Genomic DNA, 60,704 nt, shown 5'->3' with positions numbered 1-60,704 from the left:
TGGAGGTTATAGGGATCAAAAAAGGAGGAGGTACTTTTGTAAAGTGCTGTGTGAGTGCATATGTCTGTGAACATACTGTAGCTGTGTGTGTGTGTGTGTGTGTGTGTGTGTGTGTGTGTGTGTGTCAACATAGTGCCAGGCCTCATCATTCACACTGCATTGATGTTTGACCACATTCATCAGCACTGGCTGACATAGCCCTTTAAAGAAGGGATGGCTCTTTTTCTCAACTTTCAGTCTCTGACTACTCTCTCTCTCTCATTTTGTTGGCTCCTCTCTTGAACCTCTGCTAATGTCCTCTGACTTTGAACTTGTTTTCATCTTTCTTTTTTTCCTTTTTGTTATCATCCTTCACTCTCACCTTTTTAAATCCAGTCCATGATATCCTTTTCTTTCCAAACTCCTCACCTCTAGGGTTAGGGTTAGGGTTAGGGTTAGGGAACTGGTGGACGCTTCGTGGCATGGTGTGGGAACAATCACCTCCTTTTAAATATGACCAATACAAAGGAGATGGCTGTGGATTTCAGGAGGACTGTGACTATGCTAAACAGTATTTCCATCTTGGGAGATCAGGTGAAGGTGGCGGAGGGCTACAGATACCTGGGCATTCACCTTGACAGCAGACTGGACTGGAAATGTGACACTGAGGCTGTCTACAGGAAGGGACAGAGCAGACTCTACTTCTTGCGGAAGTTTAGGCCATTCATTGTGTGCAGCCAACCCAGTCTCACATCAAAATGTATAATAAATACACTGGGTCACAGTGCAAAATGTATTAGTGTCACAATAATGGCTCTAAAATTGTGAGATGCCTATGTTTTTTTTGGCCTATTCTTTTCTATTAGCCTGCGTCCACATCATGTGACTGTCAAGTTTCTGTCTGCAAAAACAAAATGGCTGACATTCTTTTATTCTCAGTGGAAAATTTTAGGATAGTTTCCAGATTTAGAGGCGTTTTGATGACATTTCTAGTGAGAAATGCATGCATTTTATTTTCATAATCTTTGTTCAGTGAGTGTATATGATGTTTAGTTTGTCAGTTATTACAAAGGTTATTTCGGGTCATGCCAGAAAATTGTAGGAATGTAACGTTTTCTATTGTTGCTATGGTGGTTGCTATGGACACTTATTTATTTCTCATTGTCTTTGCATTGTGTAGTTATCTAAGCTGTTATGTTATTTGTGTTATTTTATGTAACTGTTTGATGATGTTATTTCAATAAAAAACGTAGGTTTTAGAGCTCAGAAATTGATTGAATTTGTAATCCAGAATTTGAAGCTTTGCGATTGGCTGACCGGAGGAGTCACCGCTTGGAAGTACTTCCTCACTGTCATCATGTTAAGGTTGTCACATCCTACCGGGACTTTTTCTGTGGTTTTTTGACTCTTTGTGTATTTTGTTCTCTTGAGTTTTCACTGTTGCATTTATGTTGCCTGGTTTTGTTTTTTTCTCTGTTTCCCTTGTGTGTTCCTCCTGTATTTATGTGCACCTCCCCTCACCTGTCCTGCATCAACCTGGTTAGCCCAGCCCTGCTCCTAGTGTCTTCCCCAGTTTATCTGCTCCCAGTCTGCCCGTGTGTTGTGTCACCTATTGTCTGTTTAAAGTTGGTTCCTGTTTTATTTTGAAATATTTTCTCCTTGTGTCTGGTTCACCTTTACTTCCTGTGTTTGATTATCTCATGTGTTTCACCTGTGTATTGTTTCCCTCACCTGTGTCTAGTTTGCAATCACACCCTGTTTATTTATAGTCCAGTTTTCAGTTCGGTCTTTGTCGAGTCGTCTGCTTTTGTACTGTGTTAGTTCCTGTGATTATGATCAGTGTTCCTATGTTCCTGTGACTTTTGAACCTATCCATTAAATATTCTGCATCGTATCCTGCCTGCTGTCTCTTGCAATTGGGTCCACCTGCTCCACTCACCCACCCTGACAAAGATTTTCTTTTAATGATATGAACTTAGCACAAGTAAGGAAATTTGTGTTTGGTAGATCATTTCTTTGTTGTAACAATGCTTCTTGGCAATAAATCTTATATCATTGGAAAGCCTGTTTATTTCCCTTTTAAATGGTACCACATTTGTAAGGAAAATGCATTTGTGGGATGAGCAGCAGAGCTGAGTATGTGGGTTGCGCCCATGGAATATTTGCCAAATCTTCCCTGCCAATGCCAAACAGCTTATTCTGCCATTGACTCTTGTTTGGTGGATTAGATGATTGAAGTTTGAAGAAACAAGACATATTGGCAATTTAACAATTTATTCATTTAACAAACAGGAGCCTCAGTAGCGTGTGGAAGAAACATACACAGCCACAACAGCCTTGCACCTCCTCCTCATGCTGGTCACCAGCCTGGTCACACACTGCTGTGGGATGGCATCCCATTCTTCGACCATTTGTCGCAAGTCAGCCGACATGGTTGTGTTGGTCACTCTGGTACGAACAGCACGTCCAAGCAGATCCCACAAGTGTTCAATGGGGTTGAGGTCAGGACTGCTGGCAGGCCATTCCATCCTCTCCCACTACCAAATTCTGAAAGTAGTCTCTGATAAACCCTGTTCTGTGGGGGCGAGCGTTGTCATCTTGGAGGATAGACTGTGGAGATATGGGATTGCCAATGGTTGCAGAATCTCATCTCATATCTCTCTGCATTGAGATTGCCTCCAATGATGGCAAGCCTCATTTTTCCAGTGAGGGAGATGCCGCCCCACACCATCACACTGCCTCCACCAAAAGATGTTACTCTATCGGTGCAGCAATCAGCTTAGCATTCTCTGTGTCTTCTCCACACTTTGACCCTATGATCCAACAGCTGTAGGCAGAATCTGGACTCATCACAGAACATAACGTTCCTCCACATGTTCAGGTTCCAGTTCACGTGTTGCCAACACCAGTGCAAATGGGCCTGACGGTGAAGGGCAGTCGTAGCAGTTCTCCTGGCAGCCCTGTGAGCCCAGAGATTGGCTGCATGCAGTCTGTTCCGGATTGTTTGGGCAAGCCAATCAGGTGCCAATCAGGCACCTGATCGGCAGCACCTGGGGGTACCAGAAGCTCAAAACAAGAGTCAATAGTAACAGCAAAATAAGCTGTTTAGCATTGGCAGAGAAGTTTTGGCAAATATTCCATGGGTGCAACCCATATACTCATCTCTGCTGCTCATCCCACAAATGCATGTTCCTTACAAATGTGGGACCATTTAAAAGGGAAATAAACTGGCTTCCCAACGTTATAAGATTTATTGCCAAGAAGCATTGTTACAACAAAAAAATAATCTACCAAACACAAATTTCCTTACTTTTTGTGCTAAGTTTATTTAACATTTCTCAACACAAAAACACCAAAGTGTCCTTGATAACTCAACAGTACAATAGGTAAATGTTAAGGCCATCCATTTTAATCATTTCTCCTTTTGATTCTGAGAAATAAAGTTTTTCTGTCAGGTTTTGATAGTGGAAGGCTCGGGAAGAGTGTTGTGTTATGGCGGATGTGGCGTGTTCAACTACTGTTTTGGGCTGTTTGCCGTCAGTGGGCTTCATTCCATTTCAAATTGCTGCCATCCGCCTCAACCTGAATCCAAATGTTACTATCTCTGTTAAGAAAAAGTGTTTTATAGCCTGTGATTGTAAAATGTGAATGTGCTCATTTAATTTTGTTTCCAAGAATATGTGGCTGAGGATATTTAATATGAAATCATCTTTCTTAAAAAATAGAATCTTCCTCAATAAATATTGTGTGTGTGTGTGTGTTTGTATGTGTGCGCGCTCGTGCGCATGTGCATCAATACCACATTGAAGATGGGGGTATCAAACTGGACTTTATATTTCACATCTGCCATTTAATCCCTGCACTTGTCATTTTTCCAATATTTCATCAAACTGGACTTCAGATTGTGCATCGCATTCAACCTCCACTATCACATAATTTAATTATTTATGCACGTCATATTTTTTTCCTCGTCACCTTCAAATATTTCATACACTTCTCTATACATGTATCCTTTGTACAGTCAATATTTCATTTCAAGTTTTATATCAGGTTTCAAAACTACTACTATACCATTCTGTAAATATATTTTAAAATTTTAATTTCACTTTAATATTAATTTGTTAATTTCATTATTATTATTATTATGACCTTACTTTTGTCTATTTTTATTCTTCATATGCTTGCATTGACTAATAAAACAATAAACTAATAAACTAATAACTAACTAATAAAAAAAATCTCCGGAGTTGTGTAGATAGTAACCTATGCATGTGTTTGAATTTGATGACCTGGAAATGAGAATGGGTTGGTCTTTTCAGCCCTAACCCTAACCCAAGCACTTCAGGCCTCCCTCCAAGCCTGTAGTAATGTACTGGATTGTCAACAGCATTGTAATCTCTGAAGGTGACTCATTTTGGTCACTATCTCTCTATATAAAGCGAGGAATCTCTGTCTGTCTATCTGTCTGTCTGTATGTATGATGTATGTATATATGTGGGTTTGTCCCTCACATATCTCAAGAACTGTTCATCCAATCTACTTCATACTTGGCGGGTGGATTGCTGTGGAAATGGGGAAGTGCAGTGTTGATGTGTGAAGTTGTTTGGATGAGTGGTTCTCAAGAAATATATAAAAAATATGTTGATAACACTGATTTGCTTCTTCTTCTGCCCGTGAAGTCAACTAGCAGAACAACTAGCATTGCCACTCTGCCATTGCAACCCACATTGTGGTCAGAGGTGGGATTACATCCATAATGTTAATGACATGAAAACGCTTAAAAAACTTAAACTCTATAATTGAACTCTGTAACGTCACTGTGAATGAAACTTGGCATGCACATCCATGTATTCAGATGTATTGGCATGTATTCAGACCAAATCAGATGGTGTAGCGAAAACGCTAGTCCTCCCATTCATTTGAATGGGGGTAGTGCTTTTCATCTGCAGGCGTTTTGGCCGCTGTGGTGGTTGCATGGAGCTAGAGTCAACTTTTGGAGAAATGCAATCTGATGTCACTGCGGCTGAAGGCTGCCGGAGATCAGACTGATCAGAGCTGTAAACTCTGCCATGAGGGAGTGCATGGTACTAGGAGGAGGTAAGGACATCTCTTTGTTTGGTAACGTTAGACTTTGCTGTCGGCTTCTCGACTCATTTTAAAAAAGACGAGAGAAAAAGAGAGAGAGAGAGAGCTGAGAACACCAGCAAGAGAGAGAGAGAGCAGCAGAGTGAATGAAGGGAGGGAGCGCTGGTGGTGAGAAAGTCAGTGAATCAGCTCAATAAATATTATTTTCTGATTGTTTCACAGTGGATACATCCTTCTAATAAACATGTCCACACCCCCACTCACCTCCGCTCGACCCTGCGGTGGTGGGGCGCACCGCCTGATTTGGTCTGAATATGGCCTTAGTGCTGGACGTCTCAAGCACATTCAGAAATATATAAAAATATCTCATGAACAGTGTTGCTTCTGTTTCTTCTTCTACATGTGGATTCAATGAGTGGAAAGACGGACAGCGCCAGTCTGCCATTGCAACCCACATTGTGGTCAGGGGTGGGGTTACATCCATAGTGTTAATGACTTTAAAATGACTTCTATTGAACTTTGTGCTGTAAACAAAACTTGGCATGTACGTTCAAGAATTAGTGCTGGATGTCTCAGGCATGTTCAGAAAGGGATTTCTCAGGCACATTCAGAAATATATAAAAATACCTCTTAAACAATGTTGTTTCTGCTTCTTCCTCTGCATGTGGATTCACCGAGTGGAAATACAGACAGCGCCATTCTGCCATTGCAACCCACATTGTGGTCAGAGATGGGATTACACCCGTAGTGATAAGAACTTCCATAGAAAATGAACTGAAAAAGTTCAAAGAGTTAAGCTCTATGTCTGTTCCTCACATGCAGGAACTTTGTATGTATGTTCAACACAGAGTGCACGATGTGTAAGGCATGTTTTGAATGGACACTACAGTTCATCCAATCAACTTCAGCTCAACTCAAAATTATAGTCTCACAATTTTCTGTGTGTGAGGTGTTTAGGGAGCATCAGTGAATTGTGGCATCTACTGATAGCCTGCATGTCAGGCATTTAGGGAATAGCGGTAAATTGTAGTGTCTACTGTGTTAGGACTGTTAGGAGTGCATTTGGTTATTAGTGATAATTCATAATTATCATAGATAATTATAAGTTATGAAATCAAGAGATTATTAATATTAATTAATAATCTGGGCACCAGCTGTTGCTGTGCGTGTTTGGGTTAGTCGAACGAGAGGGAAGGAAGAGGAGGGAAGGCGACCGTGAGGGGGAGGGAAGCGGTTCCTTTGTCCACATAGGGCGTGCGTAAGGACGGCAGTCTGTAAAACATGTTGTCTGGTTTCTGCCTGCCATTCTAGCATGGTGAACACAACTAAACAGGCAGCAAACTTTAAATACTCCTCGGTGTATAGGTCCGTCAATTCACACAACAAAACAAAGCTTAACAGCTAAAAACAACAACAGCACTGAAGCTGAAACTAACACACTATAACACTGTCTCTGCCCAGACTTAAACCTCTTACTTGGTCACTTTAGAAAGCGAGCAGGGTGTGTGTGTTAAGTTTGTCTTTTGGTCCGGCTCGGTTCCTCGGCTCAGATGCTGACGGGGTTTCACGGCAGCTGATCCTTGGCAGCATGGTGGAGAAAACAGCAGTTGTCTCAGTTGAAGTAGAGTGGGGCAGAGAAGTTATCTGCGTCTTCCTGAAGAAAATCCGTTTCTTCCTTCTGCAGGCAGTGAGAGCGCTGGTTGCAGCAGCAGACTCTCTTGGATCCAGGGATGGTGTTCGGGTGAACACGGGCGAAGTCTCGTCACATCCAGCAAGGGGAGAGTACACATGCACGGAGTTACCTCCTTCAGTATACTGGCTCACGGAGGCAGCAAAGCTTCCCCCAGCTCAATATGCACTATGGAGTGCATGTTTTTCTGGGTGCCTTCAGTTTTTACAGGGGCGGTGATGTCAGGGCTGCGTCGCCAGGACTTCCTGTGATATTGATGTGTCTCTGCCAATCAGAGACGAGAGCCTGACACTTCCTGTTGGGTTGCAAAGCATCATTGGAAATGGAGTCTGTGAGCAGCATTTTGGCGCTGTTCCTTTGTTTCAGGGGAACAAAGGAAAGAGGCGGCCTTGTGGCCAGGCCTCAGAGTTTACATGTAGGCCTTTCTTTGTCTGACCCCATGGTTGAGGCCCAACAACCGATAGCCTGCATGTGAGGCATTTAGGGAACATGGGTAAATTCTAGTGTCTACCAAACTTGTGTCTACGGGCACAGGGTATTGAGAAATTGGCCCGTTCTGAACAGGCACGTTTTGAATGGGCACTGTACTAGTTTCCACTAAAAAAGAAAAAACAAACAAACAAAAAGCTTAATTTTATATCTTAGGGCTTCAAAGTTCTCTCTGAAACTAGGCCTGAGATGGCTTGGGTCCATGAAATGAGAAAATTAAAACTTTGTTGTAGAGCTAAACCAAATACATTGTTGGAGAGATCTTGACCTGGAGAGTAGTATATGTGTGTGAAGATTCTACATGGCTCTGGTTTTGAAATACTGATCTCTGAACCTTGACCTCAGTGGAAGGTTTAAAATTCAGCAACAAAAGGGGCTTCAGCCTGTTATAGAGACCTCTTGACCTCAGCTATCATGTGAGTATAGTCAACAACTGGGGGCGCTGTCAAGTATGGGTAAAATATGGTTAAAATTAATTTTAACCCATTTAACAATTAGATATTCAAATATCTGCTTACACAAATGTGTTAACCATCCCCTTAAACTCCTCAGTGTACTCTCAATTCAGTATTTACAACTTCAAATTCTAGGAAAAACACTCATTTTTTAAAAACTACAATTCCCTAGAGCTGTGCCTTGCAGCTTGATACAAATCAGCACCACACTTGTAGTTCTTCCTGTGTGCAAAGTAAGGTTGTAAAATAGTGTCGTGAAAAGGTATATCTCCTGAATATATCAAATATCTAGTACAGCTGAACTAACAATTACACTGCATCTAGATGATCTATGTTAAGAAAAAAGTAAAGATATTGGTTTATTTAAGATATTTGGCCAAAAAAGGAGTTGAATGCACTGTGTGTGTGTGTGTGTGTGTGTGTAGGTGCGTACGTGTGTGTGTGAATGGGGTCGGATGGGGAAACTCAATTAACCAACTACACACAAAAATCTTAATCAGTTTGGAATAAATTCAGTAATCAAAAGTAAATAGCATATATAATAGTAAAAGTAAAGTTAAAGTTTTGTAGCGTAACACAAAATGGACTTTCTTCATCTGCATAGTAACAGTCGACGAGGCTCATGGGTAATGAGGTCACTTCCTCAGTCGAAAACTGACAAAAAAACTTTATTTCTCAGAATCGAAGAAGAAAACTGTTGGCCTTAACATTCGCCTATCATATTGTTGAGTTATCAAGGACACTTTTGTATTTTTTGTGTTGAGAAATGTTAAAGATATCATTAAAAGAAAACCTTAACACGGTGACAGTGAGGAAAATACTTCCGGGCTGCTAATACTCTGGTCAGCTAATTGCAAAGCTTCAAATTCTGGATTTCAAATTCAATTCATTTCTCCACTCTAAACTCGTGTTTTTTTTATTGAAATAACATAATCAAACACTTATATAAATAATACAAATAACATAACAGCTCAGATAACTACACAACGTAAAGACAATGATTCAAACAACATGCAACTACATGGTCTCAGCAGCAGCAGGGTCTATAGCAACCACCATGGCAACGATAGAAAACCTTGCATTTCTACAATTTTCTAGTGAGAACTGAAACAACCTTCGTAATAACTAACAAATTAAGTGTCATATACATTCACTGAACAAAAATTATGAAAATAAAATGCACATTTCTCGCTAGAAATGTAATCAAAACGCATTTTAATGCAGAGACTATCCTAAAATATTGCATTTTTCACTGAGAATAAAAGAAATGTTATCCATTTTGTTTGTTTTCACAGACAGAAACTTGACAGTCACATGATGTGGATGCAGGCCAATAGTAAAGAATAGGCCAAAAAAATGTAGGCATCTCACAATTTTAGAATCGTTATTGTGAAACTAATACATTTTGCACTGTGGACCAATGTAGATATTATACATTTTGATGTGAGACTGGGTTGGTGCAGCAAGATGTCGCACATCTCCTACCAGTCTATTGTGGCAAGTGCAATTTTCTTTGCAGCTATCTGTTGGGGCAGAGGCATCAGAGACAGTGACTCTAAGAAACTTAACAAACTGATAAAGAAGGCAAGCTCTGTGCTTGGGACTGCTCTGGAGCCCCTGCAGATGGTTGCAGAGAGAGGATGTTGCACAAGTTGCTCAGCATTATGGACAACACAAAACACCCCCTACACAACCTTCTGGTAAAACAACAGTTTGAGTGTCCTCAGTAGGAGGCTCCCTCAGCTCCACTACAATAAGGACCATTACAGAGGTCATTCCTGCCCACCGCAATAGCCATCCACAATGACTCCCCCATTTGCTGGGAGGGGATACTCCTCCGCTGAGTGGCAATGCAAGATGCACATTTTACATTTAATTTGCACATTAATGTCTTGCCTAAAAACTTGCAAGAGTTGAGTTGTTGCAAGGAGACAGCTAAATAATTAGCTAAATATTCAGCCATGACTGTGAAAATCTTTTAGATAACACTCAGCTATGCTTTCTGTACTCCAACGCAACAAATTTTTCCGGGCACTCTTCTCTCTTACTCTCACTGACATTTCGACCATTGTCTTCCTGCAACAACTCAACTCTCATGAGATTTCAGAGCAAGACTTCTCCTTGAGCTAGACTTGGTTAGACACAATAACAAACCAACTGGATCCCAACAACAAAGAAAAAAGTTTTACTTCTCTGTAGGGATCCTTTCCACAATGTTGTCAGACACTTAAAATAACAATTCGAGCCTGTCAGTGGCAAAAACAAGCGTTTTTATTGGATGTACATTGATGGGGTGCAATTACCCCAAAGGATTACTTTGTAGCATGTTTCATGGCTGCTGGCTAAAGCACTCTCACACAAAACTGGACCAATTTCAAAAGTTTTTGTCCCCATTAGTCACTTAGACACAAAAAGATAGGAGAATAGGACCCAAAGTTTCCCTTTAATAGCACACTCAGTGATGATGTTGGAAACCCTTTGTGGGGCTGTGGCACCTCTCCGTGGACGACATACAACAGCTCTGCCATAAATTCTACATTAAAAAAAAGCTTATACACTTTCAGTTTTTGTTGACATTGTCAGAAAGCTGATAATTCTTCTTTATGTTTATTATTGAGGTCATAGTGGGTGGTGGTGTACTGGAGTGCATTATATTTAAAATATAAATAAGTATTTAACATACATGAAGTGGGCAAAATATTAGGAACACTTTTCAATAAAATGCACTCCAGTACACCACCACCACCCACTATGACCTCAATAATAAACATAAAGTAGAATTATCATCTTTCAGACAATGTCAACAGAAACTGAAAGTGTGTAAGCTTTGTAAATGGTAGAGCTGTTGTATTGGATTACATTAGATTGTACAGGTGAACCTAATGAAGTGGCCAGTGAGTGATATCCCAATGTATGACTGAATACCAATAATAAACTGCTTAATGCAAATTAAAATAATAATGTTAATATCAGTAATCATTAAACAGTTTTAATTTCATTATGGTCACATCTTTGAATGAGTAAATAAACTTTGAAACGATGATACATTATATATTAGATACATTTGCTGCATATCATCAACCCTTGACCATCAGTACTTTTGGAGGAGTCTTTGGTAAGAAGCCCCCTAGTGGGCAAACCTCAATAAGACTTAGAGAATGTAAAAAAATGTCCTATCGTGAAATACCTCCACATCCACCTTAGCGTTGCAAGTAAAAAACTGATCTGAATAAGGAGTGGCTCTGCTCTGATGGAGCATCTGTCTAAATTGTTTATCGGCTTTATTTTCCCATTTCTCAGGGAGGAAGAAGAGCAGATTCTGCAAAGGGAAATTAATGGGAAAGGAACTTTTTACTGTGGATTGCGTTCCCCTGTAAATGAAAAATGACAGTTATATGCTTTCATTCAATAATAGTTTGCCGTGATATACTGGAAGACGTATCAGGCCAAATGTGTGTATGTGTGTGTTTATGGGAGCAATTGTCGTCAAACACAGAACCTTTGGAGCTTGTATAAGTGAAATGCAAGCTATGCCAAATTACTGACTGCTCAAGAATAGCAGAGGAATCCTTGCATGAGCCAAAAGACGCTATACACCATGTTGTAGGACAAGACGTGTGATCAACAACTGAATTCTATCTGAATTTCAATGAAGTGAATCTAATGGCTTTTACACCTGAGCAACACCTCAAGGTGCAGCCACATCCTGCAGTACACAAACACACAAACTATGCCCACGTGTAGTCTAATGTGAATACGAAAACCACCCACACTGAAATAATTTTTTAACATCCAATGCAGTTACCAAGATAAATCACTCTGATTTAGTTCCTTTTCTAATGTCTTCCTGAATCTTGTTTTAAAGTCACACTGTGGAGTTTATCTTGCCTTTTGTTGACATGTTACCTGTAGATCATTGGAATAGTGTGACACCTGTGACTAGGGGTGGGACAAAAAAATCGATATTGCAACATATCATAATATTTCCACTTGCTATATATTATCGATACACTGGTGCCAAATATCTGAACGTTTTTTTAAACATAGGACTGCTCAGAATAGATTTAGCCACTTTGACTTACCACTACCAGAGCGCCACTACCCTCCACCTCCCAGTGGAGGAACTGAACAGGTTGGTGACGGTCAGATAGATGGCAGTTGTAGGTGACAGCAGAAAAGAAATGCAAGCAAAATAACCAGCCATGAGCAGCTGCTGTCACACTCTTCTTGTTGTACATGCTGGGAACACAGAGTCTGCTGGAGCTTTGACAGCCACTAGAAGCACATTCACGGCCCTTTGTAAGTTTCTGTGTGGTACCTGTGTTGTAGCTGAGCTAGCAGCACTGCTACGAGAGGCTCTCCAGTGTGTGTGTGTGTGTGTGTCTGTGGGGGAGTGTCAGTATGTAGTCATGGCCCTGCTGTTTGTGTCTATGGGGGAGAGTCAGTACGTAGCTGTAGCCCTGCTGTTTATCATGTTAACGTTACTGTTGTCAGCCCTGAATGTCTGGTAAAGCTCTGAATATATCACTTAGTTATCACGGGTTGTGTGTTGTGTTTACTGTCACAGAAAAGGAATACACTTTTGGGTTATTAGCATGATGTCGCCTCTCTTTTGTCTCTTATCAGGTTTACTAATGCTAACAGAAGCTCTGTGAGAGGCACAAACTGAGGCTACAGTTATCAGTGTTGTGATATTTATACTTGTGGCGTTCATTTTTTTGTGGAACACATATACTGTTAACAATCAATCAATCAATCAATCAATCTTTATTTATATAGCGCCATATCACAACAGAAGTCATCTCAAGGCACTTTTCACATAGAGCAGGTCAAGACCGTACTCTTTAATTTACAGAGACCCAACAGTTCCCCCATGAGCAAGCACTTGGCGACAGCGGTAAGGAAAAACTCCCCTTTAACGGGTAGAAACCTCAAGCAGACCCCGGCTCTTGGTGGGCGGCCATCTGCTTTGACCGGTTGGGTTGAGAGAGAGAAAGAGAGAGGGAAAGGGGGAGGGGGGACAGAAGAAAAACAATGACAACAACAAACAACAACAAGCACAAGCATCAACAGACAGGGAAGGATGCCATCAGGACTGTGAAGGACCGCGAAGGTTCGGCCCGGGAGTCAGGTTTTTCTGTGAGATGAGAAAGCACAAAAAACTCCGGGGAAGAAGCAAAGTTAGTGACATGCATTGATGTTACATGAATGCATACAGATGGAGAGGAGGAGGAGGAGAGAGGAGCTCAGTGCATCATGGGAAGTCCCCCAGTAGTCTAGGCCTATAGCAGCATAACTAAGGGCTGATACAAGGCGAGCCTGGTCGGCCCTAACTATAAGCTTTATCAAAAAGGAAAGTTTTAAGCCTACTCTTAAACATAGAGAGGGTGTCTGCACCCCGGACTGAATCCGGTAGATGGTTCCATAGAAGAGGAGCCTGATAGCTGAAGGCTCTGCCTCCCATTCTACTTTTAAAGACTGTAGGGACTACCAGTAAGCCTGCATACTGGGAGCGCAGTGTTCTAGTGGGATAATACGGTATTATGAGCTCTTCAAGATATGATGGTGCCTGACCATTAAGGGCTTTGTAAGTTAGGAGAAGGATTTTAAATTCTATTCTAGATTTTACAGGAAGCCAATGTAGTGAAGCTAAAATGGGAGAAATGTGATCTCTTTTTCTAGTTTTAGTCAATACACGTGCAGCTGCGTTCTGGACCAGCTGGAGAGTCTTTAGAGACTTGTTAGGGCAGCCTGATAATAAGGAATTGCAATAATCCAGCCTAGAAGTAACAAATGCGTGAACTAGTTTTTCTGCATCTTTTAGGGACAGGATGTGCCTGATTTTTGAGATATTACGTAAGTGAAAAAAGGCAGTCCTTGAAATTTGATTTATGTGGGAGTTAAAGGACATATCCTGATCAAAGATAACTCCCAGATTCCTTACGGTGGTGCTGGAGGCCAGGGTAATGCCATCCAGAGCAGCTTTATCATTAGATAATGTGTTTCTAAGGTGTTTAGGGCCAAGCACAATAACTTCAGTTTTATCTGAATTTAGTAGTAGAAAATTGCAGGTCATCCAGGTCTTTATGTCGTTAAGGCATGTTTGGAGTTTGTTTAACTGATTGGGTTCATCTGGCTTCATTGATAAATATAATTGGGTATCGTCTGCGTAACAATGAAAATTTATGGAGTGTTTCCTAATAATATTACCTAAAGGAAGCATATATAAGGTGAATAGAATTGGTCCAAGTACAGAACCTTGTGGAACTCCGTGTCTAACTTTTGCCTTCACGGAGGATTCATCATTAACATGTACAAACTGAAATCGGTCTGATAAATAGGACTTAAACCAGCTTAATGCAGTTCCTTTAATGCCAATTAAATGTTCCAGTCTCTGCAAAAGGATTTGATGGTCAATTGTGTCAAATGCAGCACTAAGATCTAACAGGACAAGTATAGAGACAAATCCTTTGTCTGATGCAGTTAGGAGGTAATTTGTGACTTTCACCAGTGCTGTTTCTGTGCTATGATGCGCTCTAAATCCTGACTGAAAATCCTCAAATAAACTATTGTTATGTAGAAAGTCACATAACTGATTAGAGACTGCTTTCTCAAGGATCTTGGATAGAAATGGAAGGTTAGATATAGGTCTATAATTGGCTAAAACACCTGAATCAAGAGTAGGCTTTTTAAGAAGAGGTTTAATTACAGCTACTTTAAAGGACTGTGGTACATAGCCTGTTACTAAAGACAGATTGATCATATCTAGTAAAGAAGTGCTCACTAAGGGTAAGGCTTCCTTAAGCAGCCTAGTTGGGATGGGATCTAAGAGACAGGTTGATGGTTTAGCTGAACAAATCATTGAAGTTAGTTCAGACAAGTCTACTGGAGAAAAACAGTCCAAATATATGTCAGGATTTACTGCCATTACCAAGGTTCCTGTATTTGGGGAGAGAACGGTGCCTGTTGAGGGCAGGAGATGGTTAATTTTGTCTCTAATAGTTAGAATTTTATCATTAAAGAAGCTCATAAAGTCGTTACTACTGAGAGCTATAGGAATACATGGATCAGTAGAGTTATGACTCTTTGTCAGCCTGGCCAAAGTGCTGAAAAGGAACCTAGGGAAGTTTTTATTCTCTTCTATTAATGCTGAGTAATAGGCGGCTCTGGCATTACAGAGGGCCTTCCTATATGTTTTAAGACTATCTTGCCAGACTAAGCGAGAATCTTCTACTTTGGTGGAACGCCAAATCCTTTCCAATTTTCGCGATGTTTGCTTTAATTTGCGGGTTTGGGAGTTATACCATGGAGCTAACCTCTTACGTTTTATTATCTTCTTTTTTAAGGGGGCGATGGAGTCGAGTGTTTGTCTTAGTGAGCCTGCAGCACTATCAATAAGATTATCAATTTGGGAGGGACTAAAGTTAACATAAGAGTCCTCTGTAGTATGGCAGTGAATTCAGTATTGACGGAATTGCTTCCTTAAATTTATCTACAACACTATCAGATAGACATCTAGTGAGGACATTTTTATCTAATGGTGTGTAATCCAGTAATAGGAATTCAAAAGTTATTAAAAAATGATCTGATAAAATAGGATTTTGTGGAAAAATTATTAAATGTTCAATTTCAATCCCATAAGTTAGAACAAGGTCTAGGGTGTGGTTAAAACGGTGAGTGGGATTATTTACACACTGAGAGAAGCCAACCGTAGCAACAACTTACCTCCAACAAAGATTGTACATTAAGTAACTATTTCCTGCTCTTTGAAGTATTTGTTTCTCTCTTCTTCAGTTACAGATATTGTAGATTATTTCTTTGTGATATATTGTGTATCGCAGAATCACCTTTGTTGTAGTATATCTTTATCGTGGGAAGAATATTATGATAGTATTGTATCATGAGTTAATCTGTGATTCCCACTCGTTCCTGTGACCAGGTGACCCACTCAAAAAGACATTGCTCCATAGCACCCCTAGTGGTCAAAATCTCCACTCGGTACCTTTAACCCTCTACTGCATATTGTTGCTCTAAGGCAAAACCTTCCCATTTATGAATGTATACATTTTTATACCTCCATGAGATGCAATCTTTCTGATGAATAAACCAAGGAGCTGTATAATGTTGTGTTCTGTGGTGAGGACAACCTTTCAGGAAGTGCCAGTAAAGGGTAAGGTACATTTCATCACTTCACACCTTTAAATCAAGATAATGTGTCATTGGAAAAAAATTAAAGAATGTCTGCAAAGAAGCATACTTGATGGTTTAAAATACATGTATAATTAAAGCTGCAAGCAGCGATGAACAGGCCTTCGCGCCTCTGCGCATGTCAGGCTGCGGCGCAATCGAAAGGCTTCTGTCTCAGGCATGTAGATGTCTTCAGACCTGGGCTGTTTTCAGACAGTGCAAGAAGGAGATAAACATCACTTCCTTTGTCCACTATTTTGGAGCTGCTTTGCTGAAATTTCGTAGGGGGCGCTATTCAGCCAGTTTGCATCACTGATGGAATATTGTCATGTAGATGTGTTCAGGCCGGGAATCTTATCAAACATGTAAAGTTTGGTGCCGACTGGAGCATTTACAATAAATTTATAACAACTTCCTCTGTCATGGCGAAACATCAAATCTCAATGGTGTGAGGATGAGAATTTTCTGCAGGGTGAGACATGTCTGTCTTGCTCACACCTGTCATCAAAATTATGCAAGTTTTGGGCCCATTCACTTGAATTTCAATTAGTAAATTGAAAACGCTTGATGAGTTTGTGTGTAAAACAAATTAATTTCCTAATTTTCATCAAGTAAATTTTTAGAAAAGTAAAGACTTTTAACCCACATGACCTGGTGAAAGTTTGACTGAGATGTGTACTGTCAGGTGTGTAGAGACAATAAGTAACTGCAGCTGGACACAGAAAAATACTCATACACTTGAATGGAGAGTGTGAGCAAACCCACACCTTTTTGAACATTTACTGCTTCCACATAGTTTTAGATACAGACTTCATTTGAACTTTAAATGAGTCACAAGACTTTGACCCACAAATCTTGAATTTACATGTTTTTATCCTTTACTGTTTTTGAGATATTAGAGTTTGACTTTTAGAGTCTTTTCTTGCTCCTCCTGTGATTTTATAATGAGTGTGTATTGCAGAATGTTTCACAGCATTGAGGGAGTCACATGACCAGGAGCAGTTGGAGAGGAGGATTTTAGAGTACGCTTTTTGTGAAATCTCCTCATAAATCCCATTACTTTGGCCAAATATTACATTAAAAATCGTATTTTAGTAGGAAATTTCATGGCAATTCCATTGATACAGGTTTGAAAGTGGTCAGACTTAGAGTTTAGATGTCAGAAGCCTATGTTTGATACAAAGTCCATGCCTCCCCCATTGTTTTACATTGTAAGGGATACATTTGATGTGATGTGGCACTGCAACTTTCAGGCCTTATAAAATCCAAACCGTTCAAGTTATTACAATTTTTTTAACAACTTGTTTTCAGCACAGTATCATAAGTCATCTATTAAAGTTTGAATACGATACCATTAACGCCCTCGGAGGAGAAAACGTTTGATCAGGGGCCAAAATTGAGGCAAAGTCTTATATTAACAGGATAATTGTGGACTTCCTGTTGGATTTAGGTCAGGGGTATCAGCATATGATTTGTAGGTCTTGATGAAACGAATAATTGAGTTGGTTTGATCTCTCAACGACATTCCTACGGGCCGTGGCTGCCATTTTAGTTACATAGGTGGCACTAGAGAGCTCATTTTGGCACACTGGGGGTTAATTTTTACATTTTATTAAATTTTAATCTAATAATGCAGGGAGGAATAGTACAAGCAGTCAAACAGCCACAGTGATGATGATGTTTGATCAAGAGCTGATGAAAAGCACACCTCCAACATTCAGAGCAGTCTGACACCAGTGCTTATTGTGCACAGGGATTACCTCTACATATGTTTACCTTGTTATTTGACACATTGGCTACTTTTAAAATGAACATCCGACATTCTGACATTATATATATGTCTGACAATAAGGAAAAGCATAATATGTCCCCTTTCATACATTATCAGAAGGACCCCAATCATCCACCAAATAGAGTAAAACAGTAAAATATACTGTAATTCATGCATTTGAAAGTTAAGATGTTGACTAGTGGAAACAGTCCTAAAAGTGAAATTGCACTGGAAACAAGGTCAGCTGTCTTGTTGGCAGCATTTTCTGTTTGTTGTGGGAACTTTTTTGCAGTGTAAGCCTCACAACACCAACCTATGAACCACTGCAGTCCACACTCACCCCAGTACAGTGTATTCCTGAATACTAAGGCTGCTGTGAAACTTGACTGACAAGCAAGACATGAAAAACAACTCTTTTTGCATCCTTCCTTTCTTGCTTCCCTCCATCCTTTCTGACTTCTTCCCTTGCCCTGAACCCCTTTCCCTCCTTTGTCTGTCCTCCTTCATTCCTTCCTGTCTCTGTTCCTGTTACACAAGGGCTTTCAGTAAAAATATATTGATTTCTGCCTTTCTTGTCCTCTCTTGCCTCCCCTTCTTCTCTCCACAGACATACACACACTTCACTCTCTCTATACCTCTTCAGAGAAGAAGAAAAAGCAAGCAGCAACACTTCATCCATGTGTCATAAATAAAGGGCTAGTAGATATTTAGTCGACTGATAAACTGACATCCTCTATCAGGGAAAGTAAAAGTCAATGGAAGAGCAGCCGGGAGGTTTCATGCACAGACTGCTACACACACACATACACACAGATATACACACACTAATACACAAATTCAGAGGTATAAATACTGACATGCCCAGAGAGGACAAATATGTTGATCAATGGAAGTAATGCTGCCAATACAGTCTGCTTACCCAATGTTCAATGTTGTTTTTGTTTTTTTTACAACTATGACATACAATAAAGGAAATCAAATACATACTAATGGGATTTTCATTATCAAAAAACAAACATTTATCATTAAAGTATAGCTGTAGTCCATGTTGGCAATGTATTAAACATCAACTTGAACATCCCATTGTTTCACTTTTAATTATTTTCAATTCAGCATGGATTTGACTTCTTCACAAGTCTAGAAAGAAAAATCCCAGAAATTTCATGTTTTTTTCATGGTCATGGTTGGATTTTTTTATTTTCTTTTGCATTACCTCTTATTAGGAATTGACCCATACCAGGGACTTAAAGTCAGGAAATCTCAGCCTATACTGCTTCAAGTTTTGCAATACTTGTAATACTTTTTACATCCCTCTGATACACTAGAGGAAGTCTGAACTCTGACAGTAGCATACAGCATGACTGCATTATGATATTATATGATATTCTGTGACTGGCCACAGTACACATGGACTCTGCTGTTGAGGCTGTTACTGTTACTGTGATTATGACTATAGCCATGGCATTACCACAGTTTTTTGTATTGCTGTCACTGATTATGCTTGTTATGAGCTGTGATATATTGGTTTTTATCCTTGCTGTCAACGTGGTTCTATGGCGATGTTGGCTGGTTGATCGGTCGGTCCAGTCTCAAATTTCTCAACAACTACTGGACAGATTGCATGTTAACATGCTAACATTAGCATCTAGCTCAGAGCAGCATTGTGCCTTGAGTACAGCCTCACAGAGCTGCTAGTATGGCTGTAGACTCTTAGTGCTGACAGTCATTTAAGTTATTTCATATCATAGAGTAGGGGTGTGCCCGAAAACAAATACATTATTCAGCAAAGCACAAATAGTGGAATTTTGTAAAATGTCAAATACCAGCGTGCAGGTTGGTTACATCACTATCTCAGTCTCTGTCCTCTGCTCCACTGTTACATCTATCAGCAGGTCTCAACGAGGGCAGTCACATCCATCTGCTACATGACACACATTTAGTAATTTGGACATCACTCCTGGAGTTGGGGATGTTCCCCAGAGATAAAGCTGAACTACTGACACACACAAAGTGCTCCCAAGGGACTCTCCATAACCTGTTGTTCCCCTTCTCCTTTCCACAAAGTTAGGTTGTAAAAATAGGCAATAAATGAATAGCACAAGGCAATAATTACCTTTTAAGTTACCTAAACTACCTATGAAAAAGTCCTGCAATATCACATAGTACATACAGTTAAATTACACTACAAGACCTCCCCTAATAAAATAGATCTGATTCAATTTACACTATGGGCCTTGAAGCAGAACTTGCCCACGTAGAGGGATACTAACATTCCTGTCAGCTCCCAGTGTAACTCCTAACACCTGCTGGATATTCTGGAGGTGAATTACCAGCAGGGATGCTCTTTAGCAAAGAAAGGATACATGTTTTTTTTATATATTTTTTATATATAAACTGTACAGATTTTCTTTTAGTCTATCAAATTCAGCAAACTTGCCTCTCTAGCTGACCAAAAAACCCTTTTTAAGTGTAAATCTGATGTTTCTTTGAGAATTTCAAATGAAACTTAATGGGTAACATTCAAACAGCAAAAACGTATCCCTCCTCTCTCCTCTCATTTCAGGGCTGGATCATGTTGATTTGAGGAGTCTAGTCTATCTCATCAAGCTAGCTTATTATCTCCCCTAGTGCTCTCTTATCTGAATGGATTTGATGTCAGGCTCCTCTATCTATCTTTCTCTGTCTGTCTCTAGGCCAAGTGTGCAGTATGTGTGTTTGTGTGATGTGTGTGGGCAAGCTTGTGTGTAAGTTCCTTCAGCATTGGACAGACAAGTTTGGAATACCTTATGCATTGATGTGCAGGATTCCCCCAGACAAACCTCACCTGTTTCTATATTGTTTATTTAACTTTCTGACTGTTTGCCTGTCTTGTCTTTCCTTGTTTGTTTTTCTTTTCTTCCTATGTGCTCATCTCTTTATCTGTCTGTTTTGTACAGCCTGCTCGTTTACTATCAAGATCAACTGTCAATTATCTGTCAGGTGCTAAAACAAACCGGTAAATGCAATTTCTGTAGAAATTGCGTGTTATTGCTGAAAGCAATTTTAGATTGCATTATTGGAAGCTGAACACTATTGAAAAATTTACCAAGATTAAAATCAGCAATGGGTGGAGTTGAACCTACACCCTCATGTTTGTAAGACAGACATGCTATGCACTGAGCTAACATGTCATACAGCAATGCCAGGCCAGATTCTGGTGTTTCGTCTGTCAATTGCATGAAATTTATCAGTAGCAGTCTCATTAAACAGATTGACATCACCTGGACTCCTTCATCTCTACTGAGTTCTGCCCTAAGTGGGGCACAAACTCACAACCTTTGGATCTGAAAGGAGTTGAGAATTGACATGAGCTTAAACCACTGTACTACTCACACATGCTGTTTAGCACAGGAAAAGATTTATTTAACAAGCATATCAATCCACATTTTAGGTAATAATGTTAGAGTAAGATAGAGAGGAATTGACTTATGGTATATGATAGAGATGTAAAGCAACTTTGTACATGAGAGCAATATTATGAGGAGCACTGCAGCAAGCCGGTATCGAACACACAACCTTGCCATCTAAGGTAAAGCTGATAAGGAGAACAATGTTCTAAACCACTGAGCCAACAGACATTCACAAAAATGAGGGGAAAAAAATCTCCATTTTGATGATGAAAATGTATTTGTCTCAAACTAGAGCTTGAAGCCCAGAGATTTGTGCATCATTAGTGAAAGCAAGACTAGTTTAACAAGAGAATGAATGATATGTGTAAAAAGTGTTTGAAGGAAGAGAGAATCTGTAAGTTTAAGAAACCGGAGTGAGAGCAGACACACATCCTGCAGACTGTATTGCAGTTAATGAGAACATGACAGGGACTCTCTATCAATTAAGGTTCAGATCTCAAAAACTGTAAGTCCTATGTGAAATATATTTACATTGTGAGAGGGAGGAGGCTTGTGGAAACATACTGAGGCAAGATATGTGCTTGAGGAGTTAAAATTGTGGGAGTGACAGCAGTTTAGAAAAACATTTCTTGCAAAAAAAACATAAAAAACATATCTGTGCTCTCCACTGTGCCTGATCACATGACACACTGGTGAGACCTGACAAAGTCTGCAAAACCCCTGACTTTGGGATTAAGTAGCTGAAAAACTATAAAAGATATCACTAAATAATCTGATAAATTTGAAAATTCAAAGTTTTGTGAACTTTTTTACAGTTGGCGTCTGTACGATAAGGGACGTCCGAGCAGTTGAGTGTCAAAGTGACCAAGGTTCCAACTCAGTTGGACGGTTCGTCCCATAGACTGCCATTATAAATTTTAATGTTTTAAAAAATTATATAAAATCGCTGAAACATGTTACATTTCAGAAAAATACAAGCACACATCTGCCGAATGAGTTGCACAGATTGACAGTTGAATGGTTTTTATAGCACAAAGTATGCAGCAGTTGAAAGGGGCCAAAAAACGTACAGAAGATGGAATAAGAATAAAGAGTGAGAAGAACAAAGATTGTTGAAAGCAATCACACAATAAAGAGTGAGAACAAAGTGTGACTGCTTTCAGCAATCACACAATAAAGAGTTAGAAGAACAATGTGTGATTGCTTTCAGCACTCACACAACTAGAAAATGCATTTCCTGTGGAAAATATGTGTAAATGCTGACAGCTGAAGTGAATCGTAAAAAAATGCTGCATAAAAGTATTTAAAGAGCTGAATATTTGGATATTTGAATGGTTGAAATAGCTGAAAGTATGAAAGAGGTGAAAGGTTGCGAAAAAACTGTATAAAAGTACTTAAAGAGCTGAATATTTTGATATTTGGTTGAAATAGCTGAAAGTATGAAATAAGTGAAAGGTTGTGAAAAACTGCATACAAGTACTTAAAGAGCTGAATATTTTTATATTTGAATGGTTAAAACAGCTGAAAGTATAAAAGAGGTGAAAGGTTGTGAAAAAAACTGCATAAAAGTACTTAAACAGCTGAATATTTTGATATTTGAAAGGTTGAAATAGCTGAAAGTATGAAGCAGTTGAAAGGTTGCGAAAAATGTATGGAAGAAGAAAAAGAATAACATTGCTGAAAATGCAGAAATCTGAAATGAATTTTGTTTAAAAAGGCTCAAAGCTGAAATGCATTGCACTGTACTGCTGAAAATCCTGGAAGCTGAAATGTAAAACTAGCAACATTGGAAGCTGAACTTAATTAGCTAAAGAAGCCAAGAGTTGAAATACATTGCTAGAAAAGCCAGAAGCTAAATTATAATACTGTCAAAGATGGAAGTTGGAATATATAATGCCTGAAAAGACTGAAAGAACAAATGCATATGAGTAGTTGGACAGTAAGAAGTTTTTGGGTGGAATAAACCTTTAAACCTATAAGGATTTAGACAGAAGGCAGTATTTGAGTGGAATGAACCTTTAAACGTAAGGAGTTGCACAGAACTCAGTATTTGGGTGGAATGAACCTTTAAAGTTATAAGGAGTTGGACAGAACTCAGTATTTGGGTGGAATAAACCTTTAAAACAGGACTAAAAATAGCTTCACAGCACAGCCATAGGTTGCTATGGTGACTGTGCACCCCTCTGAGAAATTGAAAATGGGGGAAGACATTCTGTTATTAGGCCAAAATCAGGCATGAACAACTTCATATAACTGAAAAACTAAAAGTCACAGTGAAACAATGTCTTCAGCATGAGTGAGCCGAGACCTCAGTGGTGACACTGATGTAGGATATGTTTCTGTATGATTTAAAACAAAGGAGCTGTGATAATTTATATTTGAGCCTGAACATTCCGTGCAATACACACTAATGTAAAAATCTGAGAAGGGCTGAAAATTTGATAAAACTTCAACTGTGATTGTGTAAAAACGTAAAAGATATCAAAAAGCTGAATACAGTTTAATAGCTGAAAGTCTTGTGACCTGTTTAAGGCTGAAATGTGGGGTGGGTAGAAGAGGATTTGAACATTCCGTCCATTCATTTCAATGGCAGAAATTTTTTAGAAAAAGCTGAATATTTTAAAAAGTATAAAAGGTATAAAAAAGCTGAATACAACCATAAATGTCCTTAAAGAATGGAACATTTTGATATTTTAATTAATTGTGCACTGTTAAAAGTTTATGTTCAAATGTATTCATTTACTTTTATTATATATTATTAACTATATTTATTGTATTTATTATACAGATTATATTTATTGGATTATTATTTATTGATATTTATTGCGCTCTGTTTAAAGTTTATGTTCAAATGTATTCATTCACTTTTATTATATATTATTAACTATATTTATTGTATTTATTATACAGATTATATTTATAGGATTATTATTTATTGATATTTATTCAGCTCTGTTAAAAGTTTATGTTCAGTGTATTCATTCACTTTTATTATGTAGTATTAACTGTATTCACTGCATCTGTTGTGTTTAATGTGTTTATTGTATTATGTATTGTATTGTATTGTGTCTTATGTTGTGTAATTGTAAGGAGGAGGAGGAGAGAATAGATATGGAGAATAGAAGCTATTTTTAAAACAGGTCTAAAAATAGCTTGCTATGATGAGGAGTAGTTTCTCCTGCCACCCCACACGCACACAGACAATAGCGATTAGCCAATGACAAAGGCTTGATAACCAATGATGTCACACCGGGGCCAGCGCCGCGAAAATTCGTCTTTACAGAAGCTACAAGGAGAGAATTATTCTGATTGGTGGATTACCTCAGCATACAAATTGTGTATCAGTACAAATTAGGTAGCAAGATTTTTTCCATACAAAATCAGATACAGCGGGATAGACTTAATGACATTTTTAAAACAGGTCTAAATATAGCTTGCTATGATTGCTATGATGACGAGAAGTTTCTCCCGCCACCCCACCTCACCCCACACACACGCAGACAATAGCGATTAGCCAATGACAAAGGCTTGACAACCGATGACGTCACACCGCGACCAGTGCTGCGAAATTTCGTCTTTACAGACATTACATGGAGAAGATCCTCTGAGCGTGGTGCAAGAAGGAAAGGTAAGAAAAAAATAAGAAATATCAGAACAATTAATAACAATTTCTGCTTATTAAAAGTAGGCTAAGGCTTAAAATACATGTAACACTTATTATATCTGACTTAAGTATAGTATTTTTTGCTTTTTGGTTGAATGATGAAGAAACTGTCTGTATATGTCACATAAAAACTTAAAGTAATGTCACACTGTTTCTGCAACTGAAGCAAAAGTGGAAAAGTAGTTAATGACTGATGAGGTCTATCTGAACCAAATTTTGCATTTTTATAATCATGGGAGCCAATTAATTGTGTGGAATATATACTTTTCTAATTAAAGACCATTTGTTTTATAAGCTCTGTCTTTTAAACCAGAGGGAAATAGAAAGCCTCGAACAATAAAATGTTTCGGCTAACCTATAAAGATATATATTGCTCTTTTATTTTGACCGTTATGCACCACATTACCTTGTATGTACAAACCTACTGGAAATAAACTTGTTTCTGATTCCGATATTAATTAAATGAAACTGTTCCGGATACATCAATAGATGGAGTATGCCTACCATGTATGCCTTCACAACATATGGATTTGCTTCAGTTAGTGAAACTAAATATAATATAATAATATAATAATAATATAATATATATATATATATATATATATATATATATATATATATATATATATATATATATATATATATATATATATATATATATACATACTTTTTTTTTTAATTCATGTTTTGTTATTATTTCAGAATGGCTCTAAAGAAACTGCTGTGGACCCAGCCAGACACGCCGTACTGCAAACCTCCACTAATACACATGTGTGTTCTTAAACTAGAAGATCAACCAAGGGTGGTAGCCTGGGACTTCCAGGATAACAAAGCACGGGCAGCCACGATAAAAAACAATAAAGTGGCTGTCATCTCCAATGGCCAGTCAGTCACCAAAGTAACACTTTTCGAAGAATTCGGCACACGATTTCAAGAGGGAAGGAGCTATATCCTCAGAGGCCGCAGTCTGAGGGGACAGTCTCCCCCTTTCTTCCTGAGCATTGGTCAATGCTGCCAGATTTTTCGGACCTCAGACCTTGCAGCGTCTGAGCAGCTCCGCACTGAGTCCGTGGAGGCACTGCTGCACCCCAGTTCACCCCCTACCCATCTGCGTGACTGCAGAGATGCCAAGGGCCTCATGACCATCGAGGGACAGGTGGTTGAAGTAAGTTTTTTACTTTTACAATGGAGTGTGCTCTCTTTTACTTGATTGTCTGTTAGTTGATGAGAGAGTGGCTTCTTTCTGGAATCAAAGTTTTGATAATATAAAACTCCTGAATATGGTCATAAAAAGTGTAAAATGTAATCAACACAGCAATCTACCTTGTTTAGATATCTGCATTGAGCCAAGTCCGTCCAGGGAGAGACCTGGTCCCACTTCGGAGGATCACCCTTGAGGTAGGCTATACATTAGATAAATTGGTTCATTTGTTTAACTGAAGTTCAAAAGTAATCTCAGATTCAGATCTGACATGTTTTATTTTTGTTGTTTTTTTTGTTTTTTCACCTGGGTATTAATGTGGCATTACATAAATAACATGGTATTCCCTTATCTTTAACAGGACACAGTCAGGATTAACTTGAGCCTGTGGAGGGAGGCAACGGTTACTGACCTCAACATTGGGGACCATGTCAAATTTTCGCATGTAAAAGTCTCCACCAGTGACTGCAGACTACAGCTCCAGACAACGAATTGTACTGAGACTGAGGTACATTGTTGTTCCCTTTGTTTTTTCATTTTTAAACACAACCATAATATTTTTTCCTTTTTTTTATTACAATTTTGAAGTATACAAGGGAAAACTACGTATTAAGTTTTGAAAAAAATTAACTATTTAACTTGTAAGGATGTGATACTGCTGGTGAGCTGGAGAGAGAGAGGCTGTGGCTGATTCACATAGAAAGTATTTCTTATTTTTTTTATTTATTTATTTTTTTATGTACTTTTACTGTAGTATGATTTTTCATGCAGGACTTTTACTTGTAATGGAGTATTTTTACATTGTTGTATCTGAATACATCTTCCATGACTGGTTAAGTGACAAGGTATGTTTACTTTATCTCAACAGAAGGCAAAAGACACAAGTGTCACTGCGCACATCATTGGTGTGATGGAGGTGGACTCGAACAAGGAGGAACTTGAAGTACTCCTTGAAACTGGAGAGGTACTGAAAATCAATGAAGCTTCATGGCAGCCATTTGATGGGGATCTAAAGAAAGGAAAGGTGGAGATCCAAGTTAATGGCAAGCACATCAGCCATATTCAGCATTCAAACAGAGAGATCTAATGTGTTTGCAGATATAAAAATGTAAGATAGTTATTTATTTCCTGTGCATCTTTAAATGGTCATCTATTTTATTTATTATACAGATTATATTTGCGCTCTGTTAAAAGTTTATGTTCAAATGTATTTATTAACTATTATTATATATTATTAACTATATTTATTGGATTTATTATACAGATTATATTTACTGGATTATTAGGGCCTGAGCACCGAACAGCCCTATTGGATCTGAAGGAATTATTTTTCTCTATTATTATTATTCTTCCGAAACAAACGCATTTTTGAGGGCCTAAACATGCACGAAAAGTTGTTAAACTTTGCACATACATCGGAAGTGGTGAAAAATTTGATATTTTATGGGTTTCACAAAAAGGTGGGGCAAAATGGCTCAACAGCGCCCCCCAGAAAATTAAGAAAATTGAGCCCCTCGATACAGATTGTCGTAGAAGAACGAAATTCAGTATGCTTATGTATCATGACCAGATGCACCAAAAAGTCTCTTGGACACATACCCTAAGTCCAAAAGGAAGTTGGCCATTTTGGATCAACATTGCGATTTTTACGCAGATTTAGTCATTTCCAGCCCGCATACTTTAACATACTCCTCCAAGAGATTTGACCTCAGCAACTTCAAATTCAGTCAGTATCATCTACAGACCCTGGAGATGAAAAGTTATCAAAATGGTGAGTTTTGAAAATTGAAACTGCAATAACTCCGGCATACATGATCCTAAGAGACCCAAACCTTTTGTGCTTGAAAAGAGTCCCGCCCTTAACAGATCCATTTGTGAATACTGGATCTGAGTCATAGCGCCACCTACTGGCAACAGGAAGTAACATTTTTTACACTTTGACGCCTTGTGGGAAGCATGGGGGGGCAAAGGCTTGACAACCGATGACATCACACCGCAACCAGTGCGGTGAAATTTCGTCTTTACAGACACTACACGGAGAGAACTATTCTGATTGGTGAATTACCTTTACGCTTTATTTGGCAGCTGGTGCCTTCAGTTTTTTCATGCGCCACATTCATTAACACACAGCTGATTTTACACACGCAGACAGGTCCAGGTATCATCGGATAATTCGTAATTCATTTGTGATTCAAAAACCAAAAAACGGTAAATCTGTTATTGATTTCAAAACAAAAAACGGAAAACCGTTTTTGATGTCAGAATCAAATGACGAAAAAGCAATCAAACCCGGCCCATTTTTGGTTTTTGCTGATTTGTTTTATCGTTATTCTTTTTTGGATTGAATATTGCACAGGTCTGCAGACATTCAGCCAATTCGTTTTTGCGTTTGAAACCAAAAACGGAAGTCACATGCTTTTTTCCTTTTAAACCAAAAATGAAATCACGTGATCTATTCCTTTTTTGTTTCCCAATGAAAATCCAGAAAACCAAATTCAAAAGACCGTGCAATTTTGGTTTAGAATCAAGTATTTTTTGTCAGTTTTGAACGGTAGCGGAAGCGGCTACATTAGCCTACCCATGATCCTCAGCGACCGTTGCTATGGTGAAGACGCCAGCAACAGCCTTAACATATAGTCAGTATAACATTATGTAGTACTGCAGATTATTGGTTATGATTGGGATCAACGTACTTTACTGTACATTGAACTGTAAGGAAAATAATGTGTGCTATGGATAAAGAAACAAAGTGTATGAAATATATGAAGGTGACAAGAGAATAAATTAAACATAAATAATTAATAAATAATTACATTATGTAACAGTGAAGGTTGAATAAAATGCACAATCTAAAGTCCAGTTTGATGAAAAGGTTGACTGCGTTGGAGCAGCGGCGGGGGGCATATGAAAAACTCAAGACAGAGACTCATCAGCCAGACATTTCTCTGTTCTCTGTTAAACAGTGGCTGAGATTGACACTAAAATGAGAATTGCTGGTCCACCTTAAAAGTAAGTCCACCTTAAGTGAGCCTGGTCAAGTTAAGCTAACACATAGTTGCTAACTTCGGGGCTAACCCCCTTCGATAGGTGAGTATTTTCTTTGTCTTGAGGAGCTGCAGCATTTATTTACTGACAAACAGCCTGTACTGTACATTTACTGTCAGATTGACAACTTACTGCTAAACTTTTCCTCTGCTCTGCTCACGTTCCTGTCATGTTTCTGCCGCTCACCCTCTGCGCTTGCGCAACTACACACGCACATTTACATACACATACCTACACACACACACGCAATGCCTTATTCTTTAAAGGAGCTATGTTACCATTGTACCTTTCACATAGATGCCCTTTTTAAGAACAAAGAGAGGGAGGATGACTAAAGAAAATCCACAGTGACGTAGGGTATTATTGTGCGAGTGAAAATCATGAGCCGCTCATTTATATTAATGATTGTCTGAAATTTTAGCAGCAGTGCTCGTAATTTAGCACTTTACGAAAGTGAAAGTGTAGGGCTTAAATGAGGGATGTGAAATGTAAAGCTCAGTTTTATAACCCCATCTTCATCCCATTTACACCATGTTTTACACACACACGCGGCTGTTGCTGGCGTCTTCACCATAGCAATGGTCGCTGAGGATCATGGGTAGACTAATGTAGCTGCTTCCGCTATCGTACAAAACTGACAAAAAATACTTGATTTCTAAACCAAAATTGCACGGTCTTTTGGGTCCAGGTATCATCGGATAATTCCAATTCCTTTTTTTCATTTTAAACCAAAAACGAAAAACTAAATCTCATGATCTATTCCTTTTTTGTTTCCCAACGAAAATCCACAAAACCAAATTCAAAAGACAATGTGCAGTTTTGGTTTTTGCAAATTCCTTTTTTCATTTCTCATTTGGGACGTGGTGGAAAGACAGGAAGCGGAAGTAAAGTGTAAAAACGTCAAAATTAAATTCCAAGAGGATAGAATGGCCATTCTATTAAAAATGTAACACCCAACATTATGCAAGCACAGGACCTAATAAAATTAGTAAATAGGCCTACATATGCTATGCATATGAAATATAATTTATCCAAAAAATGTGTGATATATTAGATAATTATTTGTATAGAGTGAATTAATAGCCTAATTAATTACATGTGTGGAAATAGTCTGTGTCGTCCTTCCCAAACAGTCACAGAAGTGACAAGCAGAAGTGTCCACGTTACCAAACTGTTGTTACCATTTCACATACAGGTGTCACTCATTTCAATGTCACGACCACAGTGAAAGGGGTGAAATAATTTATCCGGGAGTAGCTGCAGTGCGCAACAATAACCACCAGGTGGCACACGTGAGCAGTTGAGATGCAGGGTCTGTCTGTCTCTTGTCATGCTCAGCAAGCAGACACGACAGAGGAACAGAGAAACCCCATGAAACTGTTTGAGAGTTAGCGCCACTTATTTTACTTATATTTTCTGCCGGACCTGTAAAGTATACTAACGCGTTGCATAGTCTTTATTTCATAAAGGACATTTATATTATGATATATAAACCAACCATCCGTCAACACAGTTTAGACCTCAATATATTAATTAATAATACGTAATTAATACGTGAGCATGCGCGCATGTGTGTAAATGGGATAAAGATGGAGTTGTAAAACTGAACTTTACGTTTCACATCCCTCATTTAAGCCCTACACTTTCACTTTGGTAATTTTCATCAAACTGGACTTTAGATTGTGCATTTTATTCAACCTCCACTGTTACATAATGTAATTATTTATTAATTATATATGTTTAATTTATTCTCTTGTCATACACATTGTGTATGACATATATGAAGGTCACATCTATTGTACAAAACTGACAAAAATACTTGATTTCTAAACCAAAATTGCACGGTCTTTTGAATTTGGTTTTATGGATTTTTGTTGGGAAACAAAAAAGGAATAGATCATGTGATTTCGTTTTTCGGATTAAAATGAAAAAAGGAGAAAAACACGTGACTTCCGTTTTTGGTTTCAAAATGCAAAAACGAATTGGCTGAATGTCGGCAGACCTGTGCAATATTCAATCCAAAAAGGAATAACGATAAAACGAATCGGCAAAAACCAAAAAAGGGACGGGTTTGATTGGTTTTTTCGTTATTTGATTCCAACACCAAAAACATTTTTTTGTTTTATGTTTTGAAACAAATAACAGATTTACTGTTTTTTGGTTTTTGAATTACAAATTACAAATGAATTACGAATTATCCAATGATACCTGGACCCAGACAATAGCGATGATTAGTACTGCAATATTTCAGCAACGATTTTAGTCACCATGCATTTATGAACAGCTGTTCTTCTGACAGAGAACTCGACATCTTTCATTTGATTTTCGGTGCCACAAGTCATCCAACATTAAATTGACTTTATTTATCTTTTCACCAAATGTCCACAAGATGTCTTTCACAGTTCTGCATGTGCAACCCCCCACACAGGGTAGGGCTGTAACAGTGACAGCATCTCCACATATTCAATTGTCCAAGTAAGGATGAATAATTTATTGAACTGAATAAAACTGAAAGAAATCACATTGAAATTGATTGAACATACTTGAAGTGAACTGAAATTAAATGAATTGAATAGATATGAAAATTACAAACTTACTTGCAGTAAAAGAAATAACCAATAAACAAATAAAAAGAACATAAAAATACAAAGAAAAAAACAAAATCCATAGTGCTTATAAACTTTGATTGTCAGTATGTTTCATCATCAAAAGAACAGAGAAAATACATAAAAACTGTACTTGCAAAACCAAAAACCATGGTGCCTATGAGAGTGACAAATTTGTCAAAACAGAGCTTTTGACATTAGAAGATAGTACAACTTTGTATCATTTGATGGAGATTAATGAACAAAGATATTACAATATCAATGGTTTACAATATACCAGTAAATATTTCCTGTCAGCAATCTAACCTAAGAATAAAAGCCCCCAGACCTTAACAGAAGCTCAGAAGTGAATTGAAAATTGGAAATGGGCCTATATCTTTGCATACAGCATAAGGTTTAAACCCTCTCAGTCAACTTACTAACTAAAAAAAAAAATGAGTGAGTTTTGAGACAGCGTTTATAAAGTAAATTTTAGGAAGATTTCTATGATTTAAATGTGTGATGATGTATCCCATGAAGCCAATGGGGTGCTCACCTGTGGGTTGGCCCTATTTCAACTCAAACAAACAAACAAACAAACAAACAATTAAATTAAAATACAGACTTTGATTCTCAATGAGTTGCCTTATAAAAGACTTCAGAGCTTGCAGTAAAATGAATAACAACCAAAATCCATACTGCTTTAGTATAAGTAGTATAGTTTAGTATAGTTGTATAAGGCAGAGCTGAACAATATATTTCACCATCAGTTGCACTAGTTATGTCCTGTACATGCAAAATATGCATTGTTAGGTTGTTGTTATACATTGTTCTTTCAGCCATTCTTTTGTTTGTTTTTTTATGGTTTTATGGTAGGCACAGTGCACAAATAATACTGTGCACAAGAACTTGTGACAAATGTGTCTAAACAGAGCTACTGACATTAGAAAATTGTATACATAGTGTCCTCTGTGAGACACTGATCAACAAAGACATTACAATTCTGATGGTTTGCAATATTCTTCAGCCATACCATTAAAGGCTTTTCACATCATGGTTAGACCTAGGCTGATAGGGTACCACCATTAGTTCATGGCTTTAAAGATCCAGTATCCCTGAATTGACAGTCATGTCAAAACTAGCATGGGAACATTTCTTTCCCAATCAAATCATTAGATGTGGCTTTTTGACTTAGGCATGTGTTGTGGGCATTGTGAAGACTGCTCTGAATATTCTGAACTTTTAACACAGGAGTTATATAAATGACCGCTGTGTATACCATGAGGTTTAGATCAGCCCAAGGCTACGCACACACGTGTGAAAGACCTTTGACGTACTTCCCAGCTGAAACCCCACCCTAATGATTAATATTTCTAAAACCTCTCCTCTTCTCTGGGTTAATTAGTTAGCTTGTGGTAAATGAAAAGGAAAGGAATAAATTCTTATGAAATACAAAATAAACATACATTGCTTGGATAGATGTCGACAATCAAAAAAGAATCTTTTAAATTGGTGTATTGTTTTTCAGAGAAGCAGTCATTTTGTCAACTGTCCAGGCATGTGTTCTATCATGTTGCTGTTTGTTGAATCTGTCCATTGTCGGCACAAACCAATGGAGTGAGGGCTGATGTGCAGCATTGTGCATGTGTCCCGGCAGCAGTACACCTGATCACTTGACAAAGGATCAACAGTAGTTAGGCTCCACTGTGATGGATGCACAGATGGTGATGTGAAGGTAGGGGGATGGAGCTGGTCCTGACAAAAGAAAACAGAAAGTTAATAAACTAAAGACTATGACACAAAACATATTCAAGAGTTACATAATACATAATAATCAAATACCTTCAACACTGCTGCAGTGCAGGAAACAATTTTCTGTCCAGTGCCATTTCACACAGAGAAGTTTTTGAGAGCTGCATGATGTTCAGCTTCTTTTACATGTTTCTCTCTCTGTGCAGTCTTGAGTGTGATCCCTCCACTGTGAAGTGGAGGGATCACAGTGGAGGAAGACCTGAAGAAAGACATTGATGTAAATGACAATGTTATACTCCTAGCTGTAGCATTAAAGTCAAGAGCAACAACAGTGTCATCAAAACTGTTGAATGAATACAAAATGAATGAACACACAATTAAAACAAAACGTTAGAAAGCACAAATGACATTTTTAATTCAAAAATAAAACCTCCATTACCTTATGCTCCACTGTGAAGAAACCCTGGCACTGGCAGGGGGAACACATGTCTCCATGTGGTCCAGCCGTCATGGTCCACTGTTGATTCACAGTTACACTGGTGCTGCAGGATCTGGTCTGGGTCAGCATGATGTCTTGGTTGTTATGAGACGATCCAGTGTCTCAGAGCCATAGAGGGGGTGAGGCAAAGGCTGGCAGGTGTTATCTTATCTCCCCTGCTTTGAAGAATGACTGGCGCTAGCAGGAAGTAGAACGTGTCTATCTATTAGTGATGGGTCCAGTGTAGATAAACAGTTAAGCCAGTGCTACAGCATCTGGTCTGTGGCAGCAGAGTGTCCTGGTTGTTATGAGCTAGTTCTCATGGTGCTGAAGGAGGTGAGGCCAAGGTGGACAGGTGTCATCACAGAGGACACAGTAGAACTGTGTCTCCTGTCCAGGGGAAAGTAAACTTAGAAAAGTTATAGTCTCTGGCAAGGCCACCCACCCTGCTAGTGAGCATAGCAGGAAATGGGTGGGAATGTGGGGTTTCAGCTGGTAGGCATATGTACATCAGAAAGTATGTGTTACATCTAAAACACATACTTTCTGATGTATTTCTGTTATAGTAAGTGTTAGCAGCTGTGCACAATGCTGTATACGGCTGCTAAAACAGTTTTGGCCTGTGCATTTATCAACCCTGATCCACACCCACCCTGATAAATGCACAGGCCAAAATATGTTGGAAATATAGCCCATAACAGTATAATTACCTGAAAAAAATATGGCCTGTTGTATTATCCAATTCTCTCAAAATTTAAGATTACCAAACAGAATTTAATTTCCAAGAACCATGTAGTTACCTAATAACACAACCTGATGCTAAGTATATTTTTGTCTTACTTGCCATTTTTAAGACCTGATGGAGGAGCTTAAACCAAAAACATGATTATGACAACTGTACCAGGATGGAGACATTGCTGTTCAGCAGTATGATATTCTCTCAGCAACAAAGAGGCCTTGTACATCAATTTCTCTTCAGCACATTACAACAGTCATATTAAGTTTTGAGGAGGGGATCCTCTGGTCCACCCTCCCTCCCCCACAGCCTTGGAGAGACTGAGGCAGCCTGGCAAGGTGCTGAAGCCAGGTTGCACAGAGGATACCCCTACTCTGTAATATACTGTTTTTGATTTCATAATTGCACTTTAGATAATTCAGTGTTTTAAATCAAACTGTTATCAATATAAAATTCTTCTGTACTTTTTGTTTTTTACACAAAGTTCTAATAAACTGTTTTCTATTGCACTGAATCACTGCACTGAAAATATTAGTTTGGTCACAAGTCCTTTGCATTTTTCTTTATCTTTAAAACTCAGCTGACTTCTTAATGAACTGCTGGAGGACATTACACAGTATACAGGATTATGATAACTGTAATAGGTTTTCATGACACCAGAATGGAGACAATGCTATAGTTGAGAGATGAAAATGAAGTCCAACAGTGTGTTCTTCTCTGTGGTTGCAGCAGTGATGAGTTGAGCATATCCCCTAGACTGAAACAGCTCCAGTACTGGCTTACTTGCGTTGGATAAGAGATTCTCGTAGAAATCGCCACAGACAATGATGGGGTGACAATCCATGATTTCCAGTGAGTCCAAAAGGCTTCCCAGGTTTGACAGGAATGATGTCAGGCTGTAGTCTGGAGGTCTGTACACAGCTGCAATCAATGCACTTACTGGGGCTTCAACCTTCAAAGCTACAAACTCAAGGTCGGTTACATTATGTATGTACTGTTTTTCACACACCTGAAAGTGGTTTTTCACATAAATAGCAACTCCACCACCTCCTCTGTTGGCCATTTGTGGAAAGTTTGTGTAGGACAGGTGTCTGTTGCATTTGAACATGTTGTAACCTTGTAAGTGGAAACTCTCTGCAACAAAGGAGCCTTGTAGGTGAGTTTCTGTGAGACACAAAACATCTGAGAGACACAATTCATGATGGCTCTTGATGTCATTTACATGAGATGGCAATCCTTCTGTGTTATGGTGAACAATGGTCAGTGTGTCATGCCCGCTCTAAGTTTGTTTGATATGAAGAAGAGGCATCATGTCATCCAAGATGAGTTGTCTCATGGTCTGTAAGGCTGCAGTGATTTCTGGGTTGGCATACATTTTACTCTCATCCATGTCCAGTAGGTACAGTCCACTGAGAGAGGTCACTCTACTCACAGCTACATAAGCCATGCCAGGTTCAAAAATGTGCTTCAGTGAGACTACGGCTGATGTTGTTGTCATACCTTGAAGCTTATGAACTGTACATGCAAAGGCCAGCTTAATGGGAAACTGTCTGTGTACCACTCCTTTCTGTTTAAGATTCTCCTCTGCTCTCTCTATGTACACAAGATTGTCAGGTGCCCCTGGTGCTCTGTTACTGCAATTCCTTCCAGCTGTTTCATCATCCATCTTGAGCCCAAGCATAGTGACATGTGCAGATTCATGTTGTTCAGAAGTTACTAACCTGACTAGAGTAGCAAACGAACCGTTCACTAATCCTCGAGAAACATCTATGTTTCTGGTGAGCATAACATGAGCACCTTCAGCAACTTGTAGTGTATCTGGTAACTCATTTCTGCCTCCTTTTAAATGGTTGGGCTTGTCATGACATTTTGCTATTTCGTGGGTCCTTTCTATAGTCATCAGCATCAATTTTAGTGATGTAAGAGTGAAGTTCAGTTAATGTTGCAGAGTTGTGGGCATCTACTTGTTTATTAGTTGCAAAAATGTGCAGGACATCAGTCGGGCAGAGTGCTGGTTCAGTGACAGTTTGTGACAGCAAAGGTCTGTCTGCTTCAGACAACTTATCTAACTTTTCTTTCACACGGATCTGGTTCAACATCTCTGCAAAGTCAACATCATCCTTTTGACGCATAATCTCAGTCAGACTGATCATCTGAAAGTGTTCCTGCCACAAGTCAATCTCTTAATGGGTCATGCACACAGAGGGGTTTAGCCTGTCGCACTGGTGGTAACTGATAGAAGTCTCTAACAGCTATTACTGACATTCCTCCAAAGGGTCTCTGACTGCCTTTGATCTGTTTGAGTCTCGCATCAACATAGGAAAAAAGGGCCTTTGACACCATGAACACTTCATCGATGATAATGATCTCAGCATTGAAAAGCTCACATCTGACTTCTTCCAATTTGTTGCCAAGTCCTTGAAATGGGGGTTTAAGGCTTCTCGGTAGTTTGAGGAGAGAGTGCAGCATTGTGCCTGAGATGTTAAAGGCTGCTCTTCCAGTGAAAGCAGTCAACAGGACAGTGGGTTTTGAAATGTCAGCATCCTCAGCATGTCTTGGCAGTTTGCACAGTATCTTAGATGCCTCTGAGTAGATACATTTGATAGGATGTGACTTCCCTGTTCCAGCACCACCGTTTATATAAAAGAAAAACTGATCTGGATTTAGGCCACATGTTCGCTTTATGCACCAGTCTCAAACTGTGTAGAATATACAGGTTTGCTTCTGGTTCAGATTCTGAAACATTTGCCGTAACAGTACAGGATGTATTGCAGGGAGCTCTCTGATAGCTCTACATTCTGTAACAGCATTACCTTGAAAGCACATTTTCTTGTTCATTTACAGAGTCTGGCTCTCTTGCCTAAAGTTCTTTAATACACTCCAACCTCACTAGTTCAGATTCAGGTGCAAGGTTAGACCATTCATCAATTACACCTCTGTTCTGTTCATACTCTTTGACAGAATCCTAGTTAGTAGTTGAGCTGCGCCATCTTTGTAGAAGGACTCGTACGTGGGAAAAGACTGTCTTTTCAGTTCCTGGTCTGATCGGTAAGAAAGGTAAAGTTTCAGCAATATGCCATAGTATTGCTCTGGATACTTTTTCTCTGAGGGTCGGTGAAATCTGATTATGGCAGGCTTATCATTACTTCTCATTTGAACAAATCCCATGTCATTTAACAGCGGAACAACATTTCTATCCTTTGTCTGTTCTCCATAGACAATCCTGCAAGTAGATGCAAAATCCTCCAAGCACATCTCCTCAAACTCTGGTGTTTCAGGCTTGGATTTGTATTTGTCAGTGTAAGATGTCATCCACACATTTTCACTCTCTGGCGCAGTGCTTTCCAGGTATGACAGTGGACGACTCATTCTGACTGCATTGTCATCTGTCTGTATGAATGACACCACGTGAACACTTTTTCATGTTTATACCACATGCGCGAGTCACACATTCCTGAGCGCTGAACTCTTTTTTGAGTATGCCTGCATGATTTCCCTCATTTCATCACATTCATTGACACTGTCCATTTTGGAGTTCTGAATGACTGTTTTGAAGTACTTAGAAAGGCCTGCCTCCTTCTTAGTTATATAACTTGTGAGATAAACTATTGCTCCGTATGCATTCAGTATATAACTTACATCAAGACTGCCATTCCAGACTCCAAGCAGATGGGGATTATATCCATTTACCCAGCAGTCCTTTGGATCACGCTTCAGTATCACTGCATCAGAGTTGTTTATCATACTCAAGCATTGCTCATAATCTTCAAATGTTAAATTACATCGAGCCAGAAGCTGCTCCAAAGTTAGGGAGGCAGAGAAAGGTTCATTCAACAACTGGTTCAGCTGTCTGAGCTTTTGCTTTGCTTCTTCCACTTGTGGTTGATCATTGTCCTCATTGAGTCTCACTATCATTGTCTCTCTGGATGGTTGTTTGGGAAATCCAAATCTGTAACCAGAGCCAGGATATTTGAAACATGTTCTTGAATGCTTTTCGCTGTGCATTTGCACCTCTGTGACTTTCTTGTACAGGTCAGGTTGTGTATGTGGGTCAGGTAATTGAGCAGTGATGTATTTGGACACAAAATCACACGCAGTCTGATCATCATCTTCATCAAACACAGGTGCACTTTCTACCCATAAGAGGCAGTGTATGTGTGGGCTTCCTCTGTGCTGAAACTCCACTCTGTAAAAGTAGTCAACAACTTTGCCAAGGGGTTGTGCAGGAGACAAGATTAAATCTCTGAATAATGCTTCAACACGTTTATCAAACATGCTCATTGCTGTGACAGGATTGCTTCGCAGTATGTCACACTTTTCTGACCAGTCAAGCCCTTCAAAATGGACTTTTTCACCCTGCTAAGCCTTTATTGCCTCGATTACTTCTGGCCAACGCATTTCAGCTGCAGAAAATGTACAAAAGAATGTAGGAGTTCCCAGCTGTCTGATCATGGCAAAAAGATCTTTTGTTGTTTTCTCCCAATAGGCTGGTGTCCCTCTGAGTGGCTGCATGAATCTGATTGCATCTGTATTACGCACCAGTTTCTCAACCTCTCGTTTATCTTGCAACATTCCTGAAGTTATTTTGTGCCTATCTCTGGTCAGAGCTTTTCCTTTACGTAGTTGTATTGTCATGCTTGAAGTGGCTGTTGGGACGGGCAGTAGTGCGTTAATTCATAATTATCATAGATAATTATGAATTTTGAAAATAAGATATTGTTTTAGACACCAACTGTTGGATCTGTGAGGAACACAGTTGATTATTTGCAAGAATTATCAATTATCAAAGATAATTAACTAATTATAACAATTAATAGAATTATTAATATGAATTAACAAATACGGGGCACCACCCGGAAACCGGGACCAATAACCAAACAAGGTAGTCTCATAAATGGGAGTTCACCTAGAATGTTAATATCTGCGAGATATCAACATTCGAGGGTGAACAAAGAAGGGTGAATTTGAGCTCTGACTCCTTCAATCAGCCACTTTTCACAATGTTACACACAATAATTACCCAGTAAAAAAAATGATCATAATACACACTGTCAAGCATTACAGGACATATGCCCATCTGTTACAATATGAGACCAAAGACTAGCTGTTTGGTTTGGTTACCTTTCAAAAACCATGCAATATGTCATTAACAACAGACAGGAACTACATTTTGAACAGACAATCAGAAAACAATATTGAACATGATTAAATATTTTTATTAATAACATCTTAACTATATAAAACAACTATTATACAATATAAATATGCTATTTAAATTGAACTATATAAAAATTAAACTAAGGAACTACGAAACTAACTTAAATGTAACAAACTAACAACAAAAACAACAACAACAACAACAACAAAAGTTTCACAAACTATTTTTCTATCTTCTAAATCATCACTTCAGTGGGAGAAGTTCATGGCATCTTTTGAGTTTGTTAATCTTCTCCTTGAGCTTGGGGCAGGAGTCCACAAATTGTTTCAGCTGAAAGGCAAACTCCTTCTGGGTTGTCCCCTCTGTGTAGAGGGGGACATCAAAGTCTTCTCCTTGAGAAGCTATATCCACCTGTAATCACAGCTACTAAATTGTATTACATTATAGTGAAGTCTGCACACACATGCACACAATTATTACATAACAATATTCATTACATGCCCCCATCCCCCACAATTAAAAACAGTAGCTACAAGGTATTCTGATATGACATAATTTATAGTAGTGAATAACAGTTTAAAAGCAGGCATGGTTGCACCACAAATACAGCTGTAACACTTTCACATGCAATGCACATACTATACCTCAGCAGTGATACTTGTAAGAGCCATTGTAGTCTTTTCGACATTGTGGCATTTCAAGGCTTGGGACACAGAGAGACTACTTTTATATGTCTTCTGCATCACATGTGCAGGTGTACTCACTGCACAACAAACACAAAATAATAAGTAATATACTTCTTTCCCATATTTGTTAGGTGGCTTCAGCACTACACATAATATTTGGTACAACAGTGCCTCAGTATTGATTTGTGACATGGCTTACATCGACACAATATTAAACATTGCTACAAGCAACTATACTGTAGCTAATAAAATGCTAAATTATGAACACTGTATCCTGGAAAACATGTTAAATCTGATTATTTATTTTTCTTTACTTAGTTAATTTATGTGAAGTGAAATTAGCATTCTTTAATGTTATTGATATTCCAAATTGTAGTTGATTTGATAAAACCTTGAAACAGGTATGAACCGAACAGTGGCTCTAAAATTGAGGTCTGAACCAAACCATGGATTTAGAGAATTGTTACACCTCTATCACATTTTATCTCTAAACAGGGTTCAGCTTTTTATAAGAGTCACAGCTGATACATGTCTCCTAGGTCAGGGTGGGCATTGGACAAAATACTTATTTTGTCATCTTTCAATCCAATACACCAACACAATCTACAGCCTCTTGATAAACTTTTGAAAATAATTTTACAAATAGTATTCTTTCAACAGCCCTAAAAAGCATTTATGCAAAACTTTTGGAAAAATATCCTTGCTTGGGTTTTTTGCTTCTCTTCTTCTTGTCTTTCTTCTTGTTTGATGAAGACGACGAGGATGAGGATGAGGAAGAGGTAGAAGAGGACGATGAGGATGAGGATGAGGATGTGGATGAGGATGATGAAGAGGGTGTTCTTTTTCTTTTTGTTTTTTTCTCTATTAGGAGAAACATTAAAAAAAATAATTAAATTTTCAGTGTTTTATTGTAACTTAACATTTATTGCCATTACTTTTTTCTCTCAACAGTGCTACATATGTAGTAGCAAATTTGTGGATATTTTCAATTGTTATGTCCAACAGTTCATTGAATAGATACAGTAGCATGAAAAGAGTATTTTCCCCCTTTTTGATTTCTTCTGTCTTTGCATTTTTGTCACACTTACTTGTTTCATACAGTTTTATATTGTATAAGACATAGAAAACCTGACTAAACACAAAATATTCTTTAAATAATAATTTAATTTCTTTAAAGAAGAAGTAGTACTGAAAACCAAGAGAACCCTATGTGAAAAAGTAACTGCCCCCTTAGTTAATTAGTAAGTTAATAATTGGGTTAAATTTGATTAGATATGCCCTGGCCTGATTACTGCCAGCCCAGTTGGATCTAAACATCACTTAAATACAACCTTTCCAGTAATGTCAAGTAGACTCAAATGTCTCAGCAAACAGCACACTATTTCACTACCAAAAGCAAAAGGCATGAGAAAGAAAGTTATTAAATTATATCAGTTACAAGGGTTGAAGAGCCATTTCTAAGGCCAGCTAACCACAGGGAGAGCCATTATTAATTTGACAAATTATAGTAGTTACTTAAGGGTGTGGACAATTTTGCCAAAATATTTATCGTATATCATCTTCATGATGAATCTCAAGATTCAAATCTGATTCTTGGGTGACCGATTCAGAAACAATTATTGATTCAATGAATAGAAAAGGGGCACTATTTTCAGTCTATATATATAAATATGAAACATAACTGGCAATAAATGGTCCGCAGCCCTAAAAAGTTAACTGCATTAATTAATGAATACATTAATTTGAAAGCATCTTACAGTCTCCGGCCTGCATGAGAATAACAAAATGAGGTGGAGGAAGAGTGCTCCGCTGTGTTAATATTAATGTCACGTCTCCAACAGTGGAGAGCAGCCTCTCTGCTGCACCGCTAACTCTGGGGAAAGACATCGTTGTCCAACACACTGGGCAGGCACAGGGTTTTTGAGGTGAAACAGATTGAGCACCTCTGAGTTGGTTAAAGTTGTTTAATGCTGCAGTATGTGTTGGTCAGCGGGTCCTGTTTGTTACTGCTGATCGTCGCTCCGCTCAGCTAAGGCTAACATTAGTTTCTGGGTGACGGTGTAGAAAGTTGACAATATACTTCACGTTCATCTTGCAAAGGTAATTATTTAGTCATTAAATCAAAACATGTTTACAACCGCTGCCTTTTTTGAAAATCAACTACAACATAAATAGCGTTTGCATGCTGTAGACTGTCTGGGTCTGCTCTGTGCATCCCGGCCAAAATAAGAGTGTTGTTGGTTCTGCTATTCTGATGTGAGTGACATTAATGCGAGAAGCATTCGATAAATTATTTAATAAAAAAGATGTTACCAATTATTTTTTGATTTTAAATTGCAACATCAAGAAAAAATAAAATAAAATAAAATCATACTTCCCATGTCTTGTATTTCTAAGACTTTTGAAAGATTGATTTAAAACATTTTAAAACCATTTAAGCCATTATTTTTAGATGAATGAATCCAATGCCTTTTAAGACTTATTTAAGGATCCGTAGCAACCCTGTCCAGCCTTACAAAATTTGTCCAATTATTTAATACTATGAGATATGATTGTGAATGTAAATGTGCTCTAAATATGATGAATAAACTGAGCCCAATTAATCAGCAGGAGTGATGAGTGAATTTTTAATCCTTAATTGCAAACCAGTCTTCTGTCTCTTTTCCATGGATCTGAAACCCTGCATCTTCATTCTCCATATGCCTGCTCACCAAAACTTTGCTCTGCGCTCCATAAGAACAGTTAACATTTGGATTGTGATATTAAAGATAAGATAATAATGTTAAACGGAACATGATGCAGTGATATTGCCACACCAAGCACAGACACACAGACTTTAAAAGGGAGGCACTGCTTGAATAGAGAAGACATAGATATTTTTTGTGTTGTGTTAAATTATTTTAAATAAGATGTTCACACTCTTTCATAAATGTTTATTCATATAACTAACTGTATTGCTTTCATAAAGTCATATCGATTATTCAAAGCTCCATCGGATTGAAGATTCTGAATAATCAGCTTGATCATGGCTCAGCATCTGTTTTAAATAATCAATATGGCTTTATGAAAGCAATACTGTTAATGTCATGTGAATAAAAATTTACAAAAGATTGTGAACATTTTATTAAAAATATTTAAACATTCAACAAATAGCAATATCTCCTCTATTCTGCGGAGTGTTGTGATAGGTTCACTCTCCCCACTTGAAAGCATCTTTCATCAGAGGGATGTAACCCTTAACGTCCTTGTCAATGCAATGGTACTGCTTTCATTCACAACACAGCCGTACCGGCATTTCCCCTGAAATGTTACTTGGTCTTGAGGTGGGAAATTGGTGGTACAGATTTCCCTGAATATCGATCCCTGCTCCCATTCCCACATAATCTCATGCAGGAAATGTTTCTGAACATTCAGGGATAGACTGCATGCGTGAAAGGGGCTTTAGAATATTGTAGGCTTAATTTTCACAAGGAGTTTAGGGTTATTTAAATAGCTTGCAGTTTTTAGTTATGTTTCATTTTAATTGAAAATTAACTGTATTGTGATAGACAAGAGAAGGCTGACAAGTTTTTGTTTAAGCCTGTGCACCTTGGCATGTCTGTGCAAAGACCTGTATCCCCATTAACATCACATTTATTTTTTGGAAAAGAGAAAAATCTTGGTTTTGAGAATATAACCAGGCTTTATTTGACTACAAATTTCAATGTAGTACACTACCTGTCAAGATGCATTTCAATTACTGTTCTGGAAATGTAATTGTAAGACAGTTATAGAACTGTACCAATTGACTTAAATATTGAATGTGGTAACAGTAAAGTCACTGCATGAATTATTAGTACTGTATAAGCTGAAAAGTAAATCATAATGGTTTTTTTTATATTATTGACACCTCTATATGACATGTTGCATGTACTTTTGGTTAACAGAATATGTCAATCTAATGTAGATTGTTTCCTTCTGCAGCACACCAACACCATTTCAATCTTTTTCCAAGTAAACACAATATTTATCATAATCACAAAGTCTTCTGACTATATCATAGTAGAAATCTGGAGCATTACTAACCATCTGGATCACTCCCACCACGACTGCCACTCTCTGTTTCACTGATCTCCATAACAGAACTACAAAAGAAAATGTAAAGAAAACAAACAAACCGTGTTGGGTAATGTGCTGAGAGCTGTTACTAGCTAATTAGTAAAAAAAAATCCATTCCATGTTAGTACCGGTGTAACAACCAAGAAAAAAACAGGCTATTCAACATATATATACTTTTCTATATATTCAACATCTGCCAAGAATTTAAAAAATTAGTAATTGATAAGGAAGGCAAATACAAACCGTTCCTGGAGTGACCATTCTTCAAGCTGCTGATGATCTGTCTCTGCTGTAAAGACACAACATTTACTTAAATGGCGCCAAAGTTGGCTTCTGTTTGGGGAAATAAGGGGAAAGCTGAAGGATATCTCGGCTATCTCCATTATTACTTCACATGCAAGTTGTGAAGGGGACATCTTGGTGAATGCCTTAATGCTGTTTGAAACCCAATTCCAAGTCTTACACGGTTTCAGCTTTCTGTTCAAACCACATAAGACCACATGTCGTCATAATACCACTTGTAGGCCTAACTTATTTATACAGAGGCGAGCTGTTGTTTAAAGCCCAGTTTCTGAGTGGTGAAATCCTTATTCAGTTTGTGAAAATGGAATGGGGTTATTTCACTGCACTCCATGTAAATCTTTTGGTTTGACATAAAAATTTTAACGTTAAGTGTCATGGTTTTTGATCTTGACCATGTCTGCTGACCGCCACTTAACGTTGTTATTTATTTAAAAGGTAAAACCAATGTTTATCAAATTTGAAATGTGGTTTTACATATTGTTAAGAATGCTGTTATGACTACTATCAGTTTTAACTGCAAGTGGTGCAACAACAATCACTAGTTATTCCTGAACTTTTCCCAATTCCCGAATCTGTCGTGAATTTCTGTGCCACAGTAACGTTAGCTTAACGTACATTAGCTAACATTAGTTAACTTCTATCGTTTTTTATGCGTGCATTTGTAACACATAAAAAATACCGAATACACGCAATATTACCATCTTTAACGTTAATATTGACTGTAACTGCTGAATTTCTGGGGGTCTTCTAAATTAGATAGGTTACTCCACTGCAATGACTTATCTGCTCTTAGCATATGTATTTCAGTGTCTGTCTTCACCGGGACCACCGCCTCTTCTTCGTGGCCTGGCAGTCGAACACGTAAGACAATGCTCACCTCTTCGTTCAGGCCCTTGTTAACATTATCCCACACACGTTCTCCAATAACAGAGAGCCCGAGTCCCTGAATTTTCGATTGTGTCAGCAGGTTTATTATGTTCCTGTTAGGAGACGTTGCCACATTTGTGATGCGATCATACCAGACTGTCTAAAAAAATTTGGACGTGGTCACCGTGATGTCACCCATTGGTTTGTGGCCTGCAGTTTTGAGGCCTTGAGTTTAGCGATTTGACCGTTGCCATGTTTGATTTTTGGAGACACAAGTCACCATATTTGGACGAGAGGGTGGAGTTGGTGGTAGATGCTAGGTTAGCACGGTGCACGCAGACAATAGCGATTAGCAAGTGTCAAGAAAGCATATAATACCTCAGTTCTCAGATTTTGGACGCACTGGGTCGCTGATTTTACAAGCGCCATTCCAGTGGAAAGGTCCGTGTCCTCTGCCTGCAGAATTTTGTTTGCCAGGTCGGGCAACATTAGCACATACAGGAGACAGGGCAATATTTTAGTATTGCACATTACGACTATTTGTTCAGTTAGACCTACTTATTCACAAGCAGGCACACAAACAATTAGGAAATGTAGCCTACAGTTTCAAGTGCTGTCAGTTGTGCTGAACACACAGCTCCGCCTGTGTGTGACTGATCAGGCGGAGCTGCAGCACCACGGACAGCGCTTCAAACTGTGCGCTGACGAGCAAACCAGGGTTTCCACCAGTGTATTGCGGACCCGCCAGCCCGCATAATTTTTTAAGTAAGCAAGAAAAGTTCATTTATATAGCACCTTTCACAAATACCAGTTACAAAGTGCTTCACAGTCAAAGAAATCAAATCAAATCAAATCAAATCAGAATAAATAAAAAACAAAGACACCAGATCAAATATACAAGGAGAGCAGCTAAAATGGATAAATGGGCTTTTAGCTGCTTTTTAAAAGAGTCTACATTATACATGGACCTTAAGCTATCCAAGGACCTTAACTGTATTTTAAGATGTTTATAAGATGCTTTCTAAATGGAAACGTGTTATATAAGCTCAGTGCGTAGACTATGCAGTTGAGAGAGAAGGGGGGATACCACTGTGTGATATGTGTAAATGTAATATAGTAATATAGTAATATAGTTTGTTATTTCCTGCCAATCCTTCACTATACCATTTATTATACTGATTATATTTATTGGATTCTTATTTATTGTGCACTATAAAAATGTATGTACAAATGTATTAATTAACTTTTATTATGTATTATTAACTGTATTTACTGTATTTATTGTGTTTATTATATGATTAAAGTATCTTGGCTTTATATGTATTGTGTCTTATGTGGTGTAATTGTAATTGAGGAGGAGGAGAGAATAGAAGCTATTTTTAAAACAGGTCTAAAAATAGCTTCACAGCACCCAGGTTGCTATGGTGACAGCGCCCCCTGTGGCAGAGATGAGAGAAGCACTACCTTTCATATTCAAGTTCCTAAACCAAAATCAGGCACAAACAACTTCCTATAACTCAAAGACTAAAAGTCATAGTGAAAAAATTTCTTCAGCATGAGCCACCCGAGATTTCAGTGGCGACACTGATGTAGTATATGTTTCTGTATGATTTAAAAAGAAGAAGCTGTGATAATTTATATATGACCATCATCTCAGTTTTTGACGACTTTCACACCTCAGATTACATTGGAGTGAATGAGACGGTTGAAGAGCACACTCTGTGCTTTTGGTCGATTTACTCAAAAACCGTGAGTCCTATTTTAATGGAAGTAACATTGGATGAGAGATGACAAGTCTACATTTTTTGTATAAATTGTGCTTGTACAGTGTAGGATGTGGAAGCAAGATCATAATGTTTTGAAGATTTCTGATACAATTTGAAGGCCTGAACTTTCAGTGCGTGATGTCATGAGTGACATCACGAGTAGTTTCTCTTCTTAAAAAGTGTAAAATGTAATTAACACACCAATCTGCCTTGTTTAGATCTCTGCATTAAACAAAGTTCAGTCAGGGAGAGACCCAATCCCAGTGAAAAGGGTTGCACTGCGGCAGGTAGGCTATACATTAGATAAATTGGTTAATTTGTTAAACTGAAGTTCAAAAGTAATCTCAGATTCATATCTGAGAGTTTTTTTAAGTTGTTGTTTTTTTTCACTTGGGTATTACTGTGGCATTACAAAAATAATATGGTATTCCCTTATCTTTAACAGGACACAGTCAGTGTAAACCTGAGCCTTTGGAGGGAGGCAGCCATCACAGACCTCAACATTGGGGACCGAGTCCAGTTCTCACACGTGAAGGCCTGCACCACTGATTATGGACTACAGCTCCAAACCACCAACTACACTAAGATTGAGGTACATTGTTGTTCCCGTTGTTTTTTCATTTTTAAACACAACTTTAGAATACAGTAGATGCCATAATGTATACAAGGGAAAATTACGGATTTATTAAGTTTTGAAAAAATTTAACAATTTAACTTGTTAGGATGTGATAGTGCTGGTGAGCTGGAGAGAGAGAGGCTGTGGCTGATTCACATAGAAAGAATCTTCTCAAGGAAGTGATATGCTTCCATTTTATTAAATGTATCAGTCCACACTGGATCCGAGACACTCTCACAGAGATGTGCCATGTTTTTTTCAATCCGTTTCTGTTGCGTTTAGTGAAGCGCAATCTCAGCAGGCAGCTGTTTAATAGTTCTTATTTATTATTTATTTTTATTTATTTATTTAACTTCATACAAAGTTTAGTAAACAGAAGAAACCTAAATTAAATCAATTTTTGTTGTGAGCAGCTTGGCCTTTAAAACAGCAGCAGTTCTCGGTTCACCTGCACACAGTTTTTCTGGTACTTAGCAGGTTGGTTGTTCCTGCATCTTGGGGAAGTTGTCACAGTTCTTCTGTGGATTTAGGTGTTTCAGCTGCTCATTTTGGCTTTTGACGTCTTACAAAAAGCAGTGTGTAGTCGGGGTCACATTTCAGATGTCTATGAGTTGTTAACAGCTCCACCAAATAGTGATTTTTCCCTCTAAACTTCTCACATGCTTTCATTTCAATAAATGGTCAAATGATACAATATTTTAGCAAAAATCAAAGATTCGAGAAAAAGTCCATAAACTGAAAACAGATTTGTGAATCAGAACTTTGTTTTTTCTTCTTTCCTCTCCCATTAAGCATTTCAAGACCCATCGGATTTATCTGCTGACCCTTTGGAGGGGCCGGACCCCTAGGTTGGGAACTACTAACTAGCTAACTGTATATAAAGTACTTGAAACTAGCTCCACCTCCAGCAGCTACAACAGTAACATGCTGCTCTAACACTGATGCTTCAGTATTAATAATCTAATGATGTCATATATAATAATATATCAGTCAGAGGGACCAAACCACTACTTTTACTGCAATACTTTAACTACATCAAGCTCATAATACTTATGTACTTTTACTGCAGTAGGATTTTTTCATGCAGGACTTGGTACTTTTACTTAAATAAAGGATCTGAATACATCTTCCATCACTGGTTAAGTGACAAGGTATGTTTACTTTATCTCAACAGAAGCCAAAAGACACAAGTGTCATTGCCTTTATCATTAGTGTGACAGAGATGGACATGAGGAAGGAAATCGTTGAAGTACTTCTTGAAAGTGGAGAAGTACTGGAGATGGATGAAGCCACATGGCAGCTATTTGATGAGGAGCTCAAAAAAGGAAAGATAGAGGTTAAAATAGATACTGTGAGTCTGAACATTCCATGCAATACACACGAATGTAAAAGTCTGAGAAGGGCTGAAAATTTCATAAAACTTCATGTGATTGTGTAAAAACTGTAAAAGATATCAAAAAGCTGAACACAAGTTTAATAGCTGAAAGTCTTGTGACCCGTTTAAAGCTGAAATGAAGTCTCTAGCTGAAAGTATGTGGAATTAGTTGAATGTCAAAGTGGGGTGGGTTGAAGAGGACTTGAACATTCCGTCCATTCATTTCAACGGCAGAAATTTTTTGGAAAAAGCTGAATATTTTAAAAAGTATAAAAGGTATAAAAAAGCTGAATACAAGCATAAATGTCCTTAAAGAGCTGAACATGTTGATATTTGAATGGTTGAAATAGCTGAAAGTATGGAGGAGTTGAAAGGTTGCGAAAAACGTATGAAAGAAGAAAAAGAACTAGAAAATGCATTTCCTGCAGAAAATGAGTGTGAATGCTGACAGCTGAAATGAATCGCAAAAAATTGCTGCATAAAAGTACTTAAAGAGCTGAATATTTTGATATTTGAATGGTTGAAATAGCTGAAAGTATGAAAGAGGTGAAAGGTTGCGAAAAAAAACTGCATAAAAGTACTTAAAGAGCTGAATATATTGATATTTGAATGGTTAACCATTCAAATATCAGATAGCAACTGACTCTGGACCGGGTCTGCCTCCAAACCGGCAGATCCGTGTTACAATCTCTCTGGTTTTACGTCCCTGTGCCAGATACGGACCGCATACAGGCTGATGAGTGGGCGTGTCAGTCAGACTCGCAATCAGTCAGCAGAGTCAAAGTAGTTACGGGCCAGTATCGTGGAAACGAGCGTGTTTCCTTTTGTTCAGTCGTATCAGACCGGACCAGGGAGAAGCAGGAGACCGTTGGCGGCTTTTCTTCCAGCCCTGGAAAATTATTTATAAACGGTAAGGCGAACAATGTTGTGGCAAAACAGTATTTAAAGTGGTTTAATGCTTCTTAACATAATTTCAGAAGGTTTTGACTTCCCATTTAAGCTTGCTAATAATATTATATCGGCAACGGCTAGCTTTTTAGCTGGGCTAGCTTACTTAACTAGCTAAGTTAGTTAGCTAGTTGTTAAAAAGTTAGTTGCTTTTCATCCGCATCTTACTATCTGTTAACGTTACGTTAGCTGCTCATAGGAATGTAGCCAGTAGCATATAGGCTAACGGTTAACCTTAAGGCAAACTGCTAATGCTAGTTTGAAACAGCACCATTTGACAGCACAACCTGTCTCTATTTCAGGTTCAGGTTCCCCCAGAGTGCCGCGGATAAGTAGGGTAAGTTTTTTTTTTTTTTTTCCTGCTTTGATTTCCCCATCATTACAGTAATTTTCAAATCCAGGCTATAATTTAGTTAAAGTTTTGTAATCTTATTGGATAAGTAACGTAAAGAAGTTAAAAATTTCATCTTAAGTTAGCTGTAATTCATTGTCTGATCGCTGTGTAATAAGTTGTGTAATGCGCTGCAATATGTATTACCACTGAAAAGCATATTGTATTTGGTTGTTCATTTAGTTGTTGTGACTAGCTAAGAGAGAGGTTCACTCACCTCTGTACTTGTAATGTTAGTCAATTTGTTCGTGGTGTTGTGTTGAATTGCTCTGGCACAGACTGAACAAAAATTAAACTTCATGGCCACTGGTTTCACAGCAGTAACCTGCGTGTGGCGATTCTGATGTGAACACAGTGTAAATGCATTATGTTACTCATAAACTTACAGTACATGACATTTTAAGCTTAAGTACAGTTGATCGGTGTGCAATACTGAGCATTTTGAAATTTGAATGGAGTTTGTACTGTATACAGGTGCTGTTATAAATACAATGGGACTGAATGGGCCTCCGTGGACATTAATACATTATATAACTCACAAACTACACATGTCATCTTTATGAGCTCAAGTAGAGTTAAATAGTGTGCAATAATGAGTATTTTGAAATTTGAATGGAGTTGGTAACAAATAACAAATTTCATATTTAGGCTAAGCTTTTTATTACCAAGTGTTTTCTGTCACATGTCTGTCAGGGGTTAGTGAAATTTTACAGATTAAGTTATGTAAAACTGTGATGAGGTTCATGATATATTAGTACACTGAGATGGCTGGTAGAGGTAGCTTGTTCTTTTTAATTTGCCCCACTTTTTGTCTTGTTTCTGCCGGCTTTGCACATACAACCATTTGGGGTTGGTTTCACAAACAAATAGTTTGACTATGGCTTAGAGCAAACTAATAGTCACACCTCAGATAGACTTCTAAATTCATATGTTGCACAAAGCTGTTTAGTTCTTAATTGTTTTAAGATGGACTAATTTGCTATTGAATCTGGGTAAATTTAGACTTTTTTGAAACTAAATAACATGACTGATTATTGAGCAACCCTGTCAAACCACTCAGCTCTGTTCACTCCAGTAGAAAATATTTGTCTTCTGGAAGAATTTAAAGTTACAAGGACAATTGACTGTGAAAATTCTGTGAAGATTGCAACAATACAAAAAACTTACAGTAGCATAAAGTCTCAAGGCAGTGTAAATCCATAGCAGAGGTGAGCTGCTGTGGCTTCTTAATGTGGCAGGGATCAGAACCTCTTCCAACTCGCCAGACTCAGGATAGTTTTCAAATGAAAATGACTGATGATGTCCACACTGCTGTATATTTCCAACAGGTTACTAAACTCTCTAAAAACTCTTTCCCTCCTCATTGGTCACTTCACAAAAATGTTAACAAACCAAAATTTATGACACATATTTTCCTCTTTTTTGTCATGTGGTGCCACTGGTCAGAAGTTGTCACTGATTGTTACCATGGAAACACTGGTCTGTTACCATGGGTCTTAGTTCTGAGTTAGCCTTGGGATAGGGTGTAGGGATGTGCCCAAATAAAAATACATTATTCGGCAAAGCACAAATAGTGTTTTCTAGAGGTCTATAAATTAAATATTGGTTGTATATTGTAGAGCTTTTTTACTTTTTCCATATTTTTTTTTGATCACTTATTTGAATCTTCAGTTAATTTTCAAAAGCTTGTTGTAGGGGACCTTACAGTAAAATATTTTTTTAGCATAATCATGTTGGTCTGTAGACAATACTGTAATTCTGGAGGTAATAACAGATTCAATATGTTGGTGAATGTCAACAAATATTTTTACTATTAGTCACTATTGGTTCTTTTTTGTCATAAATCTTTTTTAGAGACAAGATGAAAAGGAGGCAACCTCCATTAACAAGCTCTGGAGTCAGGCGGAGGGCCCGCTTATCAGGGGTCAATGGGAAAAAGTGCTTCAAAGAAATGGGCACAAGAAGTCTGTTGATCAGTAAGTATTGTAGAATACAGTGTGGCCATTGCTCGTAGAAGAGGACAAAACACAGTTTTTTTAATTCACAACAGTGCTGATGTAAGGGATGCAAGTCGAGGAGAATGAATTTGTCACTGAAGTGCTGTTGAGTGGGAATTTTTTACCTTGTTGCCAGTGTTAGTGTCATTCATCTGAATTAGGTCTGCCTGTAACTGGGAGTAGTTGGCAGGGGTGCTTTGGAAGTTGCTCTAACTGCTAACGCTAGCCTTAACTAGCCTGAGGCTTAACTAGCCTATATAGTACTGCTTGTACTATCACTCTGTTAGTATTGACCAAATAAAATTCTAAATAATTAGGTTTTTGACTTCTTATTTGATGTTGCTAAAAGCATGCCCTCTAACCCGGTACTACAACAAAAACACAGAAAACACAGTTCAATTTCCTGCTGTTACACTGCATGTCTCCTACTTGTCTGGTCCATTAAATCATCTTCATCATGCCCATGTAATGACTAACTTTACTTGATTACTTTTTTGAATAACTTACCAATCACTGCCCACAGATACATGTGAATGTGAAATTTTGACATAATCATCTTTAACATACTGGATTCCACAGTGTCTGAGTACTACATGTATTGTGAATGCTACTTGAAGAAGAATACACATTTTGGTAGAGACTTGACAATCAAGTGATGTCTGGGACAATCCTCTCTCCTTCCTCCTGACCCCTGCTGATTTGACCCCTCCTGTTTTGCCCCCCTGATTTGCTTTGATCTTGTATGCAAATGCCCTCCCTTCCTATCTTTTGTTCACCATTTGTTGGTCACTGCTTTGATCCTTATTGTATAAAATCGTTCCATTTCTTCTGCTCTGGGTCAGTCTACTGTATCAGACCGGCTCTGTGTCAGTAAGCTCACCGCATTTCCGGAATGCTATTAAACCACTTCCACCACAGCAAACTTTGAACAAGGACTTGAGTAAATTTTCTTCAGCATACTCAACATTATGTATTACATGACAATTTAAAGTGACTGCACATCGAATATTTCCAACAGATCAAAAGTCTCTGATTATTGAATTAAAAAACTGTTGAGGAAGCAATTATTCAACACGCACTATGGATAAAAGTATTTAAACTGTTTTCAGAGGACTTCTCCCTCCTGTAACCCTATTGGTTGCATATCCTTCTGGTTATTTTAATTTTTAACATTAATTCTACTAAATTAGTTGGTATTACCAAGACCCTGCTGTGCAGTGGTTGTGTGTGGTCCAATCAGGAATACTCACTTTTCAACACTGGAAGAACCAAGGCTGTAAAACAAACACAAAACAAAAAACACTTATCAGAAACAGGCAGGTCGACTCAAACATTAAATAAATAAAAAATCTGAATGGCACAGGAAGTTATCATTTACTACATTCCATTGTTTTTACTTATACATTCAACTTTTTTCCATCACTTGTCTAAATATCAAACAAATAAACCACTGAGACTAACATGCCAGACAACGCTTTGATAGAGAGGACCAGAGAGTTTCTGGACAGCAGAATATCTGTAAGAGAAATTGAAAACATTCATTAGACAGCTGTTGCAATAGAAGGAATTCAATTAAGCAACTTCTACTTGAAATGTCACTTAATATCTTCACATGGACATAATCTTAAAGAATGATCACCTCCATATACCCCAATTAATATCACAGCTCCAGTTGTTGCCAGATTTATGTGAAAAACACTGGTGTTGTGAAATTTGTGTGGACACTCACACATGCACAGAGTGCTCAGCCCTGCCTGCAGTGAAACAGAGAAGGAGAGAAACTCAGCACGACCATAAATGACAGCAAAGCACAGTAGACACTGTTTATTTATGTTATTTACCTAATTTATGTGTACTTGTTTCATTTCAGCTCAGAGTGAGTGTCTACTGCATTTTGCTGTCATTTAAGGTCGTGCTAAGTTTCAGTTCTCCTCTGTTTCACTGCAGGCGGGCCTGAGCGCTCCATGCATGTGTGTGTGTGTGTGTGTGTGCATGTTCCCTGAGCGGAGCAGAGGAGAGACAGTGAACCCGGTTGACTTGAAGCCAACTAACTATACTCGTTCCATTACTGTGAGTCCAATAAAAGCTTTGTGAGTAAGAAGCCAATAAGAATAATGTAATCCAAGTGAAAGATGGGGGGGTTAAAATGATGATGTTACGATGGTAGCAGCTCAGCAGTCGATGACTGTCAGCCATCAGCTATAGACGATAGCATCGCCCATCAGCTCAACCCTAGTTTCAGTATCACCTCAGTAAGTGTGTACTTACTGTTGAGTCACCCCGGTGTCACCAACATTGATAAAAAAAAAGTCACATAAACACAAAATAAATAAATCATGTGTGAATCTTAACAAAATAAAAAGGTTCAAGATACTAAACAATTATACACAGTCAAGTTATATGGTCTATTGTTAATTACAGTTACATTATATCCATACTTACCACCAAAAGCGCAGATATCTATCAGTATCTCTTTATCTAAGAGAGGAAACAATATGTTATTGTCTTCTGTGTGTATGTGTGATTAGACTGTTAAAGCTAACAAAAGTACAAAACACCCACAACAACATAGAGGGCAAAATACTGCTCCATCTCAGCTCTCTGTATACTTTGTATGCTTTAATACATGAAATCAAGTATCTATATTGTAGTCTCTGCATTATTTTATTGGATTACTACTGTTTAATACTATCAGCATCATGGGACCAAAAGTTATGTGTTAATCAAGGTTGAATTCAAGCTCAGCCACAAATAAAGTTTGTTAAGAGTTGTGTGTGTGTGTGTGTGTGTGTGTTACTTTTGGTTTGCAGGTAAATGCACATTCAATCACAAAGCAGCCAGAATGCAGGGAGCAAAGAAATGTCAGTTACAGCCCATCCAGTATCATTATACACAAATCAGCAGGCATGTGTTTGACAAAGGACAAAAAAATATATAGCACAGTCTGTTCAGTCTGTACGGTTCAGTGTGTACGGTGTCAGAAATCAGCTAAAAATGTCCATCTCACTTTTGTAAGAGTCCAAAGTGACAATTTTGAATGTTTTGTTTTGTCCAACTAAAACCCTCAAATAATGTGTTTACTATATAAAAACTGGGAAAAAATAAAAAAAATCATCAAATCTTCAAACTGGAGAAGCTACAATCTGCAAGTTTTAGGCATTTCTGCTCTGAAAATAATTCAATTGATATAATATTGAATCAAATATTGCCAAATGATTTTCTGTCAATCACCTAATCGATTACGTGACTATTTGTTTCAGCCCTACCTCGTATTGTCAGTACTTGTCAAACTTCCTTGTTGATATAATTTATGCACACCATTTCATTTAGACATTTTTTTTATGACCACAAATGATTTTTACAGGCTTACAAAGTTGCATTTCTTCAGCAGAGTTTTTGACAGGTTCGGAGAATGATTTACGAGCAGACACTTACTGATCATTTGAAAAGCTCAAAATCTGAAACTTTGAGACCATAATAAGTAATTTGAGACAACTAGACAAACTATTTGTACCCAGGTTCACTATAAACTCTGCATTTTTTCACCTTCAACTCTACGGAGTTCTGCCCTATGCAGGGTTTGAACTCACAATCTTTTGATCTAAAAGGAGCTCACAAGTGACATGGTCCTAAACCACTGGACCACTGAGACATGCTATGTAGCATAGGAGAACATGTCTTTAACATACATATCAATCCAAATCTCAGGTAATAATGTTAAAGCAAACTAATTGAATTATGGTACATGATAAAGATATAAAGCAACTTTGTACATGAGAGCAATATTATGTGGAGCATTGCAGTGAGTGGGTATCAAACACACAACCTTGTCATCTAAGGTGAAGCTGATCATTCAAAAAAGTGAGATGAAAAAAATCTCCATTTTGATGAAGAAAATGTATTTGTCTCAATCTAGAGCTTGAAGCCCAGAGATTTGTACATCATTAGTGAAAGCAAGACTAGCTTAAGATGAGAATGAATGATACGTTTAAAAAGTGTTTGAAGGAAGACAGAATCTGTAAGTTAGAGGAAGTGGAGTGAGAGGAGACACACATCCTGCAGACTGTATTGCAGTCAATGAGAGTGTGACAGGGACTCCCTATCAATTAAGGTTTAGATCTCAAAAACTGTAAGTCCTATGTGAAATTTATTAGATTTACTTGTGGCAACATACTGAGGCAAGATATGTGCTCAAGGAGTTAAAAATGTGGAAGTGAGAGCTGTTTAAAAAATCTTTTCTGGCCTAGAAATATCTGTGCTCTCCACTGTGCCCGATCACATGACACACTGGTGAGACCTGACAACGTTTGTAAAACCCCTGCCTTTTGGCCTAAATTGCTGAAAAACTATAAAAGATATTACTAAACAATCTGATAACTTTGAAAATTCAAAGTTTTGTAATCATTTTATAGTTCGAAAGGTGTCTGTGGTATAAGGGACGTCCGATCAGTTGAGTGTCAAAGTGACAAAAGCTCCAACTCAGTTGGACAGTCCGTCCCATAGACTGCCATTATGAATTTTAATGTTTTAAAAAATTACATAAAATCACTGAAACATGTTCACTGAAACATGTTACATTTCAGAAAAATACAAGCACACATTTGCTGAATGAGCTGCACAGATTGATAGTTGAATGGGTGTCATAGCACAAAGTATGCAGCAGTTGAAAGGGGCCAAAAAACGAATGGAAGATGGAATAAGAATAAAGAGTGAGAAGAACAAAGTGTGATTGCTTTCAGCAATCACACAATAACTAGAAAATGCAATTTCTGTGGAAATTGCGTGTGATTGCTGAAAGTTGATTTAGATTGCATTACTGGAAGCTGAACACTATTGAAAAATCTACCAAGATTAAAATCAGCAAGGGGTGGAATTGAGCCTATACCCTCATGTTTATTAGACAGACATGCTATGCACTGAGCTAATTTGTCACACTGCTTGCCTGGTCAGATTTTTTTTCCTTAGACTTTAAATTGTATGAAACATATGGGTTGTAATTTTAAGACAAAGTTTCCTTGACTATTATGTGTGCACGCCAATATCTGATGTTTTTGTATATGTTGTTTTTTGTGTGTGTGTTTCTGAGATGAAGGTAATTTTGAATTGTAAATGAAACCTGAAGGTTCAAGGTGACTAACAGTTTAAAACAGAGAAAGAGAGAAGTTTTATCACAAGGACTGTGTTTTGCAGTCTTAATCAGCAGATTGACAACAGCTGTGTAGATCTACATTTTTCCACCTTCAAGTCTACTGAGTTCTGCCCAAGGCAGAGTTTGAACTCACAGTCTTTAGATCTAAAAGGAACTTTAAAGGGCCAAAAAACATACGGAAGATGGAATAAGAATAAAGAGTGAGAAGCATTCACACTAATAAACTGAAAGGTACTTTATTTTTATGTTGCCATATACATTCTTAATCAAGACAGATATGTCAATCTCTGGCAAAGCAGGAGGAAATCATATTTGATAGCTTGTGTAATTTCATTTTTAATTACTAGCAGGATTTGTGACATCACAAATAGTTTGGAATCCCGTACTGTTCCAATATTCAACTTATACAAGTTTGATGTGGATACTTGAAGCCTTCGGTGTACATACACTGAGAACTGACTTTCAGTGAAGTAAGAGACATCTTGTGTCCAACATTTAAACTTCTGAATATGAAATATATTTACATATTTATAGATTCTGGAATTTTTAAAGAGGGAGAAGGAGTAGATGTAATTTTAAGGATTTTAATGTGGTCATTTTTGGAGAAAACCATATGTAATTTTAAGGATTTTAATGTGGTCATTTTTGGAGAAAACCATATCACATTCTTGTTCCAAGTAGTGTATTTTTGTTTGTCTTAACATATGTGTGGAGGGGATCTTTAACAGAAAAAAATACAAAATAAATATCAAATTGTCATGTCAATTTAAAGTTGCACTCCTATGATTTCACACATAAAGTTCAGTTTATTGGTCATCAGTATTGCTCAGCCTGTGAAAACAGTTGTGTCATTTCTTCTGTGGCTCTGAGTGAGCTTTGCCAACTCTGAGACAATAACTGTGATGATGTCACAGTGATGTCATCTGGGTTATCCTAGACTGGGCGTGATACATCAAATTTGTAACTGAAGGCCAGTGTTAGTGTGGAGTTTGAAGGATATGTGCAACTATATGTCCCTATGATATGTACCCTGAGATAACTTTTGTTATGATTTGGTGCTATATGAATACAATTGAATTGAATTAAAATAGAACAAGCAGAGCTGGTATAAAAAAAGAAGCTATGGAGTTGCATTACAGGAAGTTTTGGAGCTTGACCTGTAATGGGTACTAAAAGTCAGGGCATCTTGGACTCTACTGTACCAATTTTGAACACTCATTTTTCAATCTGTCTCTTGTATGTCCCCCAACTATTTTGTGGCTGGGCACAGTGACTTCCTGAAGTTGCCTAACAATCTCAAAGTGGACACAAGACTTCAGGAAGTCCCTGCACCCAGCCAAGAAATATTCCCATGCACAAGCCCCAGTGAAACATGGATTAAACATAACATAGCATAAGATAAGTGAGCTTTAGAGGTGCTGGTAGGTAGATTTTATTAACTTTGGATGGAGCACAGGCTAGCTGACCGTTCCCCTGTTTCATCTTTATGCAAAGCTAAGTTAAACAGCTGTGAGAGTGGAATTTTTTCACATATACAGTATTCAGAAAGAGTGGGAATTTGAAAGTTGGCATTTAGCAGGCAAGGAGCATCTACTGAAAGTTGCTATCAAGATGCATTATGGGAAACGTAGGATACAACCTTTTTAGAGCTTGACCCATACTATGGACTACAAGTCAGGATATCTCGGCCTCTTTTGCTTTGATTTTGACTATTCTATTTAAAATCTGTCATTTTTAAGTCCCCCTACTTTATGAAAGTGTAATACTACATCACTGAGTACCTCTTGAAAGACAAAAGCTAGGTAAAAGAGTGGGGAAACAACAAATTCAGAAGCTTGCATTCATGGCACAGAGGGTTCACTTAATGAGTATGAAAATTATGTGAATCATATGCTATGTCATCACCAGAAGATCCTGAAATAATTATCTCAGAGGTAAGAAGAAGACAACAAGCCTTGAACTCACTATAGTTTGAAAAAAGCTAAAGTACTCCATGAACTGCCCATAAACTGGCTGGGATGTTCCTGCTCACTTCTGCGATGTGTCCATGTTGAACAGAGGCAGAAACCTACCCTCAGTAGAGTCTGCTACTATGCCATCCAATCATGTGATTGGATTGCCATGGTTATAGGGGATGGACTGGATGACAGGTTAAATGCACACACACACCTCCTCCCCCTTTTGCTTTCCTCCTCCTCCTCCTCCTCCTCCTCCTCTAACCTATCCTCCCCCACTGCTCTGATTGGCCTGGTTTAAACTGCTGGATGCATCCTAAAGAGGGGAGAAGGAGGGAAGTCCCAGCAGGCCAGCAGATAATGAATGCCCTCTATCTATCCTGGAGAGCAAACCAAAGACAGAGACAGGCAGAGAAAGAGAGAGAGGCTATACAGTACTCTCACATAATGTGGCATGATAGAAAGATGCGCTCCCGCTCTCTTTCTCCTTCGCCTCTGTTCATGTCTGTCTCCCTACCCCTTTCCCCATAATCTCCTCCTCTGTTTCTCACTTACCCACACACACTCATGTACATATGGGGCTGAACTCGCTGACCGTCTGCTGCACTGGCCCTGACATCCATCCATATATCCAGACTGTGACCTTCAGGCAGCTCAAAGCCTCAGCCGCTCAGCACCTCCACCAGGCCAGCAGCAGGGGAAAGGGACACATGGGAAACCAGGAATGGCAGGTGTCATCTCCTAACCCAGTCTCATGGCAATTCATGAAATAGCTATGAAATTTAATCTACTGATTCGTGTCAATGGACACAAATTTTCTTTTTTTTTTGCTACTCAGCACAACTTTTAAACTAATGTATTTCAATACAGCACGTTTTTTCTAGACTCA

General features: G+C 38.2%; 1 protein-coding gene and 1 long non-coding RNA gene across 3 annotated transcripts; both read left to right on the top strand.

Moving 5' to 3' along the window:
* Nucleotides 1–26,246: 26,246 nt before the first annotated feature.
* Nucleotides 26,247–48,292, top strand: LOC122982140. 2 transcript variants are annotated; one of them, XR_006403398.1, is made up of 4 exons: nt 26,247–26,418; nt 26,779–26,874; nt 47,603–47,671; nt 47,830–48,292. XR_006403398.1 is itself a non-coding variant. In XM_044351209.1 (3 exons), the coding sequence occupies exons 1-3, from the start codon at nt 26,758–26,760 to the stop codon at nt 48,031–48,033; spliced, it is 390 nt and encodes a 129-aa protein (XP_044207144.1). In that variant the 5' UTR covers nt 26,686–26,757; the 3' UTR covers nt 48,034–48,292. The 2 variants fall into 2 exon arrangements, 1 of the variants encoding a protein (XP_044207144.1); XM_044351209.1 differs by lacking the exon at nt 26,247–26,418 and having other exon boundaries at nt 26,686–26,874.
* An 811-nt stretch (nt 48,293–49,103) lies between these two features.
* On the top strand, nt 49,104–53,073 carry LOC122982633. Its single transcript, XR_006403504.1, has 3 exons — nt 49,104–50,285; nt 50,626–50,660; nt 52,569–53,073. It is a non-coding gene; the product is annotated as an uncharacterized LOC122982633 (long non-coding RNA).
* The last annotated feature ends 7,631 nt before the right edge of the window (nt 53,074–60,704 follow it).

Source organism: Thunnus albacares, chromosome 5 (genome assembly GCF_914725855.1).
Source record: "Thunnus albacares chromosome 5, fThuAlb1.1, whole genome shotgun sequence".
NCBI classification, from domain to species: Eukaryota; Metazoa; Chordata; class Actinopteri; order Scombriformes; family Scombridae; genus Thunnus; species Thunnus albacares.
This window is presented reverse-complemented; position numbering and strand designations above follow the sequence as displayed.

Excerpts from the sequence above, each read along its gene's own strand:
- LOC122982140 (XM_044351209.1), top strand. The coding sequence starts at position 26,758 with ATGTTTACTTTATCTCAACAGAAGGCAAAAGACACAAGTGTCACTGCG. Across the intron at positions 26,875-47,602 it reads TACTCCTTGAAACTGGAGAG|ATCTCTGCATTAAACAAAGT; the intron begins GTACTGAAAATC and ends TGCCTTGTTTAG. Across the intron at positions 47,672-47,829 it reads AAAGGGTTGCACTGCGGCAG|GACACAGTCAGTGTAAACCT; the intron begins GTAGGCTATACA and ends TATCTTTAACAG.